The 72,089-nt window shown below is 36.2% G+C and overlaps 1 protein-coding gene and 1 long non-coding RNA gene across 3 annotated transcripts in view; one reads left to right on the forward strand and one right to left on the reverse strand.

The window, feature by feature from the left end:
- Positions 1-9,291: 9,291 nt before the first annotated feature.
- Positions 9,292-47,572, reverse strand: LOC137648798 (uncharacterized). Of its 2 annotated transcripts, none has more exons than XR_011045706.1 (3): positions 47,496-47,572; positions 15,044-15,153; positions 9,292-9,462 (listed from the first exon to the last, which is right to left on the reverse strand). It is a non-coding gene; the product is annotated as an uncharacterized lncRNA (long non-coding RNA). The 2 variants fall into 2 exon arrangements; XR_011045705.1 differs by lacking the exon at positions 47,496-47,572 and adding an exon at positions 29,779-29,893.
- A 9,870-nt stretch (positions 47,573-57,442) lies between these two features.
- LOC137646220 (flagellar attachment zone protein 1-like) overlaps positions 57,443-72,089 on the forward strand; it is a 36,497-nt gene continuing 21,850 nt past the window's right edge. Inside the window, exon 1 of the mRNA XM_068379375.1 lies at positions 57,443-58,784. Within this exon, the coding sequence (XP_068235476.1) occupies positions 57,443-58,784 (1,342 nt within the window). The remainder of the gene's footprint in view (positions 58,785-72,089) is intronic.

Consider the following 72,089-nt stretch of genomic DNA (forward strand, 5'->3'; position numbering starts at 1 on the left):
AAAATATCCCCCTTATCCATTTAGCAAGTTCAACATCCAGTCAGTCAGTCCATTGGCAAGTTTCAGTCTAGATTTGCTTGAAAAAAAGTATTTTTCTAGACTGTAGAACCCACAGCTTTCAGTAAGCAGAACATATGAACAAAAATTTGTCATTTTAAGATTTTGAAATAGACCAATATTAAAAAATGTAGGCCTATTAGAGTAAAGAAATCAAAGTTTGAGTAGGCCTATATGCCTAAATATAATTTTTCCTGATGACTGAAATTTAACTTAAAAGTTATATAAATTCATATAAAAATTCTTTAAAGACCCAATTATTTCGATTATAAAATTTTGAATGATTAATTGCGGATTTGAATTATTTTTGATAGAAAATTTCAGTCTTTGTAAAGTCGCCGAGAAATCACAAAGTTTTAGTAAAAACTTAATTACTGTAAATTTTCTGAGAACTGTGAGTTGAACTTGAAATTCTTTTAAAGAATAAATTATCATCTCAATTTTAGAGTTTTCAAATATCAATTACGCCATATGAATTATCTAAATAGTAAATTTCAGTCTTCATAAAGTCATCTAGAAATAAATATTAGATTATGAGTTTGATGTTTTGTTCTTTATCATATATATTCTTAATTAATTAACTTATAGAAGTTATAATTCCTGGTCCTGTGTTTCTCTATACGAAAGCTATTTTTTTTTTTTTCGAATTTAAACGCTTAATGATTTCATCATTATTGAATATCATTGCTATTGAACTGCTGAATATTATAGATAAATATTTGATAATTTACAGATATATTTCACTTCATTGGTACATGTATAGAAGTTATAATTCATGGCCTCGTGTTTCTCTATTATAAAAACTCTTCGTGGTTTTTTCGTATAATTCGAATCATAAGACGCAATCAATTCGTTATTAAATGTCATTATGTAGGTAATTATTAAATAATCTAAAGATATATTTCCTCTCGTTTATAATTTTTCAAGTACCTTACATTGAAAGGTATTTGGGAGCTTAGAGACGCTCGTGCTCCGAAGAAAACTATTTAATTTCTAATTTAATATCTATTTAATATTTATTCAATATCTATTTAATATCTAATTTAATATTTAATTCAATATTTATTTAATATCTAATTCAATATTTAATTCAATATTTATTTAATATCTAATTTAATATCTATTTAATATCTAATTTAATATTTATTTAATATCTAATTTAATATCTTTGATATTTATTTAATATCTAATTCAATATCTAATTTAATATCTAATTTAATATCTGTTCTTGTGCGAGTTTTCAGTAGAAAATATCATACTCAACAAACATAATATCCGTCTTTTTGTGGCTGAGCTCATTCTAGTAACTTTAGAAAAAGCATTTCAAACTTCATTTTAGGTTTGGTTAATCCAAACTCTTTTTAAAGACAAAAATCCAGAAAGTACCGAATTATTCTAATCACTGAAAATAGCTCGATCATTACTATTTTGACTGTAACTCGTAGTGATATATTGAGTTACACAGGACCTTTGTAAAATACGTTATAAATAATAAATCATCTCCTTTGGTAATTGGCTGAGGATATTTTAGTCAGGGAATATATGCACGTGATGGTATAGAAAGGAATTGTGAGCAGAGGATAGTAAAATAAGAGATGATAAGGGGTGTATTATAAGTAAATATAAGACGATAGTATGTTAAGGGCTTATGTGCTGGGGATAGTATACTTTAGCAAGGAGGATAGTATGAGTTGAGGATAGTATTTAGTGAGGATGACTTTTAATCCTATGGGTGTATAAGAAATGCTAATAATTGCAGGATTATTGTATATTTTTGGAGGTATTGGTTAAGCCTAAGTTTATTAATTGTTATATAAAGTTGGAATCAAAATTTAATCTAACTCAAACTGTAGTTAAATATTCAATTGGTCATATGTTTCAGATAATTTTGATAAGTTTACTATTACGTTTTTAAATATAGCTTTATAGAGGGTTTCAGGTTAAATGCGCTTTCAAGCGAGGTTTTTGTAGGGTATGTATTTAAAAACTTTATTACACAGCTAAAATGATTTGGGTGTCCACGTGTAGGACGAATGTGTACTTCGGTCCGATCTGACTGTCTGCTGGGAGGAGTAGCAAGGATGGTCAGGGCAGTAGTCTTGCACGGCTCTTCTCTTTTACCTGACTCAATCATGTGTATGGAATGGGGCGAGACCAGGAGGCATCTTGGCATTTGTGAATCTTGTCTGCTTTTGAGAGAGCTTCAGGTGTCTGTAGTAATGGATCGTTCTGAAATTGCACAAAAGGCCTGAAAATTACCCTTTTTACTTATTAGATGTTGAATTTTTTTTCCATTTTAGAAATGTCTTGTTCAAGTGTATAATTTCATGTTTTCATTAAAGAATTAACGTAGCTATAATAGCTGGAATCTGCCTTATAGTAATGTAGATGATGACAAATGTTTTACCATTCAACTTCATGTGAGCTCCAAACTATTCCTGAAGCCATTGAATTACAATCCTGATGTCATTGTTTGTAAAATTGTTAATAAAAAGACAAAAAAAAAAAAAAGGAAAAGGAAAGCATTCAAGGGCCTAGTAACATTGCTTACTCAGAAGAAAACTTTGCATTAAGTCACTAGTTACTAGGTGGGACAGGGGATGGCCTTGGTGGGCTTTCCTTTTCCTTCTTTTTTTATTAATAATTTTATTATATTAGATAATGCACTGCTTACTTACACAATCATAAAATATGTAACCTCAAATGCTGAGCTTCAAATGCACCAACAGTTGTTTTAAATGGACACTGACTGGGAAAACAAAGAAAACGGGATTGTTTGTCATTCTGGGCGCCATATTGGATGAAGGAAGACTCACTTATGAGACTTTCCATGTTGAATCATGAGCTTAATGCATGACAAACATTAAGTTTTCTTTGAATCAAGAGCGTTTAAAGCCTTCAGAAAATGGGGTTTCATGAATCTGATGCTTATGTCATTGACTTCATAGTGTTAGTATTTTTATCATATTACTAAACTAATTACACTGAAACCTGTGTCCTGTTTGACATTCAATCTTCTACAATAAAGGTCTTTTAACAAATTTCCAAGTTTTACTTCATCCATATTGTGTTAAAGGTTCCCATATTTAGGTATACTTTTGTACCTAATACTTTAATTTATTGCCATGTTAAAGAGGCTTTTGAGCAATATTATCTAATTGAAATAACAAGGCCAGTATTTATCATGTCTTCAGTCAGGTAAAACCCTATTTGACAACAAGCTGGATTAAAAAGTAGACTTTGTTCCAAAATGGATTACCAGACAGTTCGGCCATCTTGACTTTGGATATATTCAACCATAAAACATTGGTACTGCAGCTCTCTACCCCAGTTGGGGGGTGAACAAATTCTGTACATGGGGGATCAATAACAGTCCAAAAGGACAAGTGACTAGTTAGGAGAAAGGACTATTTCTTGAGCTTTTTGGTCCATTTTTCGTGGGGAATAAGGCATTTTACTGGTGCTAAAAGGGGGAGGGGGACGTTTAGGGAGAACACTCTTGACCGTTAAAAAAATAAATTTATTTCAATTTTCTTTTCTTTTCCATTTTCGTTTCATTTTCATCCCATTTTCTTTTTATGTACCAGGGAAAACTAAATAAAAAATTGTAATATTTTTCTTATGCATTTTATTTTTGAATTCCTCATTAGTTACAATGTTTGAATATGGTAAACATATCTTAACAGCTTAATGAAGTGTAATATATTTTTTTAAGACATTATTAATAATATCAGTTGCATAAGAAAATTTGGTATAGACAAAAATACTTAAAAATACAAGAGCTTGAATCTTGAATGATAATTTATGGCAAAAAAAAAAAAAAGTGATACCTCTGCTAATAGTATAACTACATATACTGAATAAGTAAAGGTAGATGGCCCAGCATTTTGACGTCGGTGATATGGACATTACTGAATACTTAAGTGATATCCTAGGTTCATTTTAGACAAGAGCTGGAAAAGGTTCATTCATGAGATTGGGTACCAGATATTTGAATAGATAATTAGGGTAAATTTCTTCATTCATAACAGATATGAGATATCTGAAGTTGAGCAATCTCGGGGTTTAGCCAATGGAGTAAATTCTTGATATCCCTACTAGTGGTGACTATGAGGATATTAACCCTTTCACCCCCCAAAGAACATACCGGTACGTTTTTGCAAAACACTGGTAATTACATGTTTTTGCATATATTTGATAACTTTATGAAAAACTTCAGACATTTTCCAAAAGAATCAGACCAACATGACCTCTCTAGGACAAAAATTAAGGCTGTTAGAGCAATTTAAAAAAGCAAAATATAGCAAAATGTGCTCGAAATTTAACCTTATGGTGGGGGTAAAAGGGTTAAGAATTAACTCCTTTGCTAAACCCCAGTATTGCTCGACTTCATACGTATCATTTGTTATGAATGAAGAAGTTGATTCATTAAGCTATTCAACTATATTGTACTCAAATCTTATGAATTACACGTAACCCTTTCAAGCTCGACTATAATGAACCAAGGATATGACTAAAGTAGTCAATAATGACCCATAATACTGACATCAAAATGCTGGACCATCTACCTTTACTTATTCAATACATGCAGTTATACTATTAGCAGAGGTATGTCACTTTTTTGCCATAAATTATCATTCAAGACTCAAGCTCTTGTACCTTCAAGTATTTTCGTCCATACCACTTATGCAATTGACATTATTGAGTAGCAACTATTATTTACAACAAAATATTTGAAATAACCATTATAACCAATATACAGTTATGAATTATACAAACATCTTCCATCTCAAGTTTTGATTAATATTTGTACCTAATAAAATCATAAATGGCCAAAATAACAGTATTTTTAACAAAAAAACAACTGGTTTTAAGCTTTTCATATCTGCCTACTTACATTATTTTTTTCACATCCCATTTACATATTTTTTTTTATTTGCGAAGCAATTCTACCTATAAACCCACTTTTAACATTTCAAAATCTACACTTGTAATTAAACGGAAAATTTCAACCACATTTTTTATAAAACAATTCTACCTATAAACCTACTTTTAATAGTTTAAAATCTACACTTCTAATCAAATTGATAATTCCAACCACTTTCTTTTTTTGCAAACTAATTCTACCCATAAACTCACTTTTAATAGCTAAAATCTAACCTTCTAATCAAATTGAAAATTTCAACCAATTTTTTTTTTTTTTGGCAAAGTAATTTTACCTATAAACCCACTTTCAATAGTATAAAATCTACTCTTTTAATACACTTGAAAATTTAAACTATAACAATACCCTCTGAATCTGTGAATATTATTTAAAAAGTACCAACCTTTAAGATACAATTTCAAAATGATATCTGGCTAATCACTTCAGAGTGTCTTATTTATATGAAGTTACCTTTTAGATTTGCAAAACTATTCTACCTATAAAACCCCTTTTAAAATTTCAAGGGATAAAATCTACATTTCTATGCCAACTCAAATTTTCCAAATCCACTACCCTCTAAATGTGTATATGTAATGAAAGTACTATTTTTAAGATATTACAAAATGTTACATTGGAAGGAATCTATCAGGTATTCAAATTGTTTCATGAAACCTGTTTTTCTTCGAGCTTCCCTAAAAGTAATTATTCAACCCATTGTCCTAACTGATCACGACCGGATTAATTTTCTTTTCTCAGAAGCAGTGCTTAAGTGCCATTCCTAAACCCTTTCAAGATTAGCCTGCGTATCAAGAACCCCGATGTACCTGAGCATTCTCTTTACAAATATATTGACCCTTTCATCAAGTTTAACTACTTTAATTAAGCCTTTTAGGAATAATCTTGAAAGTTTACTTTAAAACCAATTATTTGAATTTCCCTGAAAGTAATTATTCCTCCAATTGTCCTAAATAATTGGTCATATCCTAAATAACTGATTATTTTTCTTTCCTCAGAAGCACTGTCTACTTGCAATTCCTAAACCCTTTCAAGTTTAGCCTACGTATCAAAAACTAGATGTATATGAGCATTTTCTTTACAAAATATTAATCTTGACCCTTTCCTTGGGTATAACTAATCCTTAATTAAGCCTTTCAGGATTAATCCTGAAAGTTTACATTAAAACCAATATAAGAACATCTACCTTAAGCGAAAAATATTCCATGAATATTAATTTAAACCTAACTTCACTGATGGTTTTTAAGACTACCATAACTAAAATTACTATTCCCTTCATAAAACATTTTAATATAAACCTAATTTGTGAAATGTTCCAAACTACAATTGTTATTAACTATATAGACCATATTCTGAACTAGAACACGAGGCAGCCAATGCCATCTTTTGTATAAAGATTATGAAAAGCTTAAAACCAGTGGATAAGATATTCTATCCTTTTGATAGCAATTTTGTCAATCTAATACTGTATTATTAAACAAATTAACATTCACTAGATTGAAGAAAATTTAATAAGATCATCTACTGTAAACAAGCTTTTGGAATAATTAAAATAGATATTTTGGCAAAATTATTAATTTAATAAAAATAATTAAAACGATGCGAAATTTTGAGATTAAGCTTACCAACACCTTGGCAAAACACAAAAAATTCAAAACAATCTAAACTTATTTATAAACAGGTATATTTATGTTGTGGATATAACCTTAACTCCAAGATGAGAGAGAGAGAGAGATAGAGAGAGAGAGCCTTATTCTATGTTTGGGTTCCCCCAGGTCCCTCAGTGTGAGGCACCTCGTATATCCACCCGAGATTTGCTTATGAATCTTCTGGTGTATTTTGCATCTTCCAGTCTTGGATAGTCTGGGATGCAACTTGGGTGTTTATCGAGCTTATTCTTAAACACATCTACGCTCACTCCTGATATGTTTCTTAGATGAGCTGGCAGCGCATTAGAGAGAGAGAGAGAGAGAGAGAGAGAGAGAGAGAGAGAGAGAGAGAGAGAGAGAGAGAGCCTTTTTCTATGTTTGAGTTCCCCCAGGTCCCTCAGTGTGAGGCACCTCGTATATCCACCAGAGATTTGCTTATGCATCTTCCGGTGTATTTTGCATCATCCAGACTTGGATGGTCTGGGATGCATCTTAGGTGTTTATCGAGCTTATTCTTAAACACATCTACGCTCACTCCTGATATGTTTCTTAGATGAGCTGGCAGCGCATGAGAGAGAGAGAGAGAGAGAGAGAGAGAGAGAGAGAGAGAGAGAACGCAGTTACAAAGGATACTTTACTTCACCCTAGTAAATACGTTTTCATTTCCATGAATGGACGGAGAGAATGAAGTGGTAATTACCACTAGATTAGAAATAATATGAATTGCTCTTGAATGGGTCCAACATATATGAGAGAGAGAGAGAGAGAGAGAGAGAGAGAGAGAGAGAGAGAGAGAGAGAATATTAGCCTTCTAATACTAAGCAGTACTATTTAAGACCTTGAATACAGGGATTCCCTTCATAAATATTCAAAATTATTCTAATCATGAATGGACCAGTTACCCACACAACAAATTTATTCAATATATAAAAAACGAATTCTTTACAGTTCATACTTGGTTCTCTCTCTTTTCAAGTGAAATATATGGAAATAATTCTAGTACTGGGGATTTACATAGTCTTCAAATAAGAAGAATACAGTATATGTCATTATTACTCGAGGAAAGGAAATAGGACGGTTATTTTGAAATATATAAGCTAAATCAGCAATAAGCATTTTTTACTTTAAATTATTCTGAAATATATAAGACAAAATCTTCAATTAGCATTTTTCTATTTCTCTAGTATATTTTGAAATATATAAGCCAAAAAATCATCAATATTCGTTTTTTACTTCTCTCGTATATTTTGGAATATATTAGCAAAAATCATCAATTAGCATTTATTTTACTTCTCTAGTATATTCAAAATAGTAAAACTTATACACGTGTAGATTCCTGGAATATGATAAGCTATCCCCTCACGGCTAAATGAAAAAAGTTACTGAACTGTGACAAACTGTGGCTAATTAGAAAACCAGACTATTTTTTTTATCTAGTAGCTACGGACTTGAGTAAATCTGCTTATACCTTTTTAAGAGAACATAGGCCTACCATTGAGTCGTATTGTGTAGGAGAAAATTTCAATGTCAGTTGCTACTAATTGGATGAGAATCTCGAAAGAAAGAGATGAAATGGTTTACATAGATGAAAAAAATATTCATAGTTAAAATAATTAGTTGGAGTTATATCCACATGGAATTAATGTACTTAAATTTGAATCAATTGCTAAAATGATGATTAATATAAATTTCCCTTCAGTCACGCATTTAGATAACTTGTTTACAGTACACAATTCTAAAAATAATACAATCCTGATGTTAAGGAGGTCCAGAGGAAATAATCATTTGATTTAATAATAGTTAAAAAAATTGAAAACATGAACAGCAAATTTCTAAGGCAGAAGTCCTTCCTCATTTACATTTGTTAGTCTTACCTGATTATTATTGTTAAATTTACCTTTTCAAAAAAAAAAAAAAAAAAATACATTTATAATAATACATAATATAAGGCCACTCCATTTAACATGAACTATAATAATTTCGGCTAATTATTTTAGAGGTACTTGGAACCAGTTAACTATTCAAACGATTGTGATCGTAATATCAAATAACAATTAAGAAATTGCAATCTGAATTTTAATCAGAAAAATCAATGCTCAAAAATGTAGATCTGGACCTGATTTTCAAATTAAATTTTAGGCATTTAGAATTTACTAGAAAAAATAGCTTCACTTGTGTTTATTAAGGGAAAGATACAGAAAATTCAAAATTAACTAAAATAGCTTTATATGCACTGACTCTGTAAAGATTAGGAGCCAATAGAATACTAGCTACTAAACTGAGTAAAAATTAATAGCTTTTATAATTAAATTCCAAAAATAGAGACACTTTGATGAACTTCAAATAATCTGGTGATATTGTAAATGACTTTACTTTTAACTCGACTTCTGTTCTTCAATTCTCAGTTAGTGACTACCATTGAACTAATGTGATATAAATGGAGTGACCTTTGTAACACACAGATCATTAAAATCTCAAAAACTCTAGTAAATTGAGCATTTAAAATATTTGAAGGACTATAATTATATTTATCATAAGGGTTTTCACTAGGGTTTCCAACTAGATTGTAATTTGGCTAGTGATAATAGTAATAATAAAAGGTTTGATGATAGTATGGCCTCTTCAGTCGAGACTATTTGCTACTCCTTTTGAGCTTAAAATTTTGTCTTCCTCGGAAATTTTCGGGATTTTATTCTGTAGTAAATCCTAGAATATTTGCTGCAGATCTTCATCGACGTCAATAGGAATGTCTTACAGCAGTTTAATTTTCTAGCTTGAGCAGGAGACTATATTTAATTTTCTTTTGATGATTCTAGTCTGAAAAAATAAAATAAATTAATTTTACAGATATGTATTTCTTACTCGAATATTTTACTGTGCACTTCAATATCATGACTACACTTTTGGTAAAACATTCTGCATGATAAACTAAAAACAAAAAAATATTCTAAAATATTGGAAATAATGACAGACATGTCCACGATATTCATTATAGCAACCATTACAACACAAAGTATATCATGTAAAGCAAAAAAGTATTAATTCCTGAATCCTAACAAGGAAATACTTCACAAATCGAAGGACTGACTTCTGGTATTCCACTGTTTTCTTCAAGAGATATTAGATAAACCATAAATTCCCTTACACCACAGAGGATACCTGGTCAAAAACACAAACTACTCATAAAAACATTCATATAAAAACGATGTGTATAAATTCTGAGCAAAAAACAAGATTTACTGACACAGTAACCGTTTCAGGGGTAGAATATTGCTTAGTATACAAGAGTATAGTGTTGTGCAAATGAATAATCATTGTGTTCCCCCCACCTAAAATAAGACCTGCAACTTCATAAATTTATCAAGGAAATATACCCCTCTCGTAATTAAAATGGCATTCTAAACATTCATTATATATAGCATGGATCCTCCACAAAATAACTCATCATATCAATCAATTTATCCAAGTGAATTTTCTGGTTAACCTTCAATCAATGAACCAGCTTATTCCAACAATCTTCACCATCTTACTTATCTAGTTTAACTATAGTAAACCTTATCACACAATCTTTGACTCACTTAATACATCTAAGTGAATTATCTGGTTAACCTTCAATCAATGAACCAGTTTATTCTACCAATCTTCACCATCTTAACTAGTTTAAATATGGATAACTATCACACTCTTTGACTCACTAACCTAATCTCGACTAGTTCACTGACAAGTTTATTCAATGTTGTTTTTTACTTACGGGTATACTTTAACTAACCTATCCAAAACTATTAACACAACAGTAATATGACTTTTGCCAATGGTTAACCAATGTTACCTTAAATCAATGAAAAATCTATCCAACCTTATTCTTTAATATAATCCTGCCTTTATCCACCATTGGCTGCCTTATCCTGCCTTTGTCCCTTGACCGAACAATCATTGTCTCATCGAATTACTAATTTTATTCAACCTCAAATAACGAACTAAATATTGTTTTGACGAATATAATGTGTTTACATCACCAAATCTTTAGAAAGCGTCGGCATGACTCTCACAACTGCAAGCTCCTAGATTTTAGTACCCCTTTGTATAAATCTAAGCCATGCAAATGAGGTAGACAGTGCTAAATAAGTCAGGTTGGATTATTACTGGCATTCTAAAACCAACACCTCTACCATCTTCATACAAAGCAGACGGTATCCCACCATCCAATATAAGACGAGAAATACTAGCATGAACTGAAAAAATACACAAATCAATGACCCCTTGCATCCATTCCACAATCATCAGGAAGCAAGGCCAAGACTGAAAACCCGCAAAAGCTTCGCAACAGTGAACGGACTAGAACCTTTTCGGGCAGCTACTCACAGGCTAGACAAGCGGCAGGAAAACGACTGATGGCCATCCAATGAGGAGCTGCCTAGCCTAAACGAAGGGATGCCCAGTGAAACAACCATCACCAGGAAGGACTGGGTAACTCTAAACATAACAAGGGTTAAAGTGGGTAAAACTTGATATAACCGCCACAAATGGGGGTTAGCCATCATTTCATATGGCCTAGACTTGTGAAGAACTAACAGGTTAACAGCCAAATGTCATAAGGATTAATAGTCCTGAGTTCCCCACAGGAAGGTGCAGGTGCTTGATCCCAGCAGGGACTGGTCACTTGCCTCCGGTATATCAGAAGCACCTGTTACGCTATCTTTTAGGGGGCATGTATGGAAAGTAAAGGAGAAGGTAGCTACCAGAAATAACCTCTTTGGCAAATTTGCTCATTCAAAATGGGAAATAAATCCTCAATCGTAAGACAAAACCCCTGTGGCACTCAACTACTCCACTGCCAAATACTGCTCAACAGTCTGGGAAAGGTCATGTCATCCCCATAAAGTTAACGCCAACCTCAATCAAGCATGTCACAATTACTGGTGCCCTAAGACCAATGCCCCTCCCAGTACCCTATAGAATCACAGGCATTATACCACCAATTATCTGCAGCATAGCCCCTTCAAAGAGATCAAAATACTGCAAAAGCTTCATAACCACCACTAGCCTAGACCCCATGGAGTATCAAATTGCCATCTGGAATGCTGGAAACAGACCACAGCCCACCAGGCAAAGCCATACAGAGCCCATGTCAGTTTCTTCCCCATGGAACAAATCTCTGTAGAAAGGATTGGGTTACTCTTAATGGAGTACGAGCTACAATTGGAGGACTGCTAACAATCTTCATAAGAGGGGTCTCACCCTCTTTGCTGAGGCCCCATGTGGGCATCACATACAGACAATGAATCACATACTTCGTGGGTGTTAAGAGCAGCCAATCTGTACAAATTTGAAGCTCTATGAATGTAAACAGGTTGCAACGCAGTGGGTACAATGTTGGCGAGATAAGATATGATGATGAATTGTTACACTAGGCTCATGCTCCAGTTAACCTTACAAAGCTACACAAAATTAAGATTCTCTAAAAAGGAAAACTTTCCTTTGTTATATCTTTCAGACCTCTTCCTCCACTGATGAAAAGTAAAAGTGCACTTGACAAAAATAAACTATTATAACAAACTAAAGTAAGAGAAAGTTCCAAAAGTGATGGTTTAAAATTAGGACCCTGGTAGCATCCCATTCTGTAACCATGCAACCAAAGACAAAAGTGGCTTGGCTCAGGCAGGCAGGTAGGTGGCTCATCCTCACTTACCCATTGTTACTACTGTATCGTTCCAGCTGGCGCATAAGTTATCGCGTATTTATAGGACAAAAGGAATAATTATGTTAATGTAGGATCAAATGATTTCCCAATGAGGTCGTCATAATTGTAGGATAGAGTGGGGAATGTAATTCCATAGTCAACAATATTAAGGTGGTGGTTATGAGTATCATATGCGCACAATGTAAAAATCATTGTTATCATCTATTAATTAAAAAGACAACAAATCAAGTGAAATTCAGCAGGGGAAATATCTTGTCATTTTCCTCATTTATCATAATATTATACTTATTTTCAGTGGTCCCATACCATAAAAAAAACTTGTTTTCCCACTACAATATTTCCTCTTAGCAACGTTAGCTTTAGAAGTGTTCTTTCATCTCAAAAAAATGAAGGTTCTTTTGATACCTGATCTATTGAAACAGTGTAAATTGCATTTAATTAAGATTAATATTGCAGAATACTTATTTTCGCTTGCAGTTAACCTGATTTATCCCGTTCAAGTTGAAAATATAGCATTCATTGCTGTTCAAATATTTTGTGATACATAGTCTGTTTATAGATAATATAGTTTGTTAGAAGATAAGATACTAATTTTCTTCTCTTATAAGTGAACCATATGTTAATGTGTCCAGCATTTCCAACCATTAGTTTTTACTTTTCTCTACCCCTTAAATGGCACAATTATCGTGGATTCTCAGTGGGAAATGATGTTTTACGGGTGGGGATACCATAAAAAGTGAATTACACAGTGTACGAACGAGACGAGCATAAATCACACCAAACTCAGCTAGAAAAATACATGTAACAAGTGTGTCACAGGAAACCTGGGATTAGGGTGGGGAAAACAGTGAAAGATGATTGTACGGTATCACATCTGAACACCACCACCTACCATAGCCTCAGGTGCTATTCCTCATGGATTGTAGTCTTCATCCGCTGTAAGTATTCCATTTGATAAATAATGACGTTATATCACTTGGTAGACATTAAACAGATCTTCTTGCGTACATAACACAAGAGCTTCTTATATACATCACTTACTTTGATTAAATGCCAGAATAAATAGACTGTATTCTCCCTAAAGCACTTATTACACAAGTGGCAGCCAGCGAGTAAATGAAGACGACTTTATTATATATTTTGTTCCCCCACAAGTATTTTCAACAAACACATCAGCCATTAAGTAACTCCATAGGGTTTAAGAAATGGTTGTTACATAAACCTTTGAAACCTGTAGCATAAAACTTCTGGAAGTTTCATTGGGTTCAAAAGGTCAATTAGTAAATACATCAGATATGAAAAAGTCCTAAATCCATAGGAAAATAACATAAGCATAATTATCCACCATTGATCTGTAAAGCAGCAAAAGAATTGAGAGAACTGTTCTTTGGTAAATATAAGATACTTTAATTTATAGCTAAATACATGAACTATATATTTTTCCTAATTGTTATTTTGTGATTTATCCACTTTGAAAAGGAATACAGGGAGCAAACCACCTGTTTATAAGGTGTTCAAACCCTCCCCCATACAATAAAAATACTATGGGAATCCTGTGGGAAACCAGGTTTTTAGGTGGGGAAAAAAAAAGAAAAAAAAAATTGCAGCAATAGTAATGATAAGAAATGTATAATAAACACAAGATAACGAGTTGCAAAATTATATGTTTCGTGTAAATGGCATGAAGATAAAGTATCTGAATTACCTACGATTCACATTACGTCACTCGCTTCACTCGCATGAACATTATTTTCCTGTTTTTCTGTTCTGGCAAGTGGTAAATGGATCCGCTGCACAATCCATCCTCTTGAGTACTGTATCCCACAAAAAGTCTCAAAAGTATACAATGGACTTAGAAAAGTAAGTGGTTCTCACATTTTAGTCAATCGATACCCAAGGCTCATTAGCCACACAGAGAAGCATGGCAAAATAGTCAGCAATCACCCATTTCTTGTAGTGTATTCTTGTATAGCTATAAATTGAACAGTAAATATATAATACTTTACCTTCTAGCCAAATACATGAACCATATATTTTCCCTACTCATTGTTGTGGTTTATTAATTTTTTTACCATGATTATTAGGGGAAAAAAGCTGTTCATAAGTTTCATACCCTCCCCCCATCATAATGATGAGGGCTCCATTGAAAGTGGCCTGAAAATATATCATAAATTCATATGATTCACACGTCCCTCAACTGGTTTTTGTAATCTTATGACTCACTTTGCTAACAAATAAACATTATCTCAATGACTCAAGTTCTTTGCACGCGGTACATGGATGTGCTGTGCTATCAAAATATCATAATTATCTATACAATAATTTACATTACATACCTCAAATGGCTCTGCTCCACTTTGGCTAGCTTGCACATTACATGAACCATATATTTTCCCTACTCATTTATTTTTTTACCATGATCATTAAGGGACAACAGCTGTTCATAAGGTTTTCTACTCCCTCTCTATAATTAAAATCATGGGGGATCCTAGTATAAGTGGAGTGAAACTATACCATAATTACCTATGATTCACTTGTCCCTCAATTAGTTTTTGCACCACCGTGAGTCATTTTGCTAAAAAATAAAGATTACACACAGCTCTGTTCAGGCAAGCATTACACGGTTATGCTGCATATGCTATCCACGGAGTCACTACTAAAGTATCATAAGTACTGTAGTCATACAGTAATCCTTACCTCAAATTTATGAGGTAGATGGTTGAGGATCCTCTATAGATGGTGGGAGCACTGGGTCAGGATACAAAATGGTAGCTTGAGGCAGTAAATGATGTAAATGCTCGGACCTCCTGTGGTGGTAAAATAAACACACATTAGTATGATAGTTCATGAAAAACAAAATACATAAAATTCAAAATTTGTATTAAAATGAATTTTACCTGGTGGATAAAGCATAAGATAAATATTGAACTAAATATTCCTTTTGCATTCCACCACCAAGAATGTAACTTTTGACATCTCCCTAAAACCTCTCTATGTTTTGGGTATCTGCACCTGTCTGTATCCATAAAACATTCTGAATGATTAACACAGAGGTTCGTATATCCGTAAGTGGCAAGACCTTTATAGCTTTTCCATGAATCACTCTGGATTAAACACCCCAACTTAATAAAATGTTTTATCAAGGGCACAAGTGAGTGTCCATTTTTTGGTTGATCAACCAAAGTTTTTTTGCTCTCCAGCTCTAAGCCACCAAATACCCACAAACCAGACAAAAGTCTACCTTTGTTGTATTTGGCCACTCCAAACTTCCATTCATCTAATTCACCAACTATGTCAGGCCCACCAATAGCCTGTAAGTTCTGGACAATAGTGCCATGCTGAAAAGTCCTTTAAAGAAAAAATATTCACAATCAGGAGTTATGTCACACTTGAACATAGGCTTTAAAAAAAATAAAGTGCCCTTGAGTGTGGTTAAAAAAACCTACATGCATGAGGCTTTCTCTTTCTTAGCCACCTTGACTGATTAATTACAAGCCCTCATTTTTAATTGAGGTCTAAAGGCATACGGATGACCGCAGGTAGGGCATTATACGGCTGAAGAGATGACTCCACATTTGTGTAAAAACTCATATACCAGGTCATTTATTTCCTAAAACATACTTATGTTACCTCCCACTCTGTTAAATAACACCAAGAGCATATGGTCGTCATGATGGAACTAAAGAAAAATAGGGGTGACGATAGGGGAAGTATAAGTACATTCGGGGACTTGAGCATAAGTACAGTACTTTTAAGCTCTAAATTGGTTAAAAAACAAGCTGATGAATATGTCATTAAAAACACACAGTTCCCCAAGCAACTGAAACTAACGCATGTCTAATAACCCACCATTAGGTTCCAAAAGGTAAACAACAGACAGACTTGGATATAGCGTTCACATTTGAATCGGACGACACTTAGGTCACAGACCCCCAATAATCATACTGAGAAAAATGCCAAAGTAGCTAGCACACATCCATTCTTTATAGCAAATTCCAGTTTTGCTGGAAAATCGAGTATCACGTATTAACCAGGGGATAGTTTCACTATCACAAGAGCAACAATAGCTATATACTGAACTGAGTATTTTAATCAATGACAAAAATATATTAAATTACACTAAATTTCGAAATAGATTGAATTCCCACATGGAAGACATTTTCTTCCAACGGTAGACATGGTGGAACTGATTCGGATGGGAAAATGATATTTTGATTATAAAATAAATTTTTGAATATACTTACCCAGTGAATATATAATAGCTGACGTCTCGGACGGCTCGACAGAAACACAAAAACTCGCGAGCGATCGCCATGAAGGTTGCGGGTGTGCCCACCAGCGCCAACTATCAGCCAGATACCGCATATACATGTAAACAGCCTCAGTTCTTCTCATTCCGCTGGGTCTCTATCGGGGAGGAAGGGAGGGCCTATAATTTATATATTCACCGGGTAAGTATATTCAAAAATTTATTTTATAATCAAAATATCATTTTTAAATATTAAACTTAGCCGGTGAATATATAATAGCTGATTCACACCCATGGTGGTGGGTAGAGACCAGTATTAATACAGTTTACGGCGTATATGCTTAGAGTTTTTGACAGTTATATCATAACAAAACCCAAATAAATATAGGTACCTGGTAAGGAAGCTGACTCTGACGATTACTCTGCCTTGTTAGTCCGCTTTCCTCACGAAGCCCAGCCATCCTCTCAGGATGCTGAAAGACTTCCAGGAGCTGAAGTATCCAGGGCGACAACCCATACAACAGGACCTCATCAAAACCCTTAATCTGGGAGCTCTCAAGAAATGACATTTGACCACCCGCCAAATCAACCAGGATGCGAAAGGCTTCTTGGCCTTCCGTACAACCCAAAACAAGATTAAAAACATTTCAAGAGACAGATTAAAAGGATATTGGAATTAAGGGAATGTAGTGGTAGAACCCTCACCCACTACTGCACTCGCTGCAACGAATGGACCCAGTGTGTAGCAGTCCTCATATAGAGTCTGGACATCTTTCAAGTAAAATGACGCGAATACCGACTTGCTTCTCCAAAAGGTCGCGTCCATAATACTTCGCAGAGATCTGTTTTGCTTAAAGGCCACGGAAGTTGCTATAGCTCTTACTTCGTGCGTCTTAACTTTAAGCAAGCAACGGTCTTTTTCACTCAAGTGAGAATGAGCCTCTCTGATTAAAAATCTAATAAAATATGACAAAGCATTCTTTGACATAGGCAATGATGGCTTCTTAACTGAGCACCACAAGGCCTCAGATCCACCTCGTAAGGATTTGGTACGAGCTAAATAAAACTTCAGAGCTCTAACTGGACACAGAACTCTTTCAAGCTCGTTGCCTACGATCTCTGACAGGCAAGGTAATCAAATGACTTAGGCCAAGGACGAGAAGGCAGTTCATTTTTGGCCAAGAAACCAAGCTGAAGTGAACATGTGGCTTTATCTGTGGAAAAGCCGATGTTCCTACTGAAGGCATGGATCTCACTGACCCTTTTAGCCGAAGCCAAGCACACTAAGAAAAGCGTCTTGAGGGTGAGATCCTTCAGGGAGGCTGAATGTAATGGCTCAAACCTGTCGGACATCAGGAACCTTAGGACCACGTCTAAGTTCCATCCAGGAGTTGCCATACGACGCTCCTTAGAGGTCTCGAAAGACTTAAGGAGATCTTGGAGATCTTTATTATTGGAAAGATCTAAGCCTCTATGTCTGAATACAGACGCCAACATGCTCCTGTAGCCCTTAATAGTGGGCGCTGAGAGGGAGCGAACATTTCTCAGATGTAGGAGAAAATCTGCGATTTGGGCTACAGGGGTACTGGAAGAGGAAATAGATGCTGACTTGCACCAGTCTCTAAAGACTTCCCACTTCGACTGGTATACTTTGATGGTAGAAGCTCTCCTAGCTCTCGCAATCGCTCTGGCTGCCTCCTTCGAAAAGCCTCGAGCTCTTGAGATTCTTTCGATAGTCTGAAGGCAGTCAGACGAAGCGCGGGGAGGCTTTGATGAAGATCCCTTACGTGGGGCTGCCGTAAGAGATCTATCCTTAGAGGAAGACTCCTTGGAACGTCTACCAGCCATTGAAGTACCTCTGTGAACCACTCTCTCGCGGGCCAGAGGGGAGCAACCAACGTCAACCTTGTCCCTCCAGTGAGAGTCTAGATGGAACTGGAGAGGGCGAAGGTGAAGTCTCCCTAGCGAGACAAACTGCTCCAGGGATGATAGAGTCCCTACTAGGCTCATCCAAGTTCTTACTGAACAACGGTCTCTTTTCAGCATGAGTTGGACTTTGAGCAGGGCTTGCTCTATTCGGGTGGCAGACGGAAAAGCCCGAAAAACTAGACTGCGAATCTCCATCCCCAAATAGAGAATCGTCTGGGATGGAATCAGTTGAGACTTTTTTAAGTTTACCAACAGTCCCAACTCCTTTGCCAGATCCAACGTCAAGTGAAGGTCCTGCATACGGCGATGACTGGACGATGCTCTGAGAAGCCAGTCGTCCAAGTACAGGGAGGCTCGAATTCCCGATAAATGAAGGAACTTTGCCACATTCCTCATGAGCCTCGTAAACACGAGAGGAGCAGGGCTGAGGCCGAAGCACAGTGCTCGAAACTGGTACACCACATTCCTGTAAACAAACCTCAGATACGGTTGAGAATCCGGGTGTATAGGAATGTGGAAGTACGCATCCTGCAGGTCGAGAGAGACCATCCAGTTTCCCTCTCTGACCGCTGCTAGGACGGACTTCGTGGTCTCCATCGTAAATTTTGTTTTCGTAACAAAAACGTTGAGCGCACTGACGTCCAGCACTGGCCTCCAACTTCCCGTATGCTTTGGGACTAGGAAGAGATGGTTGTAAAACCCCGGTGATTGAAGGTCCGAGACTTTCACCACCGCTCCCTTCTCTAGCAACAGAGACACCTGGTGATGTAGAGCTTGTCTCTTTGACTCCTCTCGATACCTGGGAGAGAGGTCTAGAGGAACTGTTACTAGAGGAGGTCTGCGTACAAAAGGTATTTTGTACCCCTCCTTGAGCAACAACACAGACTCTTGGTCTGCACCCCTCTTCTCCCAGGCCTGCCAGAAGTTGTTCAGTCTGGCCCCTACCGCTGTCTGAGGACGTGGGCAGTCAGACTCTGCCACGGGAGGACTTGGATCTTCTCCTCTTGCCTCTCTTTCCGTCGGCACGAGCGCCTCCCCTGCTGGGAGCTCTGCCACGAAAGGGCGGGATAAACCTAGACGCAGGAGTCTCGATTCTGGGTCTCACAACAAAGGATGAAGAAGGAGCTCCCTTGCGAGCAGACGAAGCCATCAGGTCATGTGTATCCTTCTGTACAAGCGATGCAGCAATGTCCTTGATCAGCTGTTGAGGAAATAAGGCAGCCGATAAGGGAGCAAAAAGAAGTTCCGATCTTTGACAGGGAGTAACTCCTGCTGAAAGGAAAGAGCAAAGGGTCTCTCTTCTTCAGGACTCCAGACGTAAAGGTGGAGGCGAGTTCATTGGAGCCATCGCGGATGGCTTTGTCCATACAAGACATAATGAGCAAGGAAACATCCTGGTCGGCAGACGAGATCTTCCTGCTTAATGCTCCTAGAGACCAATCTAAAAAGTTAAAAACTTCGAAGGCCCTGTACGGTAAACCCCTTTAAGGAGATGGTCAAGGTCCGAGGAGGACCAACAAATTTTAGAGCGTCTCATGGCCAGGCGACGGGGAGAGTCTACGAGGCTTGAGAAGTCACCATGGGCAGAGGCAGGGACTCCAAAGCCGAGAACTTCTCCCGTGGCATACCTGACGCTCGCTCTAGAAGCTAGTTTAAAAGGGGGGAAGGCAAAGGCCGTCTTCCCCAAACTCCTCCTGGTAACCAACCAGTCGCCTAGTAGACGTAAAGCCCTCTTAGAAGAGCGAGAAAGCACTAGCTTAGTAAAGGAAGGCTTGGCAGCAGCTAAGCCTAGTGCAAACTCAGACGGAGGCGAACGAGGAGCAGCAGTGACAAAATGATCTGGGAAAAGATCCTTAAAAACCATCATGATTTTCTTAAAATCCATGGAAGGTTGCGCAGTCTTAGGCTCTTCCACGTCTGATAAAACGTCCAAAGGATTATCAGTAGGCAGGGGATCAGCAACATCCTCATCTGAAGGAACCTCGTCCGACAATTGATGAGTCTCAAGCAAGGGAGAGACCTGCCGTGGTGGCAATGCTTGACAAGCAAAGTCCACACGCAAAGGAGCATCAGTAGCAGTCAAGGACGCTACGTCATGTAACTGCTTAAAGGACTGACCAGCAACAGCAACAGGAGCGGGAGGACGCTCGACGTCAAGTCGAGACTGCCTAGATTGAGCAGTCAAAACCACCCTTGACTGCGGTGCTTGACGCTCAACGTCAAAACAAGGCAACCGAGCTGGTTGGCGAACGTCCTGAACGTCAACACGAGCATGCGGTGGCGGCTGAACGTCAACAAGCGGCTGAAAGTCAACACGGGACTGCATCGAGTGAGGCTCCAAGTCACGTGACTGACGTGACTTTGTAACGTCAACAGGACGAGTAAAGGCTCGTTTGGGCGGCTGAAGGCCAGGATCTCGATCAGCGTAACGGCGAGGATCATCGTGAACCTGCTCAACGGTATACTCCTCCATAAGGGAGGCAAGCTTATTCTGCATATCCTGCAAGACAACCCATTTAGGATCAACGGGAGTCGGTACGGGCCGAGACGATGGTAACGTCTGTGACGGCAAAACATTGCCTTTACTGAGACTCTCGGAGCCCGTGTTACGCTTTCGTTTAGGTGGCGAGCAGTCTTCCGATGACTGCACAGGGTCAGAGCTGTCCCAATGGCTACAGCCAGGACGCTGGACCTGTCCTGAAGGGACTGACTTCCGCTTTAAGGGTCTAGAAACTTTGCTCCAAGGTTTCTTTCGCGAGAAGCCTTCGGATGACGAGGAGAAAACCGACTCGCTCGTCTTATGGTAGGGGCGGTCTTGACGAGATACGCCCGAAACCATAGAGGGAACGTCTGTTCGTTGGTTAGAGCCTCTCGTCCCCATAAGTCCTACGACATTACTTCTCCCTGGTGCATGGGAGCTTGCAAGAGGTCTCGGACTAGGAGAACAACAAGCACGAACAGACGAACCCTCGGTCGCAACACTAAAAACACTTTGCGCACTAATCACTTTATCCCCACGATTTTCCAATGTGGCACTCTGACACTAACACTTTCACATCCGCCATGAGTTGATTACGGTCCGTTGCCAAAGACTCAACTCTCTCGCCCAACGCTTGAATGGCAAGCAACATATCCCGCATGGATGGTTCATGAGTGCTAGTAGAAGGTTCAGGCACAACTACTACAGGGGAAGGATTAGGTTCAGGGGCATGGGAGGAGGAAAAATCTAATGATCTAGAGGAACTTCTCCTCACTATCTCTCTCAAGCTTACGAGAATACTTATCAAACTCTAGCCAGTCGAATTCCGAAAGTACCACGCACTCATCACACCGATCTCCTAATTGGCAGGTTTTACCTCGGCAATTAGAACACACGGTATGTGGGTCGAGAGAGGCCTTTGGAAGACGTTTGTTACAATCCCTAGCATTACATTTACGAAATTTAGGAATCGGAGAAGGGTCAGCCATTTTGAAAAGTCAAAGAAAATCCAAAAACAATCCAAAGTCATCAACAATAAAATCTATCCAAAAAAGGGTTCAAGAGTTTTAATTGAAGATAAAAAACACCTGCACTGCGAAAGCTCAAAACCAAAAAGAAGTACTTCGCCAAGAATGACGAAAAACTCCAGGTCAACAGCGAGTAACGGAATCAACTTGTCGACAAGACTGACAGAGAAGAACTGAGGCTGTTTACATGTATATGCGGTATCTGGCCGATAGTTGGCGCTGGTGGGCACACCCGCAACCTTCGTGGCGATCGCTCGCGAGTTTTTGTGTTTCTGTCGAGCCGTCCGAGACGTCAGCTATTATATATTCACCGGCTAAGTTTAATATTTAAAAAAGTGGCTTTGTAAAACAACATCGGGAAATTTACGCATAAATATTTAGCAGCTCTTAATTCAATCATAAAGCAAGATAAGGATCACATCATGCAAAAAAAAAACAAAGCTACCAAAAAACGACTGAAAAGCAATGCATGTGCAGTAACCACAACCAGGGCTGCCGAAACGTGGAATTGACGTCATCGATACGGCTAATCTGCTCCACACCTTGATCAAGTGTGGAATGTGGAATCCGAGTATTAATAAATTCCACACTTTGTAAAGAGATGATGTATGTCGATTAAAATGTAATAAAAAGTAATAAATAATTAATATGAGTGTTTTATTATTTATTTTCCCCGTGATATCTATATAAAAATGACAATCATTGTAAAGTCTATGAAAGTGTGGATGCTATGGGACTATATAGGAGGCTCAGTGGAGTTCAGCGCTTGATGTTGCCGACTCACTGAAGTGTTGTGGAGTTGCCTAGTGTGGAGAATCCGGCAGCCCTGACCACAACGTCTCTCAAAAGTGAACAATTGGGTAATACACAAGTAATTATGACCCAGTCCCAATTACCTATATAGAGAAATATGCCAAAATAGGCCGCACTCGACCATTTCCTATAGAAAATTCCAGTTTGGCTAGATATAAGTATATATTAACAATTAATGCATTATATACTAGCAAGTTCTATACACATGTTGCTTTATATTCAAGTTATTATTCTCTTTCTGCTTCAAGTTCAGAACAAATTATGCTTAAACAAGTAAATAAAATATACCACTTCTTATAAGCAAATCTAATTTTGCCAAGTTATTTAACTATTACAGCATACAGTTGCCAAGTGTTATGCTGTGAATTTTTGTTAGTTGTGCCTTAGGTAAAGTTTTGACGAGCCAAACTGTATTACAAGCTATATTGCAAAACTTATAATTCTACAGTAAAGGTTTGACAACTGTTTGAGTTATGTTTTAAACAGGAATATGTCATGCGGTAGGTTAACCCTTTTACCCCCAGGCTTTTTGGAAATTTCCAACCCTCAACCCCCAAGGGGTTACTTTTTTCCCAGCACATTTTGGTGTATATTTCTTTTAAATTGCTCTAACAGCCTTAATTTTTGTCATAGAGAGGTCAGGTTGGTCTCATTCTCTTGGAAAATGTCTGAATTTCCTCAAATTATCAAAAATATGAAAAAAATAATTTTTATAGCATTTTTTTGCAAGGACGTACCGGTACGTCCATGGGGGTAAAGGGATGGCTTTTGTGAAACGTACCAGTACGTCCTTTGGGGGTAAAAGGGTTAAGTTGGGATATACCTCCATAATTGATTTAACCTACAGCATTGTATGTGAAGTCGGGATACTGTATATCCTCAATTTAATTCTATCTACAACATCATAAGTCACATAGGTTAGGGGGGGCGACTCAGTAGGGCTAGGTAAGGAGCCCGCATCCTAGGTTAGGTTAAGGTTAGTACATATTCCTGTAATCTAGATAAGTGTTAAGGTATGGAAAGGCAGTAAATCTTGTTTAAACATATGAGGCAGCCCCATATTTACTTTATATAATAGACAGCATTTTGTAGTAATACAGTACTTTAAACGGTTGCATTAAATTATAGGTCAGGACCATGATTTTGTTTTAGTCTATAACATTGTAGGCTAAATTATGAAAGGTCCTGTCAGGTTGCACTCACCTAACTTGATTCCATTTGCATTTGCTTAGGTCTCGCTAGGTGGGAGAGGAGTTCAGGCTAGTTAGGTTAAGACCTGGTGCCTAGGCTAAGACATCACTAATGTTCTGTGTATTCATATACAGTGTACAGTAGACTTTTTTGCAATATTACATAATGAAAGATTAGTACATTACAGTACATTCAATATGTGCTCAACCGTACACAAAAATCACAACTTTCCAACTGGGCCGTCCATTATCTGGGAGTTGAAATGTATACTCAAGCCTTACTGGGTGGTTTAGGTCTACCTAAAAGATGTATTTCCTGTTCTGCTTTTTATAACAGGATCTACTACACTAAACAAAGGACTTGTAAAATAAACCAATCTGGAATAATTAGGTGCACACCATCACCCAAACAACCAGAATTCTCAGAACTGAAAATGTATAGCATACCATCATTAATATTTGACCACCTACATAGTTAAATGGGCATCAGCAAGAAAAAAACCAGCATTTTCACCTACAGGTACTTCTAATAGTGGAGCGTCATATGATAAAAGGGTAAATATATACTTTGATTTCTAGCCAAATACATGAACCAAATATTTCTCCTACATGTTCTCTTGTGTTTTATTCTTTTCTGACTATGAATATTGGGGCATAGCACTTGCTCAGGAGTTTTCCAACACCAACTGCCACATGATAATAATTATGGGCGGCTTGGGGGAAACCTCCGTTTTGAATGGGGAAACCCCAGAAATGAGTGATTTTTAGCAATAGTAACGATCAGAAATGCATAATAAACACACAACCACCAGTGGAAAAATATATGGTTCGTTAGCATGAAATTAAAGTATTGTAATTATTTATGATTCACATTATGTCCTGCAAATGGCTTTTACTAGGACTTGGCTCACTTAGCTCACAAATAAAGATTGTCTCACGGCTCCTTTACTCTGACAAGAGGTACATGGATGTGCTGCACACGCCATCTCCAAGGAAACTATTCAAGGATTATAATTACCTATAATTTATTCCACATCTCTCAAATGGTTTTGGCTCCGTTGTGACTTGCTTCGCTTGCCAATAAACATTATCTCCCTGCTCCTTGGTTCTGAGCTGTGCACACCAATCATGTGGCTATTATTTTGGGGGTATTTCTTTTTACTTTCACATGAGCAACAATAGCAATTTACTGAACAATCTGTTTTAAACAATGACCAAAACAGACTTCTTCCAGCGGTATTCATGGTAAACTGAATCCGATAGGAAAAAATTGCTCTTTTAAAACAACATCGTGGAACTTGTCAAAGTATTCGGAAGTGGGAACCGGGGGTTTTGAGTGGGGAAAATTTATCGTTGAATCGATAATGGGTAACTAACCTTTCCTCCTCTAAACATTATTCCCTGGGAGGCATAGTAAATCCACATGAAATTACACAAAATATTGGCATCCTATTCCCTGGGAGGCATAGTAAATCCACATGAAATTACACAAAATATTGGCATCCTATTCCCTGGGAGGCATAGTAAATCCACATGAAATTACACAAAATATTGGCATCCTATTCCCTGGGAGGCATAGTAAATCCACATGAAATTACACAAAATATTGGCATCCTATTCCCCTGAAATATATATTACACTTTTGTTTACTGTGACCTGAGAAGGGGAGGGGGATCTGGAGGGAGTAGTAAATTTACATAAGTTGCCAATAATTCCCAGTGAATAACAGAATGGTTTTTCAAGCACATTTTCAGGCGTTTTGAACGAATCTGATGGTGATTATTGGCGCAAATTCATAGTTAAGGAGTTAGGTATTGACTGCCACAACTCCACAACCTATGGATTTCCGAGAAAAATGCTCGGCAAATTCTTCCAAAACATGTGAAAATATACCATGCAAACCATTCTGTTATCCAATTTTACTGAGAAAACAAGTACTCATGAAAGTGAAAATGCATTGACAACCATCGCCAATGTTTGCAACTTACGACATATCGACGCAAAAAGACACTGTTCAAACGCATGGTTCTCCGAGGATTTCGCCTTCATTTCATTTAATAAACAGCTAACTTAACCTAGTAAGAAAACAGGTCACTAACCTCATCAGGTCACACGAATGAATAATGATAATCTTCAGGTAGAGTGGTACCGGTAGCACACTGTTTGAACACTTTCAGATTTTGGTAAATGTCTAGGAGAAGGCCGCACCCGTTTTTCAAGTATTAACGACGAAAAACGGCAAAAAACAACCAGATTATTGTTGCACATTGCATAGAAACATGAGGAAATGAATAAAAAAGAAACTAAGACTTAACTCTTACACACAAAATATGAGCATAAACCTTCTACTACAATTATGGGGGACCCCAGGGGGAAGCGGGGTTTTTGGGTGGGGGGAGGAGGAGAAAAGTGATTTTTCGGGGCACTACCGAACCTAATACAACCAACTAACCTACCCTGGGGGGCCTGTACCCTGTACCCCCCCCCCCCTTAAGGCCACAGTGATTTTCAGGGCACCATCGAACCTAGCCTAGAGGCCCTGCACCCCTACCGGGGGGGGGGGGGGGGGGCTTTGCCCCCCCTGCGACCCCCCCTTAAGGACACTACCTAACACATCCATCAAACCAAATCCAAAGTGATGGTACTGCTGTATACATCGTTATACTATCACCATTATAATATACTCCATAAATTAATGAAGATTAACTTAAATTGTTGGTTGATAAAGATGTGCTGCTGCTTTGAGGAAAACGTGAAGCCGTTGCGAAGGTTCCATGACATGTAGGACAATTTTTATTTTGTAAAATTAAATTGTGTCTCTGGCACAAATCCACTAGTTTTTCAATATTCCCAGAATAAGTTACAACAAATTCATTGTAAGTTAGGAAACAGTCAGGACAAAAAGATGGAATTTCAACTTCTTGTGTAACATGAGATGACGTGCTTGCTAGGGCCACCATGTCTAAAAACGAAATGAAATACCTGGGTAAGATAATGTATTGTCGCGCTGTGATTGGCCAAACATGTATGACGTCATAGTGGATAGGCGCTGTGATTGGCCAAACGTGTAAGACTTCATAGTAGACTAGTTTGTCTGCGGATTATAGTGGTTACAGGGCTCATTTGAGCAAAAACAAGACACAATCAACAATAACAACAGACTTAGAAAAAATCTGGGAGGAAGACAAGAGTAGCGTGAGTTTGATCGTCGATATTTCGACTATTATTGATTTTCACTAAATTATCTCACTCGTATACCATTATTTACATACATTCCTACACATTCTAGTAAAAATAAATTGAATATCACTGATATCTTCATGCGGCCCTCTCCTAGACATTAACCCCAACAGGAACTACAAAACTAGGGAACAATATTACAGTGGAAGTTAAGACATTCACTGGGGATTACAACAAAGATGCTGGGTTTACTTACAGCAGGAAGGAACCATGAAACCGGTCACACTTAGGAAGCACTGCACAGGGAGATTACCACAGGGGTCATTGGTTTCAGGGTCACAAAACTAAAATTACTAGTGTCAACACTGAGCTCACTTGGGTGAAGTAGCCTTAGCTACCCACTCCTTCAAAAAGACATTGAGGGCTTACCTGCAAGACTCAAGGCTAAGTAGGGTGAGATTGGATTGGGGAGGATCCTGTCAACCTAGCCAAGCAAGACAATATCTGGACTCATGTTTGTCTCTAGCAGATTTTATTCATTGTGAGCGTAGTGATTATGTCACCAAAGCGTCTTGGGAATGACCCAAGGCATGTAAGGACGAAGGCAGCTGCCTGCTTCCTGACACACAGTACACGTACTTGGTCGTACTCTTGCACGAGACCTTGAACGGGCAGAGCCCTTCATTTCTGCCTGTAGTGCATATGCTCATTCTCTTAAAGAACAAGAGCGGCTGTACCACAAACAGAAGTGTACACTTGAAGATATGAACGTTCCTTGTAAGTACCATCTCGCCCCGTGAATGAGTCGAGAACGTACTGGGATCCTCTCCCTGAGTAGAACGTACCCAGTACTGTACTCAAAGAAAAGGATTAAAACAGCCGGACGTGGATGCCGAGATTCCCACCTGGAGAACCTGATTGAAGGTGGTCCTCAGAACACGATAGTTTCCCAGAATATAATAATAACGCAATAACACTAACAGAAAATGGGATTTTCCATGCAAATAAGGCTGGGTGTAGTCCACTGAAATGTTACCATAATAATAGCGCAGCCAAACCGCAGACGTAAGATAGGACGCATGGAAAAATAAAGTGGTGGGCATCAGTAATATGGAGAGTGGCAAGTATGGATGCTGCAATCTGAGTCAGGTTAGGTTGAAGTACCTTAGAGTAGGTCATATCCCTTTAATTTCCTTACAAGTCATGTCCAACGGCTACGAACAACCAGTCGCCAAAAAAACCATGTAGGCTACAAAAGTATTGAAACTCAGCTTTACCTTGCCACTAACAGACTAGTCAGCAAATACATATTCATACCTGTATTTATTCAAAAGTAATTTTTTCCCGCAATTGAGCAGTAGTAATAAATCGTTGAGAAGAGCATGAGTTGGACAAAAATACTTGCTTAGCCCAGTCAAAGTAATGTTGATCCTCAAGTTACGATTTCAAGAATCCCCCCCCCCCCACACACACAAAAAAAAAGGGGTAGTTTGTAGCGCTACGGCCAAGCGTCCTAATTTGCTTATTATCGCTCCGACTGTTATCTTGTATGGAATAAAAAACGTTTGGAAATGGTCTACGGATCTTAAATATGTTGTGTAAGGGGGGGTCCGGGGGGGCACAGCCCCCCTGGGTAAGGACACGGCTTTTAGCATAGGTTAGGTGGGTTTTTTAAGTTCGCTTCTCCCGTCGTACTCGCAGGTAAGGAAACTGTTGTGTAAGGGGGGGAGGTGTTCGGGGGGGGGGGAGGTGTTCGGGGGGGGGGGAGGTGTTCGGGGGGGGGGGGGAGGTGTTCGGGGGGGGGGGGTGTTCGGGGGGGGGGGGGGGAGGTGTTCGGGGGGGGGGAGGTGTTCGGGGGGCGAAGGCCCCCTGGGTAAGGATATGGCTTTTAGCACAGGTTAGGTGGGTTTTTTAAGTTAGCTTCTCCCGCCAAAATCGTTTTTAGAAAGACAGCCACAGTTCAGAATATTCCCGTTTTCTACGGGATCTGGCCGTCACCCTACAAACGCTCCAAAAAAAGGCTTTAACCGCAGACAGCATACAATTTATGGGGCACGGCATACACCTACATCTTCTAACCGGATTTATTACTGTAACTTTTGGCCAAGTACACTGTAGAAAGTCTTTAGGCATGACAGGAAAATAGCTAGCATTATATATAAATTATTCTACACAACCATAAATACAACCTAAGCTAAGAGACAGTCCTATCCCGTACTAAATAACCCAGTAGTTATGGTGATAAAATTTCGATTGGAATTTACCTTCGAGGTATAATTCATCATATATCAAATCCTCCACAAATTTCAGTGCAAAATATGAAATATACTATTGCCAATGACTTCAGCCTTGAACAAGCAATAATGAATCACAATTATCAGAAAATATATACATGAAAATCGTCTACCCTATGGCCGCCATTGGCCAGGACAAAACACTTTAGTCTGACAGAATAATTTTGCGATTTATGAGTAATTAACAGCAACTATGTCCCATTTTAAGTTTAATACATTTACTATAGCAATGATATTCATTACAAAAACAGTAGAAATAACTGAACTTACATGGAAATATGTATAACTATGAAAATGGAACACGTCTACAGGAACTCACTCGACGACGGACAACAAGCAAATGAGGAATGAAATTTGCTGAAGCTAAATGACTGGAGGAGTGATGTCTGCCAGATGTACAAAAATGACATTGTTCTTTTATTCATTTTCTTGATATCTATTACTTTGACTATACAAAATTCACTTAATTTAATTCTTTATCTAATCTAAATTGAAATAAGCATAGACATTTGTATCTGAATTAGGTTTAAAGCGTGATAAATAAGTAAAAGTGGTTAAGGACACAAGGTATTTGTGGAAGCTTTATCAAAGTTGATTTTGCGGAGAATAATTAAGTTTTATTCAAATTTTAAAGGAAATTACGGAATTAATTGTCATTGTTATATGTAATTTAGATATATGAACAATTAGGCAAACTTTTCACAGAATATCAAGAGTAACAGCACCTAAAACTGATACATATATAAAGATTTAGAATATCTTTTAGCAAAAAATATACGTCGACATATTTGTCAGTAAAGAACATATTGTCTTTAAATTATATTTATTATCAACAAATAAGACTATTTATAGATATGAAGTAAAAATTAGCAAAATTTTAGAATTTATCAAACAATATAAGATATAATTTCATATATTACATATATTTAAGAAGTCTTGAAGGGTTTTTTGTAAACAAGATTTGGTAATACAAAAAGATGTGCCATTTAAAATGGAATATTTTAAAAACCACGAAACAATATATTGAAATAAATAAAGGCTTCTGGATAAAACTATAACTTTATTTTATGAATAAATTGTTTAATGATAATTATAATAAGCAGATAGCTATTCGGAAAAGGCCTTAAAGCGTAGATGACAGAAAAGGGGGCGTGTCCCATCCAGTGACTGACAGCCATAGAGAAGCTGCCACATCAGGGTTGCCAGATATGGGGACTTATCCCTACATTTGGGAATTTATCCTTAGATTTGGGGATTTTGGATGACTGGTGACGATATTCTGTACATATATCTATGAAGAAGAAACAAAGATGAGTAAACCTTTATATTGTTGCAATTAGTTTATTTACAATTACATGAAGTACAGTGAGTAATTTCTGTATTAGAAGAAAATATATTTCTGGAAATGGGGATTTCTGGATGGTTTTGGGGATTTTTTATCAAGAGTTTTAGGGATTTTTACACTAACCCATCTGGCAACACTGTGCCACATACGGAAACATAATATTCAATGGGTTTTTTGCTTTTACACATTCATTTGTCTACATTTATGCATCAAACTATTCATATATATTAATTTGTTCTTCTATATACTTAAAATGTATTAAATGTAGGAAAATAGGGAATAATAGCTATTCGGGAAAATAGAACTAGGGAGAGTATAGACATCTGACTGATAAAATAACTAAATTATCATAGGAAAAACTTTATATGTAAACAATGAAGGAAATCGAGAAATTTAACCAAATTATGGCTATATTTATTGTTTTGATATGTCAAAAAGGAAGAAGATAGATCTGCATTTACTTTTCACATAAAAGTAGTTGTTCATATTAGCTAAAACTGATAAAAATAATATAGTTAAAAATCTTTACTAGCAACGCAGTTAGGAAGTTTATGTCAAAACAAAACTATTGTTATAATTTTAATAAAAAACCTTAAAAACTATTAAACGTATTCACCGTCGAGTTAATTTAAATATTTATTCTGATTACTAGAATATATTTGAGTTTATTTTACTATTTTACTAGAAAATAATGATTCTTGTTAGGGTTTTTGGATATATAATGTTGGTAAAACAAAATAGAAAACAATACAAATAAGAGAGGTTTTCGAAGCTTTGAATGAATACAGAATAAATACAAGAAATTTATTAAGAAAAGGACACTTTCTATTATTTTAATTAATGAAAGCTATAAAATTTAACTATCTATTCGAGAAAGTCATAAACTACAGCTGGCAATATAAGGGGCATGGCCTCTCTAATGGAGAAGACAACACCTATTTTAAATGCCAACTGCAAAATTACTGATTTACTATTATTATCATTATTGGCTAAGCTACAATCTTAATTGGAAAAGAAGGATGCTATAACCCCAAGGGCTCCAACAGGGAAAATAGCCCTATGAGGAAAGGAAATTAGGAAACGGATAGAATAGTGTGCTCGAGTATACTTGTATATCCGAGTTTGCTTTTTGTTATGTCTCTCATTTCTTTTAATTTCGATACTCTGTCACTTTTAATGACCAAATTGGTAAGAAAGGATATCTTAGAGTAAGATTTTAAAAGAATAATGATAACTATTTTTCTTTTTCCTCCATTATACCTACGTTAAATGGTCGGTTGCCTGATGCGAACTCTTCCACCAAACCTCTTCTCCCCTCTTCACTCCCTCCTCACCATCCATCCTCACCACTACCCACACCAGTATCTGGACAAAATCCTACAGGACATAATTCCCACAGACAAATTCCCACAAGATACAATACCACAGGGCATAATCCCACAATGGGAAAAGTAGACAATATCATACGGTATGGCAAGGTAATGTTTTTAGTATTTTATTTATTTATAATTTAACAGTTCCTATCAATGAGTCACTTCATGTTGACGTGATATGCTCAACCTATCTGCCCTTTACATAATTTATTCCAGTTATTTTATCCTTATTTGATGACTAGAACATTATTATTATTATTATTATTATTATTATTATTATTATTATTATTATTATTGATTTTGTTCACTCTTTTCATGATCTTGCACTACAAAAAGTCGAACTATTCTTCCTGCCAGTTCATGGGCTGCCAACGATGTTTTGCACAACCTTAGACAGGAAGTCCTTGGGAAGAGTGTGTGGAAGTCAGTCTAAAGTTCTCTGTATTCCCAAAGAATGCGTTTCTGAGGGTTATGTATTATTGTAATGTACTATATTATTTCAAGTGTTGCAGGTATTGTGCAACATTGCATCATATTGCATGAATAAGACATGTTATGCTTTGTACATAAGAGTAATGATTTGTTTTGGTATTAGGATTCAATCATTTGTTGATTACCTCAAAGATAGGATGTGATTCTTTATGATTTTGTACTGGAGTAGGATTTAAGTCTTTTCAGAGCGATGCTCTTTTGTTTAGCAATGTTTTGGTTTTGTCAGATATTGTAAGACGCTCCAAGGGTGTTTGTCCAATCAAATCCTGGGCGTTGAGTGTTGCTTCCTTGATGTGCTCTATGTTCACATTGTCTTTGACAACTTTTATAGAGGCTGGATTGGAATCACGATTGTGTATTGTTCCAACTTCAAGATTGTCTATATTTATGGAAGTTTTCAGACTACCCTTGCAATGGTCATTGCGAATACAGATGCGAGACTTCCTTGGTATTCTTCTTGGTATAAATCTTCTGGCCACCCTCGTCACTGGCAGTGACCTCCATGGCGACGGTTGAAGTTGAACAATTTCCTCTGACTTCTATTCCATACCACGCTGAAGTCACCTTTTGCTGCCGCTAGGCTGTAATGGGTTAATGTCCAAATATGACAAAAAGCTTCAAGACCAATAAAGTGTTCAATAATAACTTTATGAATACAAAAAGTGACAAAAACCTTCATGAAAGCATTTGTGTGGTAAAAAATTCAAGACTGCAAAACTGTAGTCAAAGATTTCATGAATCAAAAAATCTGGTAAACTTGATATTTTTTCAAATGTATTACAACAAATACGTGCAAAATATCAAAAACTTTATAGACAGCCAGAAATGTAGAAGTTCACACAAACAACCAGAATTTTGTAAATCCAAAGACTGACAGAGGCTAGCTCGACTTGCCGAAGCCAAACCAAAAATCATACGGAACAAATAATTTCTGAATCAGTCTTAAAGAAAGGGTCGTGTCCTGGGAAAAGGATCCAATGGAAAACCAAATTCTTGAGCAAATAATGTTTGCTAAACCTTTATCTTCTTCCAAATATCAGGTAACACACCATAATCAACAAACTTTATTTCATGAATCGTATTATAATGAAAATGACTAATCTCCATTTTCTCATCATTTACGGACAAGACATCAATAGAGCCAGGATTATATTCAACCACAAAAAAGGAGTCTAAAAGTTAATATCACAAAATATTGATTTAATATCCACATTTTTTTTAATCAGATATTGTAGATCAAAGTCTATTAACACACTATATCTGACAACCAAACTTCACTGCCGCATATGGATGGCTAAATATCAAATAAACTGTCACCACCTACATCTGAACACATCTGAATTACTCTTATATCTCACAGAGATAGTATTGACTCACAGGGGCAATGATATCTATCTTACCCCTAAAGACAATACAAGAGTAATGGGGACATATAAAGTATACCAAAGCACTAAAGCTATGAAGCTAGAGAGCTTAGAGAAACGTTCTACGTAACTCTGGTATACTATTAAGGAAGAGGAAAAGAAATAGTAATATCTTAATTGTATAAAATATTGCCTGAGCTTCAATACAACTTTACCAGGAAGGTTATATCATGCATGAGGTGTGAAAGTGCCTAGGCTAGAAGCCTAGCACTCGTGAGGCTCGCAATTATAGCCAAATTCACGACAACAATGACATAATATAAAATAGAAAATCAAACAAAATTTGAATATAAACTATCACAAAAAGGAAAAGAATAGAACAGACAAGGCTGTCTTGCATTGGAATTCTAATATCCATGTTAGGAAAAACCAGACACATTCATTAGACTGCTGATAGCTTCTCACTACTGCCTCTATTACCTGAACACAATCTTGACATCACAAGCACAATATTCCTGCTAGAGTAAAAGCTCAAAACACAGGAATGGTTTAGATATTCAAGCACTGGTACATGTTAGATTACTCCATAACCACATAGAAACACACTAATAATGTAAGCATAACCCAAATCACACGGGGAGTGGGGTGTTAGACGGACAAGTAGTTGACTAATGGGACTCCTCTTCAAACTCCAAATTTAACCTCAAATCTGCAAGAAGGCCGAGTTAAAGAATTTGAAATGTGCTGCACTAAAAACAAGAATCCCTTATACAACCATTCTTCATGAACCAACGTTCCTGGCGAAAACCCTGACACTATCCACAAAATGTTCTGCAAACTGATACTGATGTGGCATTAGCAAAAAAAAAAAAAAAAAAAAATGGCTTCACTAAGTGATTTCATGCAAACTGATTTGAAGAAAACTTTGTACCCGTACAGCAGTTGTTCCAGCAATTGCTTGAACAACGGGAAGTAAATTACTCGTATAATGTATACCTCCACTAATACGTACTGGCCCAAATTGGATAAGGGGACCAGAGGAGGGAAGCATATTTCAAATACGTATGCTACAGAACTGCAGTAGAGTAGAAATGGCTAAGGAAATTCAACCCTTTGCTGACCTAACTACTGTACTTATAAGCTTTAGACTGTATACAGTAATATCACCAATCTATTCATTATTACTATTATCATTATCATTATTACTTGCTAAGCTATAACCCAAGTTGGAAAAGCAGGATGCTTTAAGCCCAGGGACAACAGAGAAAATAGCCCAGTGCGGAAAGAAAACAAAGAAAAATTAAATATTCTAAGAACAGCAACATTAGAATAAATATTTCCTATATAAACTATAAAAACTTAACAAAACAAGAAGAGAAAAGGGATAGAATAATGTGCCAAGTGTACCCTCAAGCAAGAGAATTCTAACCCAAGAAAGTGGAAGTCCATGGTACAGAGGCTATGGCACTACCCAAGACTAGATCTAGAACAATGGTTTGCTTTTGGAGTGTCCTTCTCCTAGAAGCTGCTGCTTACTATAGCTAAAGTCTCTCTTCTACCCTTACCAAGAGGAAACTAAGCACTAAACGATTACAGTGCAGTAGTTAATTATTTGGGTGAAGAAGAATTGTTTGGTAATCTCAGTGTTGTCAGGTGTATGACAACAGATGAGAATTTGTAAAGAATAGGCCAGACTATTCGGTGTATGCATAGGCAAAGGGAAAGTGAACTGTAACTAGAGAGAAGAATCCAATGTAGTACTGCCTAGCCAGTCAAAGGACCCCATAACTCTCTGGAGGTAGTATCTCAATGGGTGGCTGGTGTCCTAGCCAACCTAAGAAACACACAATTACTATAGTAACCAACAACTGATGGCATAACAAAGAACTGGGCTGAGAATTTTAACACTATACTGAACCATCTTTAGCACTGTCAGTGAGTGTGGTTTTGATACTATGACCAACCTACCTCTCATTCATGACTTCAAAAAGCTACCAGAATTGCAAAAGGGTCCGAGTGCAATAAAAAATATTAAAGATGGCAAAAAATGTGGTCATGACAGAGTTTCAGGTTAACTTTTTAAGGGGGGGGGGCTACATTCTTAAAACAACAACTGTATTTGTACCCTTTAGAGGAGAGAAAATAGTTGAATCCTAGATGGACAACACAATTCTTATACCTAAGAATAAAGCAGAGAAGCTCCTGCAACAAAAGCCAAGGTATTTTCCTTCTATCTGCCGCTGATAAAATACTAGTTAGTTCTTGTGCTTTGCTAAACATATAATTGAATCTCTGCTACCAAAGTGTTGGTATAGGAAAGAAAGAGAGACCATAGACATGATTCTCAACGACTCAAAGGAGAATTGTTGATAGAAAAATACAGGTTGACCTTAACAGGGACTTTGATAAAGTGCCCACAAGTTCCCATGAGAGATACTCGCAAAACATGGTTTCTAACAATTTTTTCAAAACACACTAGCTATTTCATTCCAGCATGGAAACCAAAGTCTGTATTGACTGCTTGAAATTCTTATTGTTCCTTGGAAATAGGACTAAAACAGGGTGATGTTCTGGCTCGTCCAATTTAATCTGTTTATCGAATTTACTACAGGAAAAAAAAAGATGGCGCACATATAAAAACAGGTAATTCCACAGCCATAGAGAAACCTTTAACATTATAACCACTAATTGACTGACCAACAATGTGCTGATGCTGCCTCCAATTAGGCCCACATCACATAGGAAATCAAAACACCACACAGAGACAAATATACCAGGCACTTGACAGAAGTCTTATTACAATGAATTGAAATAGATTATTTGCTATTCTTCACTATTAATGATGCATAACTGTATAAGGTGTCATTTGCCAAATACCTTGGGGGTTATTATTTCATATACTACAGAGACTAATGATGATGTTCTGGAGACTATAAACAGGTCTCTAAAAGGTCTACAACAAGTATATATGACTGACCACTAAAATACATGTGTGTGTAAAGCAGTATATATTCATATTCTCCTCTATGGTGCACAGACCTGGACTAAATTGATGCCATCCGAAGCAAATGGTACACTTATATTTCTTGTTTGATCAAAATAAAATGACAGGCCTCACATGGACGGATCAGATTCCACACACAAGAAATTCTGGAATGCAGAGAATGCACAAGCATAGACGCCAATGCTTACCAAAAGCTAAATACACAGTTTTGGTAACGTGATCAGTATGGCTAAAAATGACGCCAGAAAAAAAAAATCTTAAATGGAATATTGAAAATCAGCCACTTCTAGCAGCTGGAACTCTTGGTAGGCTATAGAGAATGGATATTAACAACAGATGGTGCAGAGCTGTGTAGCACATCCTACTTTTAAAGATCAACAGCACCATGCGCAGTCATTAAACTAAAATCCTCTTGTAAGTGTTCAAAACATGGCAAGCTATGCAACACGCTAAGGACTGGCCTGGTGAGCCGTAGCAATGAGCGCTGACTGCGGGAGCAATACAGTACCACCACGTCTGAGAACTCGTCATACCGTGTTCAGACTCTACCTGTAGGTCTTCGTTCATACTCTACTAACATAGAATGTCGACATCAGTTACAATGCACTGTTATAGATTTGATTAGACAAGAAAACACTATCATGATCTGTTATTTAAGAAATCTATACTCTACCGCCATGAGCAAGATTTTTTACGATCCAAAACTAGTCCACCAAGAACAAATCATTAAAAAATTCAGTACCAACAGAAATCAATGCTTCTTGAAAAATCATCAAAATTTACCTTTTATCACAAGCTATACATTATCATGATTTCCTGACCACCAAAATTTACTAATACTTTGTAAGAACAATAAAATCGACAATTTTTTTTTCATTCACTCGTACGAAGGACTGATCTATCATCCTTAAAGTTTTAGAAATATTAACCATAGAGTCTACTATCTATCAACAATGAAGACTTTTCCATATTACTTCAACCTTTAGAAAAGTAACATGAAATCAGGTCAGTTTCCAGACATCCAATTAAGCCTTTGTATTTGGAGAAGGATAACGTTACAAAGCCATTAAGACCCCGACTAAGACTTATTACAAGGTATTTTGTAATGGAATGACTTTCCAAAGTCTATAAAATACTAATAGACAATTCTTGGCAAGACTTGGATGGTTTGTTTCTATCAACTACAAACCCGTGTTTGTCTAATTTCTGACGGAGTTATGAATTTCGTAGGTTTCTCTCACAGACCTCTAAAAGTGCCCCTACAAACCCGTGTTTGTCTAATTTCTGACGGAGTTAGGAATTTCGTAGGTTTCTCTCACAGACTTCTAAAAGTGCCCATCAGGATATTTATATATCCCTTATGTCAATTACAATTGAATGGTGCACAGTCTCAGTCGAAAAGCTATTTAAAGCCTCAAGCTGCTACCACCTTTTGAAAAAACAGCATGTGTTCAACATGTCTTTAGAAGTATTGCTTAAATGATGTGCAGTCTCAGACGAAAAGCTATTTAAAGCCTCAAGCTGGTACCACCTTTTGAAAAAACAGCATGTGTTCAACATGTCTTTAGAAGTATTGCTTAAATGATGTGCAGTCTCAGACGAAAAGCTATTTAAAGCCTCAAGCTGCTACCACCTTTTGAAAAAACAGCATGTGTTCAACATGTCTTTAGAAGTATTGCTTAAATGATGTGCAGTCTCAGACGAAAAGCTATTTAAAGCCTCAAGCTGCTACCACCTTTTGAAAAAACAGCATGTGTTCAACATGTCTTTAGAAGTATTGCTTAAATGATGTGCAGTCTCAGACGAAAAGCTATTTAAAGCCTCAAGCTGCTACCACCTTTTGAAAAAACAGCATGTGTTCAACATGTCTTTAGAAGTATTGCTTAAATGATGTGCAGTCTCAGACGAAAAGCTATTTAAAGCCTCAAGCTGCTACCACCTTTTGAAAAAACAGCATGTGTTCAACATGTCTTTAGAAGTATTGCTTAAATGATGTGCAGTCTCAGACGAAAAGCTATTTAAAGCCTCAAGCTGCTACCACCTTTTGAAAAAACAGCATGTGTTCAACATGTCTTTAGAAGTATTGCTTAAATGATGTGCAGTCTCAGACGAAAAGCTATTTAAAGCCTCAAGCTGCTACCACCTTTTGAAAAAACAGCATGTGTTCAACATGTCTTTAGAAGTATTGCTTAAATGATGTGCAGTCTCAGACGAAAAGCTATTTAAAGCCTCAAGCTGCTACCACCTTTTGAAAAAACAGCATGTGTTCAACATGTCTTTAGAAGTATTGCTTAAATGATGTGCAGTCTCAGACGAAAAGCTATTTAAAGCCTCAAGCTGCTACCACCTTTTGAAAAAACAGCATGTGTTCAACATGTCTTTAGAAGTATTGCTTAAATGATGTGCAGTCTCAGACGGAAAGCTATTTAAAGCCTCAAGCTGGTACCACCTTTTGAAAAAACAGCATGTGTTCAACATGTCTTTAGAAGTATTGCTTAAATGATGTGCAGTCTCAGACGAAAAGCTATTTAAAGCCTCAAGCTGGTACCACCTTTTGGAAAAACGGCATGTGTTCATGTATTTAGAAGTATTGCTTAATACCAAAGGAATAACTTTTGACTTTTTATCTAACGTTACTTATTTCTACATTTTTAAGACATCTGGCAGGACATGAAAATATATAAACACTTGAACACAATAATTTTGTAAAATAGTCATGTAAACTGCAGTAAAAATCAGCATGTGATACAGTCAATCAAATTCATAAATTTTTTTTTTAAAGTTCTGATCTAGAAAAAATAGTTTTTAACATTAAATAACACTAAGACGAAAAATATTTAACGAAATTACTTTTCTCAAAAATAAATAGAAAAATCTGAATATTCTATGAGGTTTTTGTAAATAACAATAATTTCCTTAACAAGACAACCTGTATAAAATCCTAAGAAAAAGTGAAAGTAGAATGTCGAGAGAAGTTTGAACCCAGTAGAGTTACGCCTGATTTACTCAGAGGAATTTTACTTGGAAATTTAAATGACAATTACTCTTCAACGTTGCTACAAATATCAATCGAAATAAACCCTATCAATTTTTACGGAATGTTTCAAAAAAACAATTACATGTAGACAAATATTGGCCAACATACAAAACATCAACCATTATTGAGAGAGAAAGTAAGCAGATGGCTCGTCTCAGAAATAACCTTACCATCCCCCTTGAACTTCTGTATATAGCAGTTTTCTCTTACATTTGAAAGGGACTAAACAGTCCTCAACAGTCACAGAAAAAATGGGTATACACCTGGAAGAGCACAAGGGAAGAGAGGAACTTTTCCCATCTCGGCAATCAGCTTTCAGCTTAGAAAACGGGTCTCTGAATAGAAAACGGGTCTCTGAATCTGCTTCGAAGCTGATAACTGGCTGGTTACTCCCTGCCGAGAACACTCCCTTGGGTCATTGCAGTGCTGGCTCCAAGGGGCTCTCTTTATTTGTAAATCTTTCGGAGTTTTTCCAACTACTACAATCTTTCGGAGTTTTTCTAACTACACATTTTATATATGTGAACTTCTGCGCTTCAACTTCGACCCGAAAGTAAAGTTCAATATCAAACAGTGTTTTTTATGACAGTTTTTAATGAAATTAATTGCTCAAGTTCTCAGTTTGTCCCAACTCTCCAAGCAAGCTCCTTGAAAATAACAAAAGATAAAATAACTCTTAAACGAAATCCCAACATAAAACTTAAAACTAATCAAAATATAAAATTAAAAATGAAATTTCCTTATTCTTTTGAAAAAAAAGTGTAATAACACCCTTGTTCTTCCAAGTTAAGATCAGAATGTTGAGAGTATGCAATCTCTAAAAGCCTCAAATCTAAGGATCCAATGTGTGATGATACTTAGGAGCATGTATAGTGTAGAGAGAATCTTTCTGTGAAAAAATATACCTATGAATAGCGTGTAAAGACTAGCACAGGAGAAAAAGAAAGTCTATCTAATACTGAACATCTAGAATAGACATTTGTTCTATAGCTAGCAAGATAGAATAAGATCATTACTACCTACTTCAAATATCTCATACTTTGATTGTAGGGTCCCACTTTATGACATACCTATGGAAACACTAGATATAATTCCTCTATGGCAACGCTATATATAATCCCCTTATGGAAGCACTAAACATAGTCCCATTATAGAAACACTAGTTATAATTACATTATGGAAACACTAGATATAATCCCATTATGGAAACACTAGATATAATCCCATTATGGATATACTAGACGTAATCCCAATATAGAAACAATAGACATGATCCCACTATGGAAACACTAGACATAACTAATCCCAGTATGAAAACACGAGACATACATTATTTCCACTATGGAAACACTAGACATATTCCCACTATGGAAACACTAGACATATTCCCACTATGGAAACACTAGACATAACTAATCCCAGTATGAAAACACGAGACATACATTATTTCCACTATGGAAACACTAGACATAATCCCAATATAGAAACAATAGACATGATCCCACTATGGAAACACTAGACATAACTAATCCCAGTATGAAAACACGAGACATACATTATTTCCACTATGGAAACACTAGACATATTCCCACTATGGAAACACTAGACATATTCCCACTATGGAAACACTAGACATATTCCCACTATGGAAACACTAGACATAACTAATCTCAGTATGAAAACACGACACATACATTATTTCCACTATGGAAACACTAGACATATTCCCACTATGGAAACACTAGACATATTCCCACTATGGAAACACTAGACATATTCCCACTATGGAAACACTAGACATATTCCCACTATGGAAACACTAGACATAACTAATCTCAGTATGAAAACACGAGACATACATTATTTCCACTATGGAAACACTAGACATATTCCCACTATGGAAACACTAGACATATTCCCACTATGGAAACACTAGACATATTCCCACTGTGGAAACACTAGACATAACTAATCCCAGTATGAAAACACGAGACATACATTATTTCCACTATGGAAACACTAGACATATTCCCACTATGGAAACACTAGACATTCCCACTATGGAAACACTAGACATATTCCCTCTATGAAAACACAAGACATACATTATTTCCACTATGGAAACACTAGACATATTCCCACTATGGAAACACTAGACATATTCCCACTATGGAAACACTAGACATATTTCCACTATGGAAACACTAGACATATTCCCACTAGATCTGGAGATTTGATGAGAACTGAGCAGAACAAACTCAAAAGCTTTTAAATTTATCTGATGAGAACTTGAGTTGAAATTCAGACGTCCTAGTACAATAAAATCAATATATGGTATCATAAAATATTCCCATTATTTGAATTAAAAAGTTTTTAACTTAATAAAAAGAAACTTGATTAGGTTTGATGGGAATTGTGTGAAGCACATTAACATTCACAGAAAAAATATGTATATATATATATATATATATATATATATATATATATATATATATATATATATATATATATATATATATATATATATATATATACCTTAACCTAAAATAAAAACTCCATATATCAAGACACTGTGGCGTTGGAAACTAGAATTTACGCTCCCTATCAATGAGAAATAATATAAGATAATTTCTCAAGCCATGTTAACCCCTTTACCCCCAGGCTCTTTGGAAATTTCCAACCCTTAACCCCCAAGGGGTTATTTTTTCCCCAGCACATTTTGCAGTATATTTTTTTTAAATTGCTCTAACAGCCTTAATTTTTGTCATAGAGAGGTCAGGTTGGTCTCATTCTCTTGGAAAATGCCTGAATTTTCTCAAAAAATTATAAAAAATATGAAAAAAACAAAATTTTATAGCATTTTATTTTTGCAAGGACGTACCGGTACATCCATGGGGGTAAAGGGATGAGTTTTGTGAAACGTACCAGTACGTCCTTTGGGGGTAAAGGGATGAGTTTTGTGAAACGTACCAGTACGTCCTTTGGGGGTAAAAGGATTAAAACCTAATACCAAAACACTGCCCGAGATGATTTTATTCCTAAAATGAAATGCATCATATTTGATATTACTTTGGATAGATGCTTGAAATATCACTACTGGTAGCCTATCAAAAATGTCCCTGCCTGACAATCTATTGGACTGGGGTTCCAGATCCGCTCAAGCCTGATAGTCTCTTGCAGTGTTTGCAAGCTCACCATCCTTGAGGGAGCATATAGATCAACCTGCCGAGTCATCAGCAGCCATAGCCTGGCCTCCCTATTCCTAACTTGGGTATAGACGGGTATTGAGCGCTGATCACACAAACACACACACACACACACACATACATACACACACACACACACAGTCCCCTGCCTCTGCCATTCAAATGGCTACTTCATAAGATATTGATGATCATTAAAAAGCAATTACTTAATTAGTTTGGCAGTGTATAAGTAATGAGTTTTACTTTTAAAACAAAAACCTGTAAAATATATAATACTTTTGCAAAAAAAAAAAAAAAAAAAAAAAAAAAAGTATCAATGTAATAACTACCATGAGATTCAGGGCCTCTGTAACACGGTTTTTTCGCAATAAATTTTTATCTATGAATTTCATAAATATGACGCTTATTCTGAATGCACATTATATCTACACATAAATTTTGACTATATTCTGCATTACGTAGGTTGAATAAATTTGGTACTTATAATGTAAAAGTGACGTTTTTTGAAGACGGGCCAACTTACTCAGAGAAAAGGTTTCGAACGCACTCGTTGCGTAACTTATGACGGCATTTCTTCCCTCTTTCTCAATCGATGATTGGCTATACGTAACGAAGGCTATACCTCTGCCAACAATGACACAAAAGTTTAAATAAAAGCAAAGCAGTACACCTTTATGAACTCTGAAACCTCTCCAATGATAATTGTCACAATGAACAAACCAACAAAATATGTTAATAATTACAAAAACACTTCAATTATTAGTCTAACTCCCAAATAAGTTTCCTAAGAAATTACAGTCTACTTTATAGGTCACAATCAGATTGACAAGGTGTAGGTAATAGTTGGTAATTTTCAAAAACGTAGTAGACAAGCTTGATTTGATAACTGCTATATCCTATGTCAAGCAATTTTTATTTATTGTCTATCTACCTACCTATTTACTGTGTAAAAAAAAAAAAAAAAAAAAAAAAAAAAAAAATAGACGGTACCGTATTTTGGCTTTAAACCTTCACCAACAATTATCGTCAGAATGATGACTTCATGAGGCTCCACCCACTTTGGCCTCGTTATAATTCAGGATAACACTGAAGTCTATCATGGGCATTGTTGGATCAGAAAATTTAAATTCTGGCTGTAAAAACTCATTTCTCGAGTAGTTGTAGAAAGTGCTAAATGATCCTCAAGGATCCCAGCAGTTGGCCTAAACGTTTAATTCATTTATACTACTGTTGCGGCACTACTGCTACAGTAGTATTACTACGCTAGCACAGATACCCCACCCACATTTATGTATCGTTCCGCCATTCATAAAGTCTTTGTAATGTTTTTTTCACTGCAATAAGCCATGGCCTCCTCAGAAATTAAGTTTAACATTAGATGATAGGTTATTTCATTAAGCTGACAAATTATGGCAACTGGGTATGTTATTGCCGATGTTGAAGCTAAAGATAAAGTATGGTATCATTCCTTCATTGCATTATCATCTTTACTACTATTTGTTTTGCTACATGTAGTAATTATTTTAAAGGATGAATGAATTATGTTCACTTTACTTCTATAGATTCCCATTAGATGTACAAATAAAACTCCTAAAACTATTCCTGATTTATTTACAAAATGCAGTCATGCCCAAAACATAGCCAACACGGTCGTACGGCCTAAGAAGAAGAAAAAAAATTATATCGGATGATCCGTTGGTCTGATGGAGAGTTTAGCACAAAATTCTTATTTTAACAAAAATAGTTATATAAAGACTGTTTACATACAATCTCTCTCTTTCTCTCTCTCTCTTGGTGGCATAGTGAATAGTTAATGGAAATGTTCAAAAGCCTGAATGACATTACAAGTATTATAATCATGTTACGCTAAATACAAATCCGAACATAAATATTGGATTTAAACTAAAAACTGAATAATTACCTATTCAGGCTATAGTAAATATGGCCACGGGCTTTCTCTTGACTGTACAAAGTTGCAAGTCGTAAGACAAATGCAGTTTTGCAACCACGGGGGCAATTCCAAATCCTGTTAGCCTTATGGTTTTCAGAGCCGATGGAACAAGGTGAATGGGTGTCTGGTGGATGGGCGGGGCAAAATTTTGTCAAAAGGTGTTTACATTGCTTACGTAATGAATGTTTTCAACTCTTGGCTCGTAATCACTGGCCATGGTGTCGGCTAGATCATTTTAACTCTATAAAAATTAAAACTATCGGGTTTAGGTTATTGATAATGCTGACAAAATTTGTGTGTGGTTGTAAAATATACATATGTCAACTTTCAGCTACATCCGATGCTTTGATAAGAAGCAGTCCAAAAAGCCGTGTTACAGAGGCCCTGAATCTCATAGTAAGTTTAACTTTATAGGAGTAGGCCTATTGTGTAAAACAAAATTAGGTTTTTACCTATTTACTTGCGTTCATGACGTCAACATCTAAATTTAATGTTTATTTTATAATTTTTCTCAGTTCACCCAGATTTAATGTTTATTTTATCACTTTTGAGTCAAATATGATAAATTAATTAAACCAATTTAGGCCACCATCATCTAATTCTTCATTGATTATTTAACGGCCTTATAACTGAAAATCTCTCTCTCTCTCTCTCTCTCTCTCTCTCTCTCTCTCTCTCTCTCTCTCTCTCTCTCTCTCTCTCTCTCTCCTGTTCGCTGAATGTTTAGGGCTGTAACGCCATCTACTCTACACTTAGTAGGCCCTACGCCTTACAAAGTGTTTCAATTTTAACTATACTAAAGTAATTCAGTTATAAATTAAATCAATCAATCTCTTAAAGAGAACAACATCATTTAAAATAACAGAGAGAGAGAGAGAGAGAGAGAGAGAGAGAGAGAGAGAGAGAGGGGAGAATTTTCAGTTATAAGGCCGTTAAATAATCAAGAACTAAGGATATTGGGAGTTAAATGGCAGGACAGGATTAGATATGAAACTATAAGAGAGATTACTCGAGTGCCATATGTGGATGAGATCATAGTGAGGGGTAGAGGGTGATGGTTTGGGCATGCTCTTCGCACTCCCCAAGAGAGATTAGTTCACCAAATCACAACAATTATTATAATCGAAAGAATTATCATTGGCCAATTGGTTCACAGTTTTATACTTGACGTGAATACAATTCAACTATAAGTATTAAATGCTCATCTCTTTGATTAGATTAATTACTTGTGTGTTTAGCCATTTTCATAGTGGCTTGAATCATATATGAGAGAGAGAGAGAGAGAGGAGAGAGAGAGAGAGAGATTCATAGTGGCTTGAATCATATATGAGAGAGAGAGAGAGAGAGAGAGAGAGAGAGAGAGAGAGAGAGAGAGAGAGAGATTCATAGTGGCTTGAATCATATATGAGAGAGAGAGAGAGAGAGAGAGAGAGAGAGAGAAAGAGAGAGAGAGAGAGAGAAGAGAGAGAGAGAGAGAAAGAGAGAAAGATTCATAGTGGCTTAAATCATATATGAGAGAGAGAGAGAGAGAGAGAGAGAGAGAGAAAGAGATTCATAGTGGCTTAAATCATATATGAGAGAGAGAGAGAGAGAGAGAGAGACAGAGAGAGAGAGAGAGAGAGAGAGACAATCACGACCATAAACAATAATTCCTAATACCAAACATATGATATGCACAAGCAACTCCTGGTGATGATAATTAGCAATTTCTGCAATATCATAACAACTGACAATTAGTTTCTACTGAGCCTAAAATTGCAAAGTCTACACACACGAGAACTTTTGAAATCTACGTCACCAACCAGTCAGTATTGGTTCCAATAAAGAAACCAAAATCCTTTAATATGATATTAAGGTCTAAAACTATAGGATATTTAATAACATTAACCCTTTTAGCCCCACCATAAGGTTGAATTTCGAGCACATTCTGTTATATATTGTTTTGAAATGGCTCTAACATGCTTAATTTTTGTCATAGAGAGGTCAGGTTGGTCTCATTCTTTTGGAAAATGCCTGAAGTTTTTCCTAAAATTATCAAAAACATGCAAAAACATTTGAAAAACAGTGTTTTGCAAGAATGTACAGGTACGTCCTTTTGGGGTGAAAGGGTTAAATTGTTTCAAAATCCTCTTTCGTCCTTCCCAGGGGCAGCTATTATTGACAGTGTTATTCAAAATACAGACTTTGGTATTAATAATTTGAAATATAATCTTACCTGTAGGCTATACACTTTTGGATTTATGAATCTTGACTATATTTCCTGGCGTTGGGCCCTGTCTGGCCATTCACCAGCGCTCTGTATGAGATGCAAACAGTCTGAAAAAAACGAAAAATACATAATTAGGATCAAATACAAAACTGATAACCAAATGTAGCATTTCCCATTGAATAATAACCCACTTAATGCAACTAGGAAAGTAGGACGACTTATGATAGATTTGGCAGTTGTAACTGACTACACAATATGATTGTTTAAGTCTCTGTTATTAAAGTGTGTATATGAGAAATAAACCTTACTAATCAAGTAGGTCAAGTATTTAAGTGGGAAGAGACTAGTTTTGTTAAGGTTTTTATAGTTTATATAGGAAATATTTATTCTAATGTTATTGCTATTCTTAAAATATTTTATTTTTCCTTTTTTTCTTTCCTCACTGAGCTATTTTCCCCTGTTGGGGCCCCTGGGCTTATAGCATCCTGATTTTCCAACTAGGGTTGTAGCTTAGCAAATAATAATAATAATAATAATAATAATAATAATAATAATAATAATAACCAAAGATTCTCCTGAAATAAATATGTCTTCAGTACTCTTGTCAAGCAAATATACTGATACATGTATAAGAGAGATTGATGTACAATCAAATTCAAAAGTCTCCCGACATACAGTCAAGTGTTCCTAACGCATTCTCTACATAAGGTTGGTAATGGTTTGGGACTGTTGGACACTTAGGGAATATGACTGCACAGCAGGCAATAAGGCCCAGTCAAGAAGCTCCTATACCACTTTAACATAAAATGAATTACTGAAATCTGAGGAAATCTGGTTGTGAAGCAAATGATGGCAGACAATATTATATTACCCCGAAGTGAAAGACCCTGGCAAGTCTTCTTAGTGCAGAATAGAATTGATATTTAATAAGTTCGCTTAATCTGTGTTACGGAAATACAGGGATTAGAAATATGCTTTCCATGACATTAAAATTTTCCTGAGAGAGAGAGAGAGAGAGAGAGAGAGAGAGAGAGAGAGTTAACCATACATCCAACCTTTAAACAGAGAAAATTAATAATTGAAATATATAATGCGTTATTTCAAATATTCAATATTTGCTAAAAAGGAAATCATAGCACCAGTAGAATAGAATTGACAGCTAAAAACTTTATTAATTTTATGTGTGGAAATGTATTCGTCTTTTATAATAATGAATAGACTATCAATCATCAATTGTTGGTTTACCACGGTTGAACAATTGATTGTCTGAGATTTCTCTAGCATCGTGACAGTCTCACAAATGTACATCAGATGTAACGAGAACTTGAGGGATAGATACAGGCTTAATACTTCTTAAGATGCCTTCGTACAATTCTACTTAAATTATCGTTTTCAAATGTTGCTGTCTAATCGTAATCATGAACATGGCTGATTTTAAGAGCAAGCGTTTATGGCGTTGCATTTTAAATGGTTACGTTTGCGTAAAGTTTATTTACATATCCTCATTGACCAAACTATTTAACCAAAAATTTGAAAAGTAAGATATTCGTATATATAGAAAATACGCTGTGTAATACTAAGAGCTTTACAACCCTACTCTGAGCGGCCAGTTAAAAGACACCCCCAACCTCACCCCAAGTGTGCCCAAAGGGGGAGGTGAAGGGGTGATTAATATAGCTCTTTGAAAGGTCATAGGTCACACTGGCCCACAATGACCTTGACATCAATAGTGGAAATCTTTGATAGACAAAAAGGTCATTCTAACAGAGTTAAGGTCACTTACTCAGTAGCCTTCAGACCTTAATTACTACTTCAGTACAGGCAGACACTTCGGCCTTTCTGGAACAGTAAATCCTGTCTGCTGAATAATTAAACTTTGTTTGTTATTATACTCTTACATTAACCAAGGGAATTAGCAAAATGAGCAACAATTAGACTAAACGAAATTAGAAGGAAATATACGAAATAAAAGTACAGACGACGTTAGTTGACCTTATCAGTGAATTAAAAAAGGTTTATGTGAACAGGAAACTGGAGGGGCAATCAGTGGAGAGCAGACCTACGCCACGACAGCTTAATTTTCTACCTTTAGCTCAACTTTGATTCCTTGACCTTTGACCTTAACATGTATTAATTGACGTGGATTTTCATTCACTCAAATATGAACCAAGTTCGAAGTCTGTGATGACGATGTGTAGAGTTATAGCTGATTACGCCAATTGGACATTTTGCTTGACAGTGACCTTGACCTTTGACCTTAACCTTCTAAAATTTAATCCTTTCCAGCTTTTTACATAAGTTAATCCGTGCAAGTTTCACTATTCTACAATTAAAGTTGTGGGCAGGAAACTGTTCATACACACACACACACACACACACGGGTAAAACCAGGACCCACTAAGATAGTCTCTTAGTGGGTCCTAGGTAAAACAATCACCTTCCAACTTCGGTGGCGGAGGTAATGATTTATACGGAAAACAATAAATAAGGTATTCTTCAGCACACTTCAATCTGGCGACTATCATAATCAAGACATTTAAATGAACGTAAATTGGAAGTTTAACATTAATTTTTAAAATAAATTTAATCACTTTCAATTGAATGTTGTTACGCATAAGTACTAAGTAAAGTCTGCGTGTTGGTCGCTAATGTTGGAACTCGATTTTAATAAACAGATTTTTAACGAATACAAGAACATTGTTTACCTCACGTTTAATGTTTCCTTTGACAAACGATATTATGAAATTATGTAAGTCAACATAAATCCTGGGGGATTTAGCCACGAATCCTGGGGGATGAAATCACGAATTCTGGGGGGATTTAACCCCTGACTCCTGGGGTAAAACTATTTTCGCGTTAAAAAATAATAATGCAAACAGGCCTCTTTAGCACCAAGACATTTAATAGGTTAACAATGTTTTTTTCGAATGAAGTTAAGATGTTTTTGGAGAACAAATCGAGTGTTGTAAAAACAGCTAAAATTGCCCCTGAAAACATTGTTAAATGAGCAGCTGTTTCTCCAAAGAAAATGTGTTTACGAAGGATATAAAATGACTAAGAAATGGTAATACCAATACAGAGATTTCGAGATTTTCAAATAATTGATATCAAAGCCACAAATGGGCCTAAATGTTCAAAATTTCCTCTAAATGAATCAATTAATAATAATTAGATCTTTAAATTAATAAAAATTAGACATTTATGACTTAATAAATATAGTATTCACACTCAACTAATTACTTAACGGCAGTAATATAAGCGAACTGGGTAAATTTTTAGTTTCAGCCAAATTTGGAAAAATGCAATAAAAATATATTTGTTGCATCAGAAATAGTGTGGTTTCAATGAATTTAACGTTTATTTTGACTGCAAACTAACCGATTTAGAGATTTACTATGTATACCCTAGTTCATCCCACCAATTATGGGGGACACCCTTTGGGAACCGGGGTTTTGGGTGGGGGGAAGGGGGGGGAGGGTGTTGGGGCATTGAATGATATTTGCAATAAATGAATAATTAATGTTCCAGCACCCCTCCCCCATACCCCTAACTAGGCCTACCGGGGGGAGGGGGGTAGGGCCCCCCAGCGACCCCCCCTTAAAGCCACAGTAATTTTCAGGGCACCACAGAACCTAACAAACCCACCTAACCTAACCTAGGGGCCCTGTACCCCTACCGGGGGGGGCTTCGCCCCCCCCTGCGACCCCCCCTTATGGCCACAGTAATTTTCAAGGCACCACAGAACCTAACAAACCCACCTAACCTAACCTAGGGGCCCTGTACCCCTACCGGGGGGGGGCTTCGCCCCCCCTGCGACCCCCCCTTATGGCCACAGTAATTTTCAAGGCACCACAGAACCTAACAAACCCACCTAACCTAACCTAGGGGCCCTGTACCCCTACCGGGGGGGGCTTCGCCCCCCCTGCGACCCCCCCTTAAGGCCGCAGTAATTTTCAGGGCACCACAGAACCTAACAAACCCACCTAACCTAACCTAGGGGCCCTGTACCCCTACCGGGGGGGGGGGGGCTTCGCCCCCCCTGCGACCCCCCCTTTAACCAGGGGTAAATTTGAATATATATATTTTGTTAAATCACTTCTTAACTTAAACGGTAGATGACGATGAAGATGTGGAAGGTTGTGGTTGACCCTCCTTTACAGATTTGGTACAATACCACACATGTCTATCCTCACGAAAATGTAAAGCCGAATCACATTTACCACACTGGACACTTAAAGGTAATACGGAATGCTCCCTTAGAAAACGATTCACTACTTCAGGAGTTCCATTATAATTCCCATGAAATCTGCCGATCACATCAAAATAGGAATAACGACATATTTCACACAACCGTACCGGAGGATCCATGACAGTCAAGTGACGTGTGATGAAAATATAGAAACCGGAACTTTTGAAAACCGAAAACAAACGACAATCACGGGTTTCTCCCATAATGAAATAGGGAAAAAAACAAAATACTATCGTTTACAATGTTATATTGCACGAAAAACAGATCCTTGAAACAAGACTGAGAGACCAATGAATCGTCCAATAATAACCCTTGAAAAGAACCCAGTAGTATTTAGATTGGAGGAGCGACATTAGTGGGAGGAGCAAATGCGCATTCAAGCAAATATTGTCACATTGCGCAATGGGGAGGAGCCAAGTAAGATGAAAACAGATATACAAACGAACAAGAGCTACCTTGCGTGCCCATGGAAAGATATACACTAAACTTAGAAAAAGTCAAGACCTTCAATTCCTGAAATATTTTTTTTCTCTGTAAGTATGCATTAGCGACAATAATGTATTGAGAAGAAGTGTTTTGTTATCACGTGCTTTACTAGGAAAATATATTAATATAATACATTTCCCAATTTGGTTGAATCCAAAACTTTACCGCGAACTGTCCAAGGACTTAATTATATTACACTTGAAAAAAAAAAGTAATTTTAATCGGAAAGTCTCCTTAAAAAATATACTGTTCTCATCCGAATTTCGGTAAAATACAGGCGAGCGTAATTCTTACCCTACTATGTAATTATCTTTTACGGGTTAGTAACTGTAATATCACTCCTTTACGTCAATAATACGTTATTAAAACTGAAAATGCCTGGCAACATTTATACCAGTATTTTAATTTTTTTTTTTGTTAACGGCAAAATTTAAACTGTACATTACGCTCGTAAAAAAAGTCATCATTATTAATTTCAATTACATTAATATACTAATTTAATTACATCAGGAATCATTTTTATCACTTCGTTAATAGGTAACTTGAATATATATGCAATTCTAAATAAATACACCAGTAATATATAAATCAAATACACAAGTAATACAGATCAGTATATATATATATATATATATATATATATATATATATATATATATATGTATATGTATATGTATATGTATGTATATATATATATATATATATATATATATATATATATATATATGTATATGTATATGTATATGTATGTATATATATATATATATATATATATATATATATATATATATATATATACACAAGCAAACAAATGCATACGTTTCTAGTCCACAGCCGGACAAAGGCTTCAGACATGTTTTTAATTATGTCTGGGGTTTAGCCAATTTTCATCATATTTTTTGCATTTTAATCAAACCAACGTCATCTTATCAAAAAACAAAATGCCTACATTTTCTATAGATTCAATAACAGCGATGTATAACCCTACTACTTAATGCACATCTAAATTAGAATTCAATTTGAGGAACCAACATTCAACTGACCTTCACACCTTCAGGGCTCGCAGGGAAATGCTCTGAAAACCATAGGAATTTCCCACAGCCAATCACAGGGCTTCAACAGAACCCCTTTGTAAGCCAGTCTCTTATTGGCTTAAACTTTCGTTATTTGGCTAAGGTGTTTAGAAGCTGTCCTCCTATTGGTTAGACACTTCCAGTCAATTTTGATTCCAGAGGGTATTACCACAACGAATTATCTTGCGTTGAGTGGCATATCAAACAATATATTTGACTAATAATAAATATATGAACTAATATACCAAACTAGAAATTTGTTAAAAAGCAGAATTTAGATTTATAATAAAACGTCAAAAGAAAAAAAGAAAAATTGAAAGACCTTGGTAAACAAGCCAACGAGGTGGTTGGTTCTTCCAATATAAATTCTGTATCTTCCATACAGTCAGTAAATGGCTGTAATCACTCTCTGTAATAACTTCTGTAATTTTGAGAGAAGGAATTGAAAATATGTATCAATATTATTATGTTTTATAGTACAGTTTTGCGGGTCAAGGCGATACAAAAACTCTTTCACAACGTTAAGGAATTTCCGCTCAGAAAGTGATATGCATATATATATATATATATATATATATATATATATATATATATATATACCATATGCAAAGACCGAATAGCTAATCAAAAATGTTTCAGTAACTACTGGTGAATTAATAATTTTATATCAGATTATTATACAGTTACCTAAGCTAAGTACCATTCTCATATGTACTCTGATTTATATATTTATATATATATATATATATATATATATATATATATATAAGGGACTGGCTGGCAAAATCTAACTGAGGGGTTTCGCGTCAATAGGCTCAGGGAGGCATGATAATGATGATAATATATATGGATATATACTGTACATACCTACACACAGATAAGTAGGTATGTATGTACATATATACGTGTGTGTTTACATACATACATACATACATACATACATACATACATACATATGGAAATAAATATATATATATATATACATATATAATATATATATATATATATTTATATATATATATATATATATATATGTATATATATATATATATATATATATATATATATATATATGCATATTAATTTGTAAGTATGTATGTATCTGTATGGATATATATATATATATATATATATGTTCCACAGGGTAGTGTTCTTGGCCCATTACTTTTCATACTATATACACATGACATGTGGTTTGGCCTAGAAAATAAGCTTGTTGCATATGCAGATGATGCTACTCTCTTTGCATCAATTCCATCCCCTGAATGTAGATCTGGGGTTGGTGAATCCCTTAATAGAGATTTAGCTAAAATTAGTGCATGGTGCAAATTATGGGGTATGAAGTTGAATCCTAACAAAACTCAAAGTATGATTGTAAGTAGGTCAAGGACGGTGGCTCCTCAACATCCGGATCTCAGTATTGATAATGTTTCTTTAAATTTGTATGACTCTTTCAAAATTTTAGGCGTGATTCTTGACAGCAAATTTACTTTTGAGAAACATATAAGGTCTGTGTCTTCTTCAATTGCACAAAAAATTGGCTTATTGAGAAAGTCTTTTAAGATATTCGGTGATCAATCTATTCTGAAAAAGTGTTTTAATTCTTTTATTCTACCTTGTTTTGAGTATTGTTCTCCTGTCTGGTCTTCAGCTGCTGATTCTCATCTTAATTTGTTGGACAGAAACTTACGGTCTATTAAATTTCTTATTCCTGATCTAGATATTAATCTCTGGCACCGTCGATCAATAAGTTCATTATGCATGTTGCATAAGATTTTTCATAACTCTGACCATCCTTTACATTCAGATCTCCCTGGACAATTCTATCCTGTTCGTAATACTAGGCAGGCAGTTAATTCTAATAGCCAGGCCTACTCCATCATAAGACTCAATACTACGCAGTACTCTAGAAGTTTTATTCCAGCTGTTACCAAGTTGTGGAATGATCTTCCTAATCGGGTTGTTGAATCAGTAGAACTTCAAAAGTTCAAAGTTGGAGCAAATGCTTTTTTGTTGACCAGGCGGACATGAGTCTTTTTATAGTTTATATATGACATATTTGTTGTTGACGTTGTTAATAGTTTACATATGATATATCTCTTTTGACATTACTTTTTTTTAGAATGATTTATTGTTAATTTGTTCTCTTCAGTTATTTATTTCCTTATTTCCTTTCCTCACTGGGCTATTTTTCCCTATTGGAGCCCCTGGGCTTATAGCATCTTGCTTTTCCAATTAGGGTTGTAGCTTGGATAGTAATAATAATAATAATAATAATATATATATATATATATATATATATATATATATATATAATATATATATATATGTGTGTGTGTGTGTGTGTGTGGGTGTGTGTGTGTTAGTATATATACACATACGCTATATATATATATATATATATATATATATATGAATATATACAAGCATATACATACATGCATACTATATTATATATATATATATAATATATATATATAACATATATATATAACATATATATATATATATATATATATATATATATATATATATAATATATATATATATATATATATACATATATATGTGTGTGTGTATACTGTACACACATACATACATATATAATTGTATGTAATATATATATATATATATATATATATATATATATATATATATATATATACAGAGAGAGAGAGAGAGAGAGAGAGAGAGAGATGACCATTTCAGAATCGTCGTTGTAAACATCTTCGATTGAGCTCCCAAAGTCTGCAGGATTTTCTCGTCTTCACTGAATCTTTGAGTCGGTTTTCTGAGAGAGAGAGAGAGAGAGAGAGAGAGAGAGAGAGAGAGAGTCAAGACCATTTCAGAATCGTCGTTGTAAACATCTTCGATTGAGCTCCCAAAGTCTGCAGGATTTTCTCGTCTTCACTGAATCTTTGAGTCGGTTTTCTGAGAGAGAGAGAGAGAGAGAGAGAGAGAGAGAGAGAGAGAGGAGAGAGAGAGAGAGAGAGAGAGAGAGGACCATTTCAGAATCGTCGTTGTGGACATCTTAGGTTGAGCTCCCAAAGTCTGCAGGATTTTCTCGTCTTCACTGAATCTTTGAGTCGGTCTTCTGAGAGAGAGAGAGAGAGAGAGAGAGAGAGAGAGAGAGAGAGAGGGAGAGAGAGAGAGAGAGAGAGAGAGAGAGGGAGAGAGAGAGAGAGAGAGAGAGAGAGAGAGAGAGAGAGAGAGAGAGAGAGAGAGAGAGAGAGAGAGAGAGGAGAGAGAGAGAGAGAGAGAGAGAGAGGACCATTTCAGAATCGTCGTTGTGGACATCTTAGGTTGAGCTCCCAAAGTCTGCAGGATTTTCTCGTCTTCACTGAATCTTTGAGTCGGTCTTCTGAGAGAGAGAGAGAGAGAGAGAGAGAGAGAGAGAGAGAGAAGACCATTTCAGAATCGTCCTTGTAAACATCTTCGATTGAGCTCCCAAAGTCTGCAGGATTTTCTCGTCTTCACTGAATCTTTGAGTCAGTTTTCTGAGAGAGAGAGAGAGAGAGAGAGAGAGAGAGAGAGAGAGAGAGAAGACCATTTCAGAATCGTCGTTGTGGACATCTTATGTTGAGCTCCCAAAGTCTGCAGGATTTTCTCGTCTTCACTGAATCTTTGAGTCAGTTTTCTGAGAGAGAGAGAGAGAGAGAGAGAGAGAGAGAGAGAGAGAGAAGACCATTTCAGAATCGTCGTTGTAAACATCTTCGATTGAGCTCCCAAAGTCTGCAGGATTTTCTCGTCTTCACTGAATCTTTGAGTCAGTTTTCTGAGAGAGAGAGAGAGAGAGAGAGAGAGAGAGAGAGAGAGAGAGAAGACCATTTCTGAATCGTCGTTGTAAACATCTTTGATTGAGCTCCCAGTCTGCAGGATTTTCTCGTCTTCACTGAATCTTTGAGTCGGTTTTCTGCCAGGACTTCAGTATTATTTCGTCTCTATTGATTTTTTGCTAGGCCTTGAACTGTTTCTCAATGGCTGCTACGGAATTATTTTGTCTCCAGCGTTGACTGAAAATCTTCATCTTCCTTGGCTCCAGGAATTCTTCGTCTTCAGAGAAATGTGTCAATATTTTTTTTTTCTAATTTTGATGCTATATTCGTTAGCCATGGAAGGCACTGAGTAAAACTGTACTATTCAAAATGGTTAGATTTATGACTGACAGACTAATTTCAATGGGATCTTTGACAGCTTTAGGCGTCATGGCATGGTGCTGGGGAGGCGAGGATTCACATAGAAAAGCTGAAAAACTCTTAGATTCAATGGATCGGGAAGAAATGGAGAGACAGCAATCAGCAGTCTACGATGGGGCAAATTATGTTGCCGAAGAAACTAAGGAACACGCACAATTAGAGGAAGCATCACAAAATGATCTTAGTGAGGAGTTGGACGGAGCAGAAGAGGGAATTAAGTTATTTGACGATTTCATCGCTAGAAAACACCAAGAGACGTTAACGACCAATGACTTACAACGCATCTGTGAAGTGCATGGAGCAGAGGAAGAAGAATTAAATGCAGAATTAGATGGAGCGAATAAGAAAATTAAGGATCTTACGGGAAGGCTGGAGATAGCTGAAAGTCAAAACAATGAACTTCGAGAGGAGCTTTCGTCCAAGACATTTGTTCAGGTAAGAGAAATTGATGTATGTAATAACATCGGTAACTTAGCTTTAATGGATGATTTACAAAGAGCAAATAACAATATAGAGTCACTTTTTGTAAGTCTAGAAAAAGCTGAAGCTCGAAACGATCAAATTCGTGATGAGCTTTTCGCCAAGGCATACGTAGAAATGGAATTAGTAAATGCCCGTGAGGAAATTCGGATACTCGAGAAGAAGCTGGAGATAGTAACAGAGGATCTCAAGATAGCTAACGAGAAAATTCTGGAAAAGAGCGACTTGGAGGAATACGTCGAAAGTGCTGATAAGGAGATCCGAACACTCTGGGCTGAATTGGACAGCGTCAAGGCTGAAAACAAGAGACTGAAGACCGAAAACGTTTGTGAAAAGGCAGCTTCAGAAAGTGAACTTAATGCTGCAGTAGAAGAGGTCTATAGAATAGGGACTAAATTGGATGCTGTCCTGGAGGAGAACAACATATTGAGGACTGAACTATTAATCAAGAAAGACTTGGTGTGCGACCTGGATATGGCTGAGGAGGAACTGGATAAACTCTGGAAAGAAATTGCTGGTGTTAAAGAAGAGAATAGACGACTGAAAAGAGACCTCTCGGAGGAGAGAGCCACAAACAATGCGTTGATGGAGGCCGACGAGAAGAAAAAAATTCTGGAAGAAGAAATTAGGAATCTCACTTCCGTGGCAGACGAATTTGCAATTTATAAGGAAAAGTATCAAGAGGTGATGGAAAGAAATACTAAGCTGGAGATGGAATCAAACCATAAGAATTACGCTATTAGCCAACTTGTAGACGGTCTCTCTCAAACACACCCCGAGTTGAAGGAATTATATCTCATGGACATTTCTGGTGAGCAGACTGGGGATTTGATATGGGATAGCCAGTTAAATAGATTCGCCCTTCAAGAGACGAGAAGGCAGGGCTGGAAAAAAAAACTAAGAGGAATTATATCCCAACACAAAATATGAAAAAAACTGGGGATTATAATATCGCCACCAAAAAAAATAAAAAATATAAAAAATGGTGATTATAATATCGCCACCAAAAAAAAAAAAAAAAGTGATTATAATATCGCCACCAAAAAAAAAAAAATGGTGATTATAATATCGCCACCAAAAAAAATAAAAAGTATAAAAAATGGTGATTATAATATCGCCACCAAAAAAAAAATATTTATAGGAAAAAGGGAATAAAATTTGTTTGATTTTATTTTGGAAAGGAATTTTTTTTTTTCTGTTTAGTTTTGTTTGGAAAGGAATAATCTTTTTTGTTAAGTTTTGTGCTTCACCCATTATAGACAGGTTCAGGACATCAGTTTAACTGCAGAGGACACCAGAAACGATTGGGCTTGAGGGACGCTTGGATGGACTGCCCCCAGCTTAAAGGACGCAAGGCTAACTTTCCAGCTTGAACGATGCTTGGAATAATCTGGAGGACTGGTGCTGCAGAGGGAAGAAACCTGGCTGAGTTTAGTATGCTATGTACCTTGATGGGGTGTACAGGACCTTTGTCAAGTGTACAAATGGTCGGATATCTAGATCTATTCCTTTGGATACCAACCTTCGGGTGGTTCTGGGGGCATAATCTAGAAGACTGGCTATGCAGAGGGATGAAGCTGGGATTCTTCTAGTATGCAGACAAGTTCTTGGAGGTTGAACCAAGACATCTTTGGCTGGGAAGAGAAGCTACATCTTTTGGAAGTAGTCCTTCATCAGTCCGAATTTTTAGGAACTCGCAGCTGTGGAGCATCAAATAGCAGGAGCAGAAGATAGTAACAGCTAGCAAAAGTTAGCAGCAATGGGAAAGCAACGGTTAGCAGTAGCTAGCAGCAGTCGCAGCTGAAGTTAGCAGCAGTATGCAGCAGACGTTAGCAGAAGCAGCTAGCAGCAGCTAGGAGCAACAGCAAGCAGCATGTGCTAGCAGCAGCAGCTTGCAGCAGCAACAGTTGCAGTAGCGAGCGGCTGCAGCAGAAGCAAGCAGCAGCTACAGCAGGCTGCAGAAGCAGCAGCAGCTAGCAAAAGCAGCAGTAGCTACCAAAGTAGCAGCAGCTGCAGCTAGCAAAAGCAGCTGAAGCAGCAGTCTGCAGAAGCAGCAGTAAGCAGCAGCAGCAGCCGCAAGCAAGAGCAGCAGTAGCAGCAGCAAGCAGCAGCACTAGCAACAGCAGCTTGCAGTAGCAAATAGCAGCAGCTAGTAGCCGAAAGCAACGTTGCAGCATACAACAGCTAGCAATAGCAGAGACTGCAGCTAGCAGCAGCAGTAATTAGCAGCTACAATTGATAGTAGCTAACAGCATCAGTTATGTGAGAGAGCAGAATCTGCCAACAGCTGTGGATCGTGAGAAACACCAAGAACAGATGCAGCAAAAAAAAAAAAATGAAAATACTAAAAAAATTTAAAAAGAAATGAAAAAAAGGCAGCAGACAGAGGAGGAAGTGAAGGAGGAGGAGAAGCAGCAAAAAAAAAAAAAAACAATAAACAAAAAAATGGTGATTATAATATCGCCACCAAAAAAAAAAAAAAAATAAAAATGGTGATTATAATATCGCCACCAAAAAAAATAAAAAATATTAAAAATGGTGATTATAATATCACCACCAAAAAAAAAAAAAGAAAAAATGGTGATTATAATATCGCCACCAAAAAAAATAAAAAATATAAAAAATGGTGATTATAATATCGCCACCAAAAAAAAAAAAAAATAAACGGTGATTATAATATCGCCACCAAAAAAAAAAAAAAAATGGTGATTATAATATCGCCACCAAAAAAAAAAAAAAAAAAATGGTGATTATAATATCGCCACCAAAAAAAAAAAAATATAAAAAATGGTGATTATAATATTGCCACCAAAAAAAAATAAAAAATATAAAAAATGGTGATTATAATATCGCCACCAAAAAAAAAGAAATATTTATAGGAAAAAGGGAATAAAATTTGTTTGATTTTATTTTGGAAAGGAATTTTTTTTTCTGTTTAGTTTTGTTTGGAAAGGAATAATCTTTTTGTTAAGTTTTGTGCTTCACCCATTCTGGACAGGTTCAGGACATCAGTTTCACTGCAGAGGACACCAGAAACGGTTCAGCTTGAAGGACGCTTGGATGGACTGCCCCCAGCTTAAAGGATGCAAGGCTAACTTTCCAGCTTGAACGATGCTTGGAATAATCTGGAGGATTGGTGCTGCAGAAGGAAGAAACCTGGCTGAGTTTAGTAGGCTATGTACCTTGATGGGGTGTACAGGACCTTTGTCAAGTGTACAAATGGTCGGATATCTAGATCTATTCCTTTGGATACCAACCTTCGGGTGGTTCTTGGGGCATAATCTAGAAGACTGGCTATGCAGAGGGATGAAGCTGGGATTCTTCTAGTATGCAGACAAGTTCTTGGAGGTTGAACCAAGACATCTTTGGCTGGGAAGAGAAGCTGCATCTTTTGGAAGTAGTCCTTCATCAGTCCGAATTTTTAGGAGCTAGCAGCTGTGGAGCATCAAATAGCAGGAGCAGAAGATAGTAACAGCTAGCAAAAGTTAGCAGCAGTAGCAGAACCAGCAGCAATGGGAAAGCAACGGTTAGCAGTAGCTAGCAGCAGTCGCAGCTGAAGTTAGCAGCAGTATGCAGCACACGTTAGCAGAAGCAGCTAGCAGCAGCTAGGAGCAACAGCAAGCAGCATGTGCTAGCAGCAGCAGCTTGCAGCAGCAACAGTTGCAGTAGCGAGCGGCTGCAGCAGAAGCAAGCAGCAGCTACAGCAGGCTGCAGAAGCAGCAGCAGCTAGCAAAAGCAGCAGCAGCTACCAAAGTAGCAGCAGCTGCAGCTAGCAAAAGCAGCTAAAGCAGCAGTCTGCAGAAGCAGCAGTAAGCAGCAGCAGCAAGCAAGAGCAGCAGTAGCAGCAGCAAGCAGCAGCACTAGCAACAGCAGCTTGCAGTAGCAAATAGCAGCAGCTAGTAGCCAAAAGCAACGTTGCAGCATACAACAGCTAGCAATAGCAGAGACTGCAGCTAGCAGCAGCAGTAATTAGCAGCTACAATTGATAGTAGCAAACAGCATCAGTTATGAGAGAGAGCAGAATCTGCCAACAACTGGGGGTCGTCAGAAACACCAGGAACAGATGCAGCAAAAAAAAAAAAATGAAAATACTCAAAAAAAATTAAAAAATGAAAAAAAGGCAGCAGACAGAGGAGGAAGAGAAGGAGGAGGAAAAGCAGCAAAAAAAAACAATAAACAAAAAAATGGTGATTATAATATCGCCACCAAGAAAAAAAAGAAAATAGAAATGGTGATTATAATATCGCCACCAAAAAAAAAAAATAAAAATGGTGATTTTAATATCGCCACCAAAAAAAAAAAAAAAAAGGTGATTATAATATCGCCACCAAAAAAAAAAAATATAAAAAATAGTGATTATAATATCGCCACCAAAAAAAAAAAAAATGGTGATTATAATATCGCCACCAAAAAAAAAAAAAAAAAAAAAAAATGGTGATTATAATATCGCCACCAAAAAAAATAAAAAACAAAAAAATGGTGATTATAATATTGCCACCAAAAAAAATAAAAAACAAAAAAATGGTGATTATAATATCGCCACCAAAAAAAATAAAAAACAAAAAAATGGTGATTATAATATCGCCACCAAAAAAAATAAAAAACAAAAAAATGGTGATTATAATATCACCACCAAAAAAAATGGTGATTATAATATCGCCACTAAAAAAAAAAATGGTGATTATAATATCACCACCAAAAAAAACAAAATAAAAAAAATGGTGATTATAATATCGCCACCAAAAAAAACAAAAAAAAACAAAAGAATGGTGATTATAATATCGCCACCAAAAAAAAACAAAAAACAAAAAAATGGTGATTATAATATCACCACCAAAAAAAAAAAAAAAAAATGGTGATTATAATATCGCCACCAAAAAAAAATAAAAAACAAAAAAATGGTGATTATAATATCGCCACCAAAAAAAATAAAAAACAAAAAAATGGTGATTATAATATCGCCACCAAAAAAAATAAAAAACAAAAAAATGGTGATTATAATATCGCCACCAAAAAAAAATGGTGATTATAATATCGCCATCAAAAAAAACAAAAACAAAAAAATGGTGATTATAATATCGCACCAAAAAAACAAAAAAAAAGAAAAAAATGGTGATTATAATATCGCCACCAAAAAAACAAAAAAACAAAAAAATGGTGATTATAATATCGCCACCAAAAAAAAAATGGTGATTATAATATCGCCACCAAAAAAACAAAAAACAAAAAAATGGTGATTATAATATCGCCACCAAAAAAACAAAAAACAAAAAAATGGTGATCATAATATCGCCACCGAAAAAAAAAAGTGGTGATTATAATATTGCCAAAAAAAAAAAAAAAAAAAAAAAAAATGATTATAATATCGCCAACAAAAAAAAACAAAAATAAAAAAATGGTGATTATAATATCGCCACCGAAAAAAAAATTAAAAATATAAAAAAAAGGTGATTATAATATCGCCACCAAAAAAAAATGGTGATTATAATATCGCCACCAAATAAAAAACAAAAAACAAAAAAATGGTGATTATAATATCGCCAACAAAAAAAAAAAAATAAAAAAAAATGGTGATTATAATATCGCCACCAAAAAAAAATAAAAAATATAAAAAAAGGTGATTATAATATCGCCACAAAAAAAAAAAATATTTATAGGTAAAAGGGAATACAAGTTTTGTTTGATTTTATTTGGAAAGGATTTTTTTTTTTCTGTTTAGTTTTGTTTGAAAAGGAATAGTCTTTTTGTTAACTTTTGTGCTTCACCCATTCTGGACAGGTTCAGGACATCAGTTTCATTGGAAAGGACACCTGAAACTATTCGGCTTGAATACAAAAACCAAAAAAGAAAAAAAAAGGAGCACCAGCAAGAGGAGGAAGAGAAGGAGGAGGAGAAGCAGCAAAAAAAAAACCTAAAAAAAATAAAAAAATAAAAAAAAATAAAAAAAAAAAGGAGCAGCAGCAAGAGGAGGAAGAGAAGGAGGAGGAGAAGCAGCAAAAAGTAAAAAAACCTAAAAATAATACATAAATAAAAAAAAAAAAAAAGAGCAGCAGCAAGAAGAGGAAGAGAAGGAGGAGGAGAAGCAGCAAAAAATAAAAAAACCTAAATAAAATACATAGATAAAAAAAAGGAGCAGCAGCAAGAAGAGGAAGAGAAGGAGGAGGAGAAGCAGCAAAAAAAAAAAAAACCTAAAAAAATGAAAAAATTTAAAAAAAGGAGCAGCACAAGAGGAGGAAGAGAAGGAGGAGGAGAAGCAGCAAAAAAAAACCTAAAAAAATACATAAATAGAAAAAAAAAAAGGAGCAGCAGCAAGAGGAGGAAGAGAAGGAGGAGGAGAAGCAGCAAAAAGAAAAAACCTAAAAAAAATACAAAAATAAAAAAGAAATAAAAAAAAAAGGAGCAGCAGCAAGAGGAGGAAGAGAAGGAGGAGGAGAAGCAGCAAAAAATAAAAAAACCTAAAAAAAATACATAAATAAAAAAAAAAAAAAGGAGCAGCAGCAAGAAGAGGAAGAGAAGGAGGAGGAGAAACAGCAAAAAATAGAAAAAAACCTAAAAAAAATACATAAATAAAAAAAAAGGAGCAGCAGCAAGAAGAGGAAGAGAAGGAGGAGGAGAAGCAGCAAAAAAAAAAAAACCCTAAAAAAAATAAAAAAATAAAAAAAAGAGCAGCAGCAAGAGGAGGAAGAGAAGCAGCAAAAAAAAAAAAAAAAAAAAAATACAAAAAAAAAAAAAAAAAAAAGGAGCAGCAGCAAGAAGAGGAAGAGAAGGAGGAGGAAAAGCAGCCAAAAAAACCTATTAAAATAAAAAGAAAAAAAAAGGAAAAAAAAGGAGCAGCAGCAAGGGGAGGAAGAGAAGGAGGAGGAGAAGCAGCAAAAAAAAAACTAAAAAAAATACAAAAAAAAAAAAGGAGCAGCAGCAAGAGAAGGAAGAGAAGGAGGAGGAGAAGCAGCAAAAAAAACCTAAAAAAAATAAAAAAATAAAAAAAAGGAGAAAGCAAGAGGAGGAAGAGAAGGAAGAGGAGAAGCAGCAAAAAAAAACCTAAAAAAAAATAAAAAAATAAAAAAAAAAGGAGAAAGCAAGAGGAGGAAGAGAAGGAGGAGGAGAAGCAGCAAAAAAAGAAACCTAAAAAAATACATAAATTTAAAAAAAAAAAAAAAAATGAGCAGCACCAAGAAGAGGAAGAGGAGGGGAGAAGCAGCAAAAAAAAAACCTAAAACAAATACAAAAATGAAAAAAAAAATAAAAAAAAGGAGCAGCAGCAAGAAGAGGAAGAGAAGGAGGAGGAGAAGCAGCAAAAAAAAAAAAAAAAAAAATTACAAAGTAAAAAAAAAAAAAAGGAGCAGCAGCAAGAAGAGGAAGTATTTGGACTATGGAAGATGGACAGAAAAAGGAACTTTGTTTTGAGGAGGAAATATCCTTTGATGTAGTGGTACATGCCTACATTATAGGATAAAGTACTGTCTCAGTTGGAAGGATCAAGTATTTGGACTATGGAAGATGGACAGAAAAAGGAACTTTGTTTTGAGGAGGAAATATCCTTTGATGTAGTGGTACATGCCTACATTATAGGATATTGTACCATCTCAGTTAGAAGGATCAAGTATTTGGACTATGGAAGATGGACAGAAAAAGGAACTTTGTTTTGAGGAGGAAATATCCTTTGATGTAGTGGTACATGCCTACATTATAGGATAAAGTACCATCTGAGTTGGAAGGATCAAGTATTTGGACTATGGAAGATGGACAGAAAAGGGAACTTTGTTTTGAGGAGGAAATATCCTTTGATGTAGTGGTACATGCCTACATTATAGGATAAAGTACTGTCTCAGTTGGAACGATCAAGTATTTGGACTAAGGAAGATGGACAGAAAAATTAACTTTGTTCTGAGGAGGAAATATCCTTTGATGTAGTGGTACAGGCCTACATTATAGGATAAAGTACTGTCTCAGTTGGAACGATCAAGTAGTTGGACTATGGAAGATGGAGAGAAAAAGGAACTTTGTTTTGAGGAGGAAATATCCTTTGATGTAGTGGTACAGGCCTACATTATAGGATAAAGTACTGTCTCAGTTGGAACGATCAAGTATTTGGACTATGGAAGATGGACAGAAAAAGGAACTTTGTTTTGAGGAGGAAATATCCTTTGATGTAGTGGTACATGCCTACATTATAGGATAAAGTACTGTCTCAGTTGGAACGATCAAGTATTTGGACTATGGATGATGGACAGAAAAAGGAACTTTGTTTTGATGAGGAAATATCCTTTGATATAGTGGTACATGCCTACATTATAGGATAAAGTACTGTCTCAGTTGGAACGATCAAGTATTTGGACTATGGAAGATGAACATAAAAAGGAACTTTGTTTTGAATAGGAAATATCCTTTGATATAGTGGTACATGCCTACATTATAGGATAAAGTACTGCCTCAGTTGAAACGATCAAGTATTTGGACTATGGAAGATGGACAGAAAAAGGAACTTTGTTTAGAGGAGGAAATATCCTTTGATGTAGTGGTACATGCCTACATTATAGGATAAAGTACTGTCTCAGTTGGAACGATCAAGTATTTGGACTATGGATGATGGACAGAAAAGGGAACTTTGTTTTGAGGAGGAAATATCCTTTGATGTAGTGGTACATGCCTACATTATAGGATAAAGTACTGTCTCAGTTGGAACGATCAAGTATTTGCACTATGGATGATGGAGAGAAAAATGAACTTTGTTTTGAGGAGGAAATATCCTTTGATGTAGTGGTACATGCCTACATTATAGGATAAAGTACTGTCTCAGTTGGAACGATCAAGTATTTGCACTATGGATGATGGAGAGAAAAATGAACTTTGTTTTGAGGAGGAAATATCCTTTGATGTAGTGGTACATGCCTACATTATAGGATAAAGTACTGTCTCAGTTGGAACGATCAAGTATTTGGACAATGGAAGATGGACAGAAAAAGGAACTTTGTTTAGAGGAGGAAATATCCTTTGATGTAGTGGTACATGCCTACATTATAGGATAAAGTACTGCCTCAGTTGGAACGATCAAGTATTTGGACTATGGAAGATGGACAGAAAAAGGAACTTTGTTTTGAGGAGGAAATATCATTTGATATAGTGGTACATGCCTACATTATAGGATAAAGTACTGCCTCAGTCGGAACGATCAAGTATTTGGACTATGGAAGATGGACAGAAAAAGGAACTTTGTTTAGATGAGGAAATATCCTTTGATATAGTGGTACATGCCTACATTATAGGATAAAGTACTGCCTCAGTTGGAACGATCAAGTATTTGGACTATGGAAGATGGACAGAAAAAGGAACTTTGTTTTGAGGAGGAAATATCCTTTGATATGGTGGTACTTGCCTACATTATAGGATAAAGTACTGTCTCAGTTGGAACGATCAAGTATTTGGACTATGGATGATGGACAGAAAAAGGAACTTTGTTCTGAGGAAGAAATATCCTTTGATATAGTGGTACATGCCTACATTATAGGATAAAGTACTGTCTCAGTTGGAACGATCAAGTATTTGGACTATGGATGATGGACAGAAAAAGGAACTTTGTTCTGAGGAAGAAATATCCTTTGATATAGTGGTACATGCCTACATTATAGGATAAAGTACTGTCTCAGTTGGAACGATCAAGTATTTGGACTATGGAAGATGAACATAAAAAGGAACTTTGTTTTGAATAGGAAATATCCTTTGATATAGTGGTACATGCCTACATTATAGGATAAAGTACTGCCTCAGTTGGAACGATCAAGTAGTTGGACTATGGAAGATGGAGAGAAAAGGGAACTTTGTTTTGAGGAGGAAATATCCTTTGATGTTGAGGTACAAGCCTACATTATAAGATAGAGTACTGTTTCAGTTGGAAGGATCAAGTAGTTGGACTATTTTTAAGGAGGAAATATTCTTTGATGTAGTGGTACATGCCTACATTATAGGATAATGTACTGTCTCAGTTGGAACGATCAAGTATTTGGACTATGGAAGATGAACAGAAAAATGAACTTTGTTTTGAGAGGGAAATATCCTTTGATGTAGTGGTACATGCCTACATTATAGGATAAAGTACTGTCTCAGTTGGAACGATCAAGTATTTGGACAATGGAAGATGGACAGAAAAAGGAACTTTGTTTTGAGGAGGAAATATCCTTTTGATGTAGTGGTACATGCCTACATTATAGGATAAAGTACTGTCTCAGTTGGAATGATCAAGTATTTGGACTATGGAAAATGGACAGAAAAATGAACTTTGTTCTGAGGAGGAAATATCCTTTGATGTGGTGGTACAGGCCTACATTATAGGATAAAGTACTGTCTCAGGAGGAGGAAATATCCTTTGATGTAGTGGTACATGCCTACATTATAGGATAAAGTACCATCTGAGTTGGAAGGATCAAGTATTTGGACTATGGAAGATGGACAGAAAAGGGAACTTTGTTTTGAGGAGGAAATATCCTTTTGATGTAGTGGTACATGCCTACATTATAGGATAAAGTACTGTCTCAGTTGGAATGATCAAGTATTTGGACTATGGAAAATGGACAGAAAAATTAACTTTGTTCTGAGGAGGAAATATCCTTTGATGTGGTGGTACAGGCCTACATTATAGGATAAAGTACTGTCTCAGGAGGAGGAAATATCCTTTGATATAGTGATACATGCCTACATTATAGGATAAAGTACTGTCTCAGTTGGAATGATCAAGTATTTGGACTATGGAAGATGGACAGAAAAAGGACCTTTGTTCTGAGGAGGAAATATCCTTTGATGTAGTGGTACAGGCCTACATTATAGGATAAAGTACTGTCTCAGTTGGAACGATCAAGTAGTTGGACTATGGAAGATGGAGAGAAAAGGGAACATTGTTTTGAGGAGGAAATATCCTTTGATGTAGAGGTATAAGCCTACATTATAAGATAAAGTACCGTCTCAGTTGGAAGGATCAAGTAGTTGGACTATTTTTAAGGAGGAAATATCCTTTGATGTAGAGGTACAAGCCTACATTATAGGATAAAGTACTGTCTCAGTTGGAAGGATCAAGTAGTTGGACTAAGGAAGATGGAGTGGAAAAGGAACTTCGTTTTGAGGAGGAAATATCCTTTGATGTTGAGGTACAAGCCTACATTATAAGATAGAGTACTGTCTCAGTTGGAAGGATCAAGTAGTTGGACTATTTTTAAGGAGGAAATATTCTTTGATGTAGAGGTACAAGCCTACATTATAGGATAAAGTACTGTCTCAGTTGGAAGGATCAAGTAGTTGGACTATGGAAGATGGACAGAAAAAGGAACTTTGTTTAGAGAAGGAAATATCCTTTGATGTATAAGTACAAGCGTACATCATCAGATAAAGTACAGACTCAATTGGAAGGATGAACTACTTGGACTAAGTCATCAATCATCATAAAACATTTATGGTACACAAATAAATATTAAATGTTGTTATCGGTTGTTATCGGCTAGCTGGAGTGAGGGATGTTAGCCGAAACCTTTTTCGGTGAAAATTGGCAACCTCTGGCAAGGCGTAAAAACTCATAAGTTCAAAGCCCAGAACACTGGCTCCTCTTCTTCATCAGATAGCATCAATTATCCTAAGATATTCTTCTGGTGAATTTTGAATTGTTCAGATGATGAAACAAGGGAGGGAAGGAGAGTCGCTGGAACCAAGCCTGCAAAAATGGAAGTGGGCTAAACCCACCTGATGAGCCCTTTGGTCTGGGCGAAACCCTCAGGTGCGTCACTTCGGTATTAGTAGTACTGGTAATATTATGTATGAATGAAATCAATATATATATATATATATATATATATATATATATATATATATATATATATATACATATATATATACATATATATATATATATATATATATATATATATATGTGTGTGTGTGATAAATTTTGCACATTTAGACGTGTTGTCCTTATTCAAATAAGCCATATATATTTTGATACATCAATGTCTGGATTCTCTTACAGACCTCACGATCAGAGCCCCAGGCGGAACCACTCAAAGACAATAGCTTCTGACCGGCCGGGAATCGAACCCTGGTCCAGGAAACTTGTAACAACAGTGACTTACCACTTCGTGGCTAAGTAATAAGTCACTGTTACAAGTTTCCTAGACCAGGGTACGATTCCTAGCCGGTCAGAAGCTATTGTCTTTGAGTGGTTCCGCCTGGGGCTCTAATCCTGAGGTCGGTAAGAGAATCCAGTCATTGATGTATCAAAATATATATATATGGCTTATTTGAGTATATATATATATATATACATATATATATATATATATATATATATATATATGTATATATATATATATATATATATATATATATATATATATATATATATATATATATAGATAGATATATATATATATATATATATATATATATATAGATAGATAGATATATATATATATATATATATATATATATACACACACACACACATATATATATATATATATATATATATATATATATATATACATAAATGCTTTTGGGACACAACTTCTCTATAATGGAATTTTCATTGAAGGTATTTTCCTTAGTGACGTCAATGTGTTTCATACAGGAATCCTCAATTTCCTCAGCTTCTTTAAGTTTTCAGGTAAAAGCTTTTACTTTGATAAACCTTGATTATTCCTCTTTATAATCTATTCACTACAACACTGTCTCGACAAAACTATATCTTCATCAAGTGATTATTGATTAACTTAAGTTTACAGTTCCTCTTGTATATGAGGTTTTACAATGATAAAAGGAAATGTAAACATGTTAATCAATGAGGCCTTGATAAAGACACAGTTTTGTCGAAGCAGTGCTGTATTATTATTATTATTATTACTATCCAAGCTACAACCCTAGTTGGAAAAGCAAGATGCTACAAGCCCAGGGGCTCCAACTGGGAAAAATAGCTCAGTGAGGAAAGGAAATAAGGAAATAAATAAAAGAAGAGAACAAATTAACAATAAATCATTCTAAAATAAGTAACAACGTCAAAACAGACATGTCATATATAAACTATTAACAACATCAAAAACAAATATGTCATAAATAAACTATAAAAAGACTCATGTCCGCCTGGTCAACAAAAAAGCATTTGCTCCAACTTTGAACTTTTGAAGTTCTACTGATTCAACTACCCGATTAGGAAGATCATTCCACAACTTGGTAACAGCTGGAATAAAACTTCTAGAGTACTGCGTAGTATTGAGCCTCGTGATGGAGAAGGCCTGGCTATTAGAATTAACTGCCTGCCTAGTATCACTAGTAGTGAATAGAATAAATGAAGAAAAATAGTCACAGTTTCTTGGACCAAAGGCTTACTCCTGCAAATCTAGAGAAGTCGAGGAAATACGAGGATTCCTGTAGGAAACACATTGACGCCAACTAAGGCAATCGCTTTCAATGAAAATTGCATTAAGAGAGAAGCTGTATTCTGCAGAGCGCTAGTACCAATCAGGGCTACCCATACTAGATTGGTCAGCTGAGAGCGATCAGACAAAAAATCTCCCACCATCATCAATCCGCGGTTGGCCAGAATGGTGATGTAAACTGATCAAATCCCAGATATAAATTCACATGCTTGAGGCCTTTGTCATGCAGTGGATTAGAAATGGCTGCATTTGTTTTCGCCAGTGGTCTCTATCTTCAGTTTTTGAATCAGTACTTCTCCATTCATCAAATCCTACTTCTCGCGCTTCATAGTCCTCAGCCATGTAGGCCTGGGTCTTCCACCTCTTTTATTGCCTTGTGGAGCCCAGTTGAACGTTTGGTGAACTAATCTCTCTTGGGGGAATGCGAAGAGCATGCCCAAACCATCTCAATCTACCTCTCACCATGATCTCATCCACATTATTATCATTATTATTATTATTATTACTAGCCAAGCTACAACACTAGTTGGAAAAGCAACATGCTATGAGCCCAAGGGCCCCAATAGGGAAAGAAAGCCCAGTGAGGAAAGGAAATAAGGAAATAAATAAATGATAAGAATAAATTAACATTAAATCATTCTAAAAACAGTAACAACGTCAAAACAGATATGTCCTACATAAACTATTAACAACGTCAAAAACAGATA

This window comes from Palaemon carinicauda, chromosome 1 (assembly GCF_036898095.1).
Source record: "Palaemon carinicauda isolate YSFRI2023 chromosome 1, ASM3689809v2, whole genome shotgun sequence".
Lineage (NCBI taxonomy): Eukaryota > Metazoa > Arthropoda > Malacostraca > Decapoda > Palaemonidae > Palaemon > Palaemon carinicauda.